The following is a 72,089-nucleotide window of genomic DNA, read 5'->3' as shown; positions in this document are numbered from 1 at the left end:
TGGGAATATGCATAATTGCTGACAAAGTTGGAAGAATTGGGGGATATCGAAAATGCAAAAATATAATTACATTACAGTGAGTAAATAATAAATAATATAAACGTTGAATTTTGGAAAAATATGTATTTTACTTATTCCCCACACAAGTGCTAAAATGTTACCTATTTATCACTTCAGTTCAAATAATTCAGTAGTTGAAATACCTACTTTTAGAGTAATTTTATTCTTTTTTTGAGCTAAGTGCTTATTTCCTTGGGATTATTGTATTAGGCCTACTTGCTGGTATACAAATCCCAAATTCTTTTCTAGATTTAACTCTTAACACCCTACACTGACTGTGCCTTTCAGGAAAAGTAGATGAGACAGTGCTCCCACGAATAGCTTATTATCTCCACTTAAAAAACTGATTCCCCCATTTATTTAGGTTTAAAACATAGCTTAAATAGAACTTTTCTGAATCTTCACTTTCATAGAATTTTGCTTTTATCAACTCAGAGAATTGTGAGAACTCAATGAAATAATGCTTGTAACACACTCAATAAATGGTTACTATTATTACATGAGCATGATATAACCTCTTTTCATCCCTGTCAGTACTAAGGGAAATCTTCATATAATAACATTTCATTGAATTAATAATGAATTGAATTAAGCTTGATTAATATTATTATATAATTTGATTAGCTTAAAATATAGGAAATAGCATAGAGAGAGGAATTTTAGGAAGGAACAAAAATAGACCAAATAAACTTGGACAAATCCAAGGCAAATTTAGGAAATTCAACAGAATTCATTAAGATTATATGGAGGAAGTACCCAGAAAGAGGACCAACTTTCCTATTGCACAGATCAATTGTATTTTCCAAAGGAAATTTTAGTAACTAAAAAAATGTTGTAGGCCATTTCATTTTTGCTTTTGCAGAGAAGTTGAAGTTTTAGAGAAAAATACCATACAGAAAATATGGAGTTCTTATAATAATACCTTACATTAGTGTGTTGCATATTTTAAAATTAATGAAAGAACATTCTTTATAATTATACAAATAAGTATAGTCCAGGATAGTCCATAGTTTTATTTGTGTTCACAGTTTGTGTAGTGCAAATACATGGATTTTTAAAAAATTCTTATTATTTAAAATATTTCCTTTGTCAATCACACCCATTTATATATTTCAGTGCTGCTGTGTTCACAATGTTTCACTTCCATCACCCCATCCATTACCAAAACATTGCCATTCTTCCAAATAGGAATCCTGTTGAATTTAAACCTTAATTTCTCATTCCCTGTCCCCACTCTACCCCCTAGCAACTTGTATTCTAGATTCTGACTTCATAAATTTCCTTATTCCAATTAATTCAAATGGTAAAATCATAAAATATTTGTCTTTCGGCATGGCTGTTTTCACTCAACATGATGCCTTCAAGGTTCATCCAAATTGTCACTTGTATATGGACTTTCTTTTAATGGCTGAATAACTTTCCATTGTATGTGTATACCACATGTTATCCATTCATTCATCAGTTGATGGACACTTGAGTTGCTTTCACCTTTTGATAATTGCGAATTCTGAATAATGCTGCTATGAACATTAGCAAGGCAAAAAAATGTTTTTAATTTTGATGAGGTCCCATTTACCTTTTCTTTTCCTTTTGTTGCTTATGCTTTGGGTGTAACATTGCCTAGTACAAGAAACTAAAGATGCTTCTCTACATTTTCTTCTAGAAATTAGAGAGCTCTGGCTTTTATATTTAGGTCTTTGATCACTTTTGTGGTGATTTTTGCATAAGGTGTGAAGTAGGGATCCTTTTTCTTTTTTTTTTACAAATGGATATCCAGTTCTACCACCATTTGTTGGAGAGACTATCTTTCTCAACTGAGTAGTCTTTGCCTCTTTGTAAATGTGACATTGGCCTTAATTGTGGAGGTTGGTTTCTGAGCTCTCAATATGATTCCACTGTTCAGTGTGTCTGTTTTTGTGCCAGAATGATGCTGGGTTTTTTAAACATTTTTTATGGTAAAATAAAATATATATATAAAAAAGCAATGAATTTCAAAGTACATTGTAACAAGCAGTTATAGGATGATTTCAGAATTTGGCATGGATTACAGTTTCACAGTTTCAGATTTTTCCTTTTTGCTGCTCCAAGATGCTGAAGACCAGAAAATACATCAATGTAATGATTCAGCAGTCATACACATTTGTTAAACCCTATCTTCACTGTTTGTGCTAGTTTGAAAGGATGTATGTCCCCTAGTAAAGCCATGTTTTAATCTAAATCCCATTTCATAAAGGCAGAATAATCCCTATTCAATACTGTATGTTTGAAACTGTAATCAGATCATCTCCCTGGAGATGTGATTTAATCAAGAGTGGTTGTTAAACTGGATTAGGTGATGACAAGTCTCCACACATTTGGGTGGGTCTTGATAAAAGAGGAAACACTTTGGAGAAAGAAAGAGATTCAGAGAGAGCAGAGAAGGACAACATAGTCACAAGAAGCAGAGACCCCACCAGCCAGCAACCATTGGAGATGAAGAAGGAAAATGCCTCCCAGGGAGCTTCATGAAATAGGAAGCCAGGAGAGAAAGCTAGCAGATGATGCCTTGCTTGCCATGTGTCCTTCCAGCCAAGAGAGAAACTGTGACTGTGTTCACCATGTGCCTTCTCACTTGAGAGAGAAACTTTGAACTTCGTCGGCCTTCTTGAACCAATATATCTTTCCCTGGATGCCTTAGATTGAACATTTCTATACACTTGTTTCAATTGGGACATTTTCTCAGCCTTAGAACTGTAAACTAGCAACTTATTAAATTCCCCTTTTTAAAAAGCCATTCTGTTTCTGGTATATTGCATTCTGGCAGCTAGCAAACTAGAACACTGTTATAACTCCTCCTTCTCTTTGATCCTTCTCTCAATATTTAGGGATATTTGGTCTATGCCAATTATAACTTTTTCATGTTGGAAAGGGGTGTTAACAATATGGGATAAAAGATGAAACTAGTCGATGTTCTTGAAAAGGCTGGACCCTCAGGGTTTCAGGACTTATCTAGTCTAGGAACTATCTGGAGGTTGTCGGTTTCTAGAAAGCAATCTTAGTGCATGTACATTTGTAGGATCTCAGATAAGGCCCGAATTTATTCTTTAGGGTTAACAGGAATGATGTCAGTTGGGGTTTGGCAAACTGTGACAATTAGCAATATCTAGCTGAAGTTTGCCTAAGATTAGACTCCAGAATAGCCTTATGGCTCTATTTGAACTCTCTTAGCCACTGAAATCTTATTTTGTTACATTTCTTTCCTCCTTGTGGATCCCAAGGTGCCAGGGCCAGGTTCATTCCTGGGAGTCATGTCCCACATCACCAGGGGGAATTTCACCCTTGGATGTCATGTTCCATGTAGGGGAGAGAGTAATGATTTTCTTTGCAGAGTTAGGCTTAGAGAGAGAGGGACCACATCTGAAAAACAAAAAAGGTTTTCTGGAAGCAACTCTTAGGCATACTTCTAAGTAGGCTTAGCTTCTCCACCTTAGAAATAAGTTTCATTAAGAGCAAGCCCCAAGATCGATGTCTTGGAATATTGACTTGAGAGTCCCTAATGTTTTGAGAGAGTATCTGGTGTTTCCCTACTGGAAAGTTTAATAGTTCCATATTTTTTTTCCAGTCCCTCAAGGGACTTTGCCAATACTTTTTATGAAGGTATTGGCAAAGTATGCTCAACATGCTCTGGGTTGTAAATGGGTATTAATTAAGTATACAGTATTGCAAGTCCTAGTTCCCATTCTGGCCTCTATGGGTTTTGGTTGTTTAAATGAGCTCTCCTGACAAGTTGAGTTAGATTATGAACTACAGAAAATTTAGGTTTGCCATTAAATAAACCTCATTTCCTTTGGTGAATTTCTAAGATATAGACGATATCATTCTTTACCCTGATTTCTGACTTACCTTAGTCCTGAAAAGAATGGCCTCATTCTTATCTCTAATTGAAGCCTGATTTCTCTTTTTTGTTTTCTTTAACAGTTATGTGTAGCAATGCTGACTTAAGACCTGCAGCGCTAAGTCTTAGGTGTCACGCTGGTACCCAAAGTTCCAGGGAAATACCAGTTTATACGTTTATAGCATAGCATCTCAAACTCTAGAAATAAAATTTACAGCTCTGGACTAAATGTGACTGCCATAAAAGCTTATAATCTAGTCCCCAATTTCTTATAAGTATTTTCTAAATGAGACCATACAACATTTGTTTTCTTTTTTCTGGCTTATTTTTGTACCACATAATGTCCCCAAGGCTCATTCACCTTGCCTCATGCCTCATAAATTTGTTCCTTTCCGTACCCACACACTATGTTCACCTTTCTGCTTCTCAGTCAACGTATCCTTCAACCACCTCCATCCATTGGAGAACAATCTGTTTTGATTACTGTGGCTTTGTAATAAGTTTTAAGATTGGGAAATGTGAGTTCTCCAACTTCATTCTTCTTTTTCAAGAAGGCTTTAGCTATTGAGGGCCTCTACTTTTCCATATAAAGTTGATGATTGGCTTTTCCATTTCTGCAAAGAAGGTTGGTGGAATTTTATGATTGCATTGACTCTATAAATTGCATTGGGTAGGATTGCCATCTAAAAGATATTTAAGCTTCTAATCTATGAACATGGAATGGCCTTCCATTTATTTAGGCCTTTGATTTATTTTAGCAATATTTAATAGTTTTCTGTATACAAGTTCTTTACTCCTTGGTTAGATTAATTTCTAGATATTTTAATTGCTATTGAAAATGGAATTTTTTCTTAATTTTTCTTCTGATTGTTCATTGCTTATACATATAACACTATTGATCTTTAGTATCAATCTTGTATCCCACCACTTTTCTGAGTTCATTCATTAGTTCTAGGATTTTTGCTGTGGATTTTTCAGGGTTTTATGTATATAATGGAAGATTTATATCTTCCTTTCCACATTGGATGACTTTTATTTCTTTTTTCTTTTTTTTTTTTTTTTACCTAATTGTTCTGGCAAGAAATTCCAGTACAATGCTAAATAACAGTGGTAAAAGTAGGAATCTTTTTCTTGTTCCTGATCTTAGAGGGAAAGTTTTCAGTCTTTCTCCATTAAGTACAATATTAGCTGTTGGCGCTTCATACATGCCTTTTAACATGTTAAGGAAATTTCCTCTACTCCTAGTTTTCTAAATATTTCTATCAACAAGGAGAATTGGATTTTATCTAATTTTTTCTGCCTCAATTATGATGATCATGTTTTATTTTTTTCTTCCATATGTTAATCTGGTGTATTACATTAATTGATTTCCTTATGTTGAACCGACTTTGCATATCAGGGATAAATCCAACTTGATCTTGGTATACATTTCTTTTAATATGCTTTTGATTAGGTTTGATAGTATTTTGTTGAGGATTTTCACATCTATATTCTTTTTTTTTTTTTTAATAGCTTTCAAAGCACTCTTCAATAAGTAGTTACAGGACAGATCCTAGAGGATACCATACACTCTTCTCAGATTTTTCCTTCTAGCTGCTTCAGAAAATTGGAGACTAGAAGGAAAAAATATATATTTTTTTATCATCACTCTTTTTCTTTTTTGTGAAAAATAGCATATATATATATAAGCAACAAACTACAACATACATTGCAACAATTAGCTGCAGAACAGATTTCAGAGTTTGGTTATAATTCCACAATTTTAGGTCTTTACTTCCAGCTATTGTAAGATACTGGATATTTCTATAGCCTTACGAGGCATTCTAGTTTGCTAGCTGTTGGAATGCAATATACCAGAAATGGAATGTTTTTTTTTTTTATTAATTAAAAAAAAAATTAACTAACACAACATTTAGAAATCATTCCGGAATGGCTTTTTAAAAAGAAGAATTTAATAGGTTACAAGTTTACAGTTCTAAGGCCATGAAAATGTCCCAACTAAAGCAAGTCTGTAGAAATGTCCAATCTAAGGTATCCAAGGAAAGATATGTTGATTCAAGAAGGCCAATGAAAGTCCAGCGTTCCTCTCTCAAGTGAAAAGGCACATGGTGAACATGATCAGGGTTTCTCTTTCATCTGGAAAGGCACATGGTGAACACGGTGTCCTCTGCTAGCTTCCTCTCCAGGCCTCCTGCTTCATAAAGCTCCTCCAGGGGCATTCTGCTTCATCGCCAAATGTCTCTGGCTCTTGGACTCTGCTTCATGACTCTTGTCATTCTTTCATTCTTCTCTACTCTCTCAGAATCTCCAGCTTTCTCCAAAATGTTTCCTCTTTTACAGGATTCCAGTAAACTAATCAAGTCGTGTCTCCATCTAATCAAGTTTAAAAACCATGGTTGATTGAGTCACATCTCTCTGGGAATAATTCAGTCAATATGAATTAAGAAAAATGTTTGCTCCCACAAGATTGATTAGGATTAAAACTTGGCTTTTCTAGGGTACATAAATCCTTCCAAACTGGCATGAGAGATATCGGTCTGTAGTTTAATTTTCTTGTAATATAGCTGGCTTTAGCATGTGGGTGATGTTGGCGTTATAGAATGGATTAAAGAAGAAACCCTTCTATTAAAATTTTTTGGAAGAGTTTGAGTAAAAATTGGAGTTAGGTCTTTTTAGAATGTGTTCCCCCTGTGAAGCCACATGGTCCTTGGTTTTTCTTTGTTGGGAGGTTTTTTAAGTACTGGTTCAATTTCTGTACGTAATTTATTTGTTAAGATCTTCCATTTCTTTTTGAGTCAATGAAGTAGATTGTCTATTCCTCAGAATTTGTCCATTTCATCTAGGTTATCTAATTTATTGGCATATAGCTGTTTATAGAATTCTCATTGTTTTTATTTCAATGGGGTCAATAACTATGTCTCCTTTATCATTTCTGACATTTGTTATTCATTTCCTCTTCTTTTTGTCAGTCTAACTAAAGGTTTCTCAATTTTATTGATATTTTCAAAGAACCAACTTTTGGTTTTATTGATTCTCTCTATTGTTTTGTTCTGTGTTTGTTTCTTTGTTGCTTTCTATTTCATTTATAGAACCACACTAATCTTTGTTATTTCCTTCCTTTCTTCTCACTTTTGCTTTAGTTTGCTCTTCTCCTACTTTTTACAATTTTGACATGAGCTCTGTATTTGAAGTTCTTCTTATTTTTATTGTCAGAATTTAGAGCTATAAATTTCCCTCTCAGGGGATGTAAGTGTAGTTCAGTGATAGAATTCTTGCCTGCCATGTGGGAGACCCAGAAAAAAAAAAAGAAGCAAAAACCAACCAAACAAACAAAAAATTCAGCAAATGATGCTGCAATAATGGGATACTCAAATGGGAAAAGAATGAAATGTGAACCCCCTCCCCATCATACAACATACAAAAAAAAATTTTTCCCTCTCATTGCTTCCCTTGCAACAACCCATAACTTTTAGTATCTTGTATTTTCATTTTTATTAACCTCAAAATATTTCCTAATTTTGCTTTTGAATTCTTTTTTAATCATTAGTTGTTTAAGAATGTGCTGATTTGAATCTATTGTGTACCCCAGAAAAACCATGTCCTTTAATCCTCATTTAATATTGCTGGGTGGTATATTTTTATTTATTTATTTTTTAACCATTTTTAGTTGTAAAATATATATATATGAAGAAAAGAAAGTAAAAAAAAGCAGTATTTTCCAAGTACACTTTAACAAGCAGCTACAGAACAGTTTCCAGAGTTTGCCATAGACAACCATGCCCTCAACTCAGATTTTTCCTTCTAGCTGCTCCAAAACACTGGTGGCCTTATCAGAGTCATAATAATGGAATCATACAGTATATGACCTTTTGTGCCTGACTTATTTCACTCAGCATTATGTCCTCAAGGTCCATCCACATTGTTATTTGTTTCAGGACATCATTTTGTCTAAATACTGCATAATATTCCATCGTATGTATAAACTATATTTTGTTTATCCACTCGTCTGTTGATGGGCACTTGGATTGTTTCTATCTCTTGGCAACTGTGAATAGTGCCACTATGAACATTGGTGTGCAAATGTCTGCTTGTGTCACTGTCCTCAACTCTTCTGGGTATATACCGAGTATTGGTATTGTCAGGTCACAGGCCAACTCAATATTTAGTTTTCTGAGGAATCAGCAAACTATTTCCACAATGGCTGAACCATTTTACATTTCCGACAACAGTGAATAGGTGTTCCAATTTCTGTGCATCCTCTCCAACATTTATAGTTTCCTGTTTGTTTAATAACAGCCATTTTTATACGTGTGAAGTGATAATCTCACTGTTGTCTTAATTTGTATTTCTCTTATAGCCAATAAAGGTGACCAGCTCTTCATATACTTATCAGCTATCTGTATTTGCTCTTCAGAAAAGTGCCTATTCATTTCCTCTGCCCATTTTATAATTGGGTTGTTTGTTCTTGTGTTGGTGAGCTGTATAATTTCTTTATGTACACAGGATATCAAGCCTTTATCCAATACATGGTTTCCAAATATTTTCTCCCATTGACTTTGCTGCCTCTTCACCTTTTTAACAAAGTGCTTTGAGGCACAGAAGCTCTTGACCTTAAGGAGGTCCCATTTGTCTATTTTTTCTTTCACAGCTTGTACTTTAGGTGCATAGTTTAAGAAGCTACTTCCTATTAGTGGATCTTGAAGATGTTTCCCTACATTTTTTTCAAGAAGTTTTATGGTACTGGCTCTTACATTTAGGTCTTTGATCCACTTTGAATTAATTTTTGTATAGGGTGTAAGGTTGGGGTCCTCTTTCATTCTTTTGGCTATTGAAACCCAGTTCTCCCACATCTATTTATTGAAAAGACGATTTTGCCCCAATTCAGTGGATTTGGGGGCCTTATCAAAAGATCAAATGTCCATAAATTTGGTGGTCAATCTCTGCACTCTTGATTCTATTCCACTGGTCAGTCCTTTTATGTCAGTACCACGCTATTTTGACCACTGTGACTTTACAGTAAGCTTTAAAGTCAGGAAGTGATAGACCTCTCAGTTTGCTCTTCTTTTTTAGGATATTGTTCACTATTAGAAGTCTCTTTCCCTTCCATATAAATTTGATAACCAGTTTTTCCAAGTCTTCAAAGTAGGTTGTTGGGATTTTTATTGGTATTGCATTGAATCTGTAGATCAGTTTGGGTAGAATTGATATCTTGACAATATTCAACCTTCCTACCCATGAGCATGGAATATCTTTCCATCTATTTAGGTTACCTTTTTTTCTATTAGCAATTTTTTGTAATTTTCTGGTTATCAGTTCTTAACATCACTGGTTAGGCTTATTCCTAGATACCTAATTCTTCTAGTTGCTATTCTGAATGGATTTTTTCCCTTATTTGTCACCTCAGATAGATCATTGCTTGTGTATAGAAACATTACTGATTTTTGTATATCCTCCCACTTTGTTGTATTTGATTATTAGCTCCAGTAGTTTTACTGTAGATTTCTCAGGGGTTTTAAAGTGTAGGATTATGCTATCTGCAAATAATACAAGTTTTACTTCTTTCCTTCCTATTTGAATGCCTTTTATTTCTTTCTTCTTTCTAATTGCCCCAGCTAGTACTTCTAATACAATATTGAATAATAGTTGTGGCAATGGGCATCCTTGTCTCATCCCTGATCTCAAGGGGAATGCTTTCAATTTTTCACCATTAAGAATGGTGCTGGCTATGGGTTTTTCATATATGCCCTTTATGATATTGAGAAACTTTCCTTTGATGCCTAACTTTTTTTTTTTTTTTTTTTTCATGGGCAGGCACTGGGAAATGAACTTGGGTCTCTGGTATGGCAGGCTCTGCCACTCAGCCACCATTGCACTGAACTGATGCCTAACTTTTGAAGTGTTTTTGTTAGGAAAGGATGCTGGATTTTTGTCAAATGCTTTTTCAGCATCAATCAACATGATCATATGATTTTTTCCTTTCAATTTGTTAATTAATGTGCTGTGTTACATTGACTGATGATCTTATGTTGAATGGATGGTATCATTTTATTTTTTTCATGGATATGTGATTGACAGAATTGTGTGTGGTAACTTTTGATTAGATGGTATCCATGGAGATGTGTCCCCAGCCATTCAAGGTAGGGTTGCTTACTGGAGTCCTTAAAGAGGGAACCATTTTGGAAAAAGCTTTAGAGCCCACACAGCCAGAGACCTTTGGAGATAAAGAAGGAAATGTGCCTGGGGAAGCTTCATAAAACAAGAAGCCTGAAGAGGAAGCTGGCAGACACCACCATGTTTGCCTGTGCCTTTACAGTTGAGAGAGAAAACTTAAACATCACCAGCCTTCTTGAACAAAGGTTTCTTTTCCCGTATGCCTTAGATTGAACATTTTCATAGCCTTGTCTTAATTTGGACATTTTCACAGCCTTGGAACTGAAAACTTGCAACCTAATAAATTCCTCTTTTTGAAAGCCATTCCATTTCAGGTATATCACATCCCAGCAGCTTTCAAACTAACAAGAAGAGTATGTTGTTAATTTCCACATATTTGTGAATTTTCCATTTCTCTTTCTGATATTGATTTTTAGCTTCATTCTGTTGTGGCCAGAGAATATACATTATATGGTTTCAATATTCTTTTTTAATTTATTGAGACTTGTTTTTTGACCTAACATATGGACAGTGTACCTTCTAAGAGAATGTATATTTTGTTGTTTTTGGGTGAAATGTTATATATATGTCTTTTAGGTCTAAGGTAGTTAGTTTAGAATATCATTCAAATCCTGTATTTCCTTTACTGATCTTCTTATTAGATATTCCTATTATAAATATAGAATCATCTATTTCTCCCTTAAAATCTTTTAGTATTTGCCTCATATATTTTGGGGGCTCTGCTGGTAGGTTCATAAATATTTATAACTGTATCATCTACTTAATGGAATTTTCCCCTTTATCAGTAAGTAAGGATCATGTTTGTCCTCATAATCATTTTTAACTTAAACTATATTTTATCTGGTATTAGTATAGCAATCACAGATATCTTTAGGGAAATACTGTATGTTCCCTATGTTTCCATCCTTTCCCTCTCAATTTATTGTATGTTTTAATTTAAGGTGATTCTCTTGCACACAACATATGATTGTGTCACACCTTTCTAACCATTCTGCTAATCTCTGCCTTTTGACTGAGTATTCAATTCATTAACATTTCAAGTCACTACTGATAATGCAGGACCTTCTTCCACCATTTTGCTATTTAGCCTTTGCATGCCTTATAACTCTCTTGATCCTTAATTCTTCTTTTAATGCCTACTTCTATATTTATTTGATTTTGCTGTTGTTGTTGCACTATATTGAGTGCCTTCTCTTTTCTATTTGGATATATTTTCCTACTATTTTCTGTGTGGTTACCATGGGGTTTAAATTTAACATCCAAAATATATAGCAATTGTATTTGGTTTGATAAATTAATTTCAATAGCATACGCATATACATATCCTATGCCACTCTGTCAATGATAACTTATTATTTGTATCTGTGCATTTTATGCCCAAAACTTTAGATTTATCATTACTTTTATGCATTTGCATTTTGATACCTGTAGGAAGTAAGGAGTAGTGTTACATACTAAATAATAAGCTGCTATACTACTGGCGTTGATAATTACCCAAATGGTTACCTTTACTACAGGTCTTTTTTTTTTTAATGTCACATTAAACCATTGTCTAGTGTCCTTTACTTTCAGCCTGAACAACTGCCTTTAATATTTCATATAGGATAAATTTGGTAGTGGTGAACTTCTCAGCTTTTGTTTACCTGGGAATGTCTTAGTCTCTCCCTCATTTTTAAAGAAAGTTTCACCGGATATATAATTCTTAGGTGGCAATTTTTTCTTTCAGCACTTTAAGTATTTCAACTCCCTGCCTTCTTGCCTCCATGATTTCTGAATTGGCACTCAATCTAATCAGGACCTTGTGTATAACAATTTGTTTTACTCATGCAGCTTTCAGAACTCTTCCCTTTTCATTTGCATTACTGACGTGATCAATATATGATGGGATATATTGTACTATATTTTTAATCTGTTTCTTATTCTCTGGGCTTCTTGGATGTGCATATTCACATCTTTTGCTAAATTTGGAGAGTACTCTATCAGAAAGAATATTTGAATATTCTTTCTGCCTCTCTCTCGCCTTTTTGTCCTTCTGGGACTCCCACGATGCCTCTATTGGTGTACTCGCTAGTGTCCCAGAGATGACTTAGGTTATTTCCACTTTCATAATTCTTTTTCCTTTCTGCACTCATTTCAAGTGTTTCGTCTTTGAGTTCATTGATTCTTTCTTCTGCAAACTTCAATATACTCTTGAAACACTCCTGGACATTTTTCATTTCAGTTAGTAGTTCTGTTTGGCAGTTTTGTTTGGTTCCATTTTAAAATTTCTATCACAACTGAGAGTCTCATATTGCCCTTTCGTTATTTTCCTGATATCCTTTAGCTTTTTCCCTGTTTATTCCTTCAACCCCTTGTGTATTTTTAAGATCACCTTTTTTAAAGGCTTTGTTAAGAATATCCACATTCTGGCCTTCACTGCTGTTTTCTGTTTGTTAGGGTTTTTTTTATCCTCTTTCTTTGGATGGACAATCACTTCCTTTTCCTTTGTTTGTCTCGTACACTTTTTTTTTCACACTGTACATTTTAATATTTTAAAGTGTTAATTCTTGGATTTATTCCATGAGATATCTATTTCTTGATTTGGCAACCAGTTAGTGATAAGACAGAGGAAACCCTACATACTAAATTTGCCTTAGGCAGAGACCCTCCGGATGGGAGGCTTGATGTTCAAGAAAATCTCTGTCTTTCTGGGCCTGTGTTTTTTCCTAGGATTTTGCTTCTTAGTTGTTTTGGAGTTCCCCTGTTTTACAGGAGTCTTGTCCCCTCTGTTTCCCAGGAGACAGACCTCCCTCTCCCTGGCATGGTATTTGAGGTGGGCAAGTTTTGCTCCAAACTGTCCACCTCTCCAGTTTCTTTCACTGCTTTTGTTGTCTTAAGCAGCTTTTGCCTGGAGGGCAGATTCTAGGAGGTAGGGCACACTGGAGAGAACTTTCCTATGCCATTCTTTCCCACACTGAAACATAGCCAAAGACCAATGAAGTGGGTCCTCACTGATTCCAAAGTGCCCTGGGGAAGGGATCTGGAGGGTGCTAAGAACTTCATCTACAGCTCCCCAAAGCTGAACTTTCTAGTTCTGTCCAGAAAATGTAGCCCTTCAACAAAATGTCCCTCCACAGCCCTGAGGAATCATAGCATCTTTAAATCTCCTCCACTGTGAGATTTGTCTGGGGCAGCTTGAAACAATGGTTCATGCAGCCTTTGTCCAAGGTGGGTTGAAGCAATGGCTGCCTTCCGAGATCACCCCCAGTGATCTTAAATTGCTAATCAAAAGTCATTATTGGTGATGGTCATGCATTCCCCTGGTCATAGGGAATAAGATCTGTATGCCCAGTTCTGTTATCAGTGAAATAGCTAGGGGCCAGACCCCTCAGTGACTTATCACCAGAGTGGAGGGTGGGTGCTGGTAACTGCCATGTATAGAAAGCACTCCACTTTTTTTTTTTTCCCCCAGAATTTATCTGCTTCTTCCTCCCACTGTTCCCTGGAAGCTGCGCTGTGTTCTCCTGGTCTCTGTAGTTTCAAAATAGTAATTTCAGACAGTTATTGCCTATTTATTAGTTGTTCTGATGGAAGGATAGAGTCCTTGTGCTCCCTACTCTGCCATCTTCCCATAATCCTCAATCTGGCTTTTATTCCCCTTCTATATAAATTTGATGATTAGCTTTTCCATTTTTTGCAAAGAAAGCTGTTGGAATATTGATCGGGATGCATTGACTCTATTATTGCTTTCAGGAGGACTTGACATCTTGACAATATTCAGACTTCTAATCCATGAACATGGATTTCACTTCATTTAAATAGATCTTCTTTGATTTCTTTTAGCAATGTTTGGTAGCTTTCTGCTTACAAGTCCTTTACATACTTGTTTAGATTTATTCCAAGTTATTTGATTCCTTAAATTGCCATTGCAAATGGATTTTTCCTTGATTTCATCTTCAAGTTGATCATAATTAATGAAGAGAAATACTACTGATCCTGCTGTTGATCTTGTAACCTACCACTTTACTGAATTCATTTATTAATTCCAATAACACTGTTGTGCATTTTCTCCATGATTTTCTGTAATGGAAGATCATATCAGCTACAAATAGGAAAAGGTTTATATCTTTCCCACAATGGATGCCTTTTCTTTTTCTTGCCTAATCACTCTAGCTAGAATTTCTAGTACAATGTTGAATTATAGTGGTAGCAGGAAAAATCCATTTTATTCCTTATTTCAGAGGAAATGCTTTCAGTCTTTTACCATTGAGTATGAAGTTAACTGTGAGTTTTTCATATGTGCATTTTATCATGTTGAAGAAGTTTCCTTCTATTCCTAGTTTTCTAAGGGTTTTTTTCAAGAAAGGGTGTAGATTTTATCAAACCCCTTTTCTACAGCAATTGAAATCAACACGGTTTTTTTTCTTTGTTATATCAATGTGGTGCATTAATTGATTATCATATGAAAATCAATTGATTTTCATATGATGAGACACCTTGCATACCTGGGGTAAACTGCAGTTGATCATGGTGTGTAATTTTTTTATGTGCTGGTTGATTAAGTTTGCTAGTATTTGGTTGAGGATTTTTACATCTCTATTAACAAGAAATAATGGTCCGTAATTTTCTTTTCTTGTAGTTTCTTAATTTGGTTTTGATATGAGGGTAATGTTGACCTCACAGAATGAGTTAGGGAGTGTACCCTCCTGTTCAATTTTTTGGAAGACTTGGAGCAGGATTGGTGTCAAGTTTTGAATGTTTAGTAAAATTCACCTGTGAAGTCATCTGGTTCTGGGCTTTTCTTTGTTAGAGGTCTTAGATTACTGAGTCAATCTTTTCTTATTGTATGTTTGCTGAAATCTTCTATTACTTCTTGAGTCAGTATAGGTAGTTTTGTGTTGCTAGAAATTTGTCAATTTTATCGATGTTATTTAACTTGTTGGTGTAGAGTTGTTTAGAGTATCAACTTATTATTGTTTTATTTTTCAGGAGATTGGCATTAATCCTCCCCTTTATATCTGTTATTTTAGTTATTCGTGCCCTCTTTTTTTTTTCTTTGTCAGTCTAGCTAAAGATTGTTGATTTTATTGACATTTTCACAAAACCAACTTTTGGCTTCATTGATTTTCTCTATTAGATTTTTTTTTTTATTCTGTCTTTCATTTATCACTGCTCTAATCATTTTATTCCCTCCCTTCTGCTTGCTTTTGTTCCAGTTTGATCTTATTTTCCAGGTTCCTTTCATTTTGGGGTGAGATCTTCAATTTGAAATCCTTCTTATTGTTTAAGCATTGAGAGCTATAAATGTCTTTCTTAGCACTGCCTTTGCTGCATTTCATAATTTTTTGGCATGTTGTATTTTAATTTTCACTGCCTAAAGTTATTTCCTAGTTTCCCTTGTGCTTTCTTCTTTGACTTATTGGTTGTCTAAGGCAAAGTGATTTATTTTCCACATATTTTTTCTTAATTTTCCAGTCCTCTTCTGTTATTGATATCTAGTTCCATGCCTTCGTATTTTTGAGAAAATGATTTAAATATATTTAATTTATTGAAATTTGTTTTGTGACCTAATGTATAGTCAGTCCTGGAAAATGGTCCATGTGCAATTCTGAAAAATGTATATTCTTTTGTTGTTGAATATACATTCTTCAGAATTGCACATGGACCATTGGGATCTCACCCCAAAATGGAAGGAACCTGGAAAATAAGAACAAACTGAAACAAAAGCAAGCAGAAGGGAGGGAATAAAATGATTAGAGCAGTGATAAATGAAAGACAGAATAAAAAAAATCTAATAGAGAAAATCAGTGAAGCCAAAAGTTGGTTTTGTGAAAATGTCAAAATGTTGACGTTTTCTGTATATATCTGTTAGATCTAGCTGGTTTAGAGTTTTGTTCAAGTCCCCTTTTTCTTTAATGATACTCTGTCTAGATGGTCTACCCATTTTTGAATGTAGTATATTGAAATTTCTAACTATTAATGCAGATTTCCCTTCAAATTTGTCAATATTTACTTTATACATTTTGGTTTTTTTCTGTCAGGTGCATATATTTTATAACTGTATGTCTTTTTGTTGAATTAACACTGTTTTCAGTATATAATGACCTTCTTTATCACACATAACAGTTTTTGTCTTAAAGTCTATTTATCTGATATTAGTATAGCTACCCCAGCTCTCTTTTGGCTACTACCTGCATGGCATACTTTTTCCCAATCCTTTCACTTTCACCCTATGTGTACTTTTGAATTTAAGGTGAGTCTTTTGAAACCACATAGGGTTTAGTCATGTATTTTTATCCATTATTGCCATCTCTATCTTTTGACTAGAGACTTCAAAACATTTACATGTAAAGAAACTACTGATAATGCAGAACTTTCTTCTGCCATTTTGTCTTTGTAAGTTTTGTACCTTTTTTGGACCTCAGTTCTTCCATTTATGTCCTTGTCTAATACATATTTGTATTTGTGGTTTCTTGGACCTATGCTCCTCAGAAAAACATGTTCTTAAACTTAATCCACTCCTATGAGCATAGACTCATTTTAAAGAAGATCTTTTTGAGATATTTGTTCAGTTGATGTGTGGTCCAAATGAATCAGTTTATGCTTTAATATAGATTACTGGGTTCCTTTATAAGCAGAGTGAAAATAAGGCAGAGAAAAAGCAGAGAGAGCAGCTTCGTGCTTAATATCAAAGGAAACTTGGAGAGAAGGGAGAAGCTAAGTGACCCTCCCATAGGCATAGCTACGTGACAGAAAAGAAATGGACCAAGGATTGCCAACTGCCAGCCCAGAATGCCACAGTCTTCTGGTAAAAGCACCTCCTTGATGAGAGCTTCTGTTTGCATTTCTTCTAGCTTCAAGACCATGAGTCAATAAGCTCCCATTGTTTTAGTCAACCACTTCATGGTATATGGTTTATCAGTCAGGAAACTAAAGCAGTATTTTACCATTTTGAATCCCTTTTCATTTCTTTCTGAATATATTATGCATATTTTTTGTGGTTACCATATTCTTAAAATTTGTCATTCTAAATCTATATCAAGCATCTTTGATTTGAAGCCAATTTATCTTCAATAGCATACCCATACTCTGTTTCTGTATCTTTCTGCCCCCTGACTTTTTTTGTACTTCTTACAAATTATCTTTATACACTGTATTTACAAAACCATATATTCATCACTTCTTCTTATTCATTTGCATTTTAGCACCTCTACAAATTAAGAAATAGAGTTAAATACTAGAAAATTCAGTACTGGCATTTATAATTGCCCAGATGTTTACCTTTACTAGTCTTTATTTTTTATATTACTTTGATCCCACTGTATACTCTCTTTCCCTTTCAGTCTGAACAACTCCCATTAGCAATGCATATGGAGCATGTCTAGTAGTAATGAATTCTCTCAGCTTGAGTTTTTCAGATAATGTCTTAATCTCTCCCTCATTTTCAAAGAAGAGATTTGTCAGATACTCTTGGTTGGCAATTGTTTCCTTTCAGCACTTCAAATATTCTATACCACTGCCTCCTGCTTCCATGATTTCTGATGAGAAATCAGGACTTAATCTTATTAGGATTTCCTTGTTCACAGCATGTTGCTTTTCTCTTGCAGCTTTCAGAACTCTCTTCTTTTCCTTGGCATCTGACATTTTAATTATTATGTGTCTGGGCCTGTGTCTCCTTGATTTTATCCAGTTTGGGATTCATTGGACTTCTTGAACATACATATTCGTGTCTTTCATATTAAATTTGGGAAGTTTTCTGCCATTTATTTCATTGAATATTCCTTTGGCCCCTTTCTCTCTTTCTTCTCTGAAACTCCTATAATATTGATATTGATGTGTTTAATGGTGTCCCATAGGTTTCTTAGGCTCTATTGATTCTGTTTTATTCTTTTTCTTTCTGCTTCTCTGCTTGAATCATTTAAATTGTCTTACCATCAAGATCACGATATTTTTTCAGTCACTTCCAATTTACTATTCAAACTGTCTAGGGCCTTTTCACTTCAGTTTTTGTTACTTCAATTCCAGTCCTTTCTGTTGAGAATCTTAAAGAGAGGCCCATATTGTTCATTGTTTCCTTATATGCTTTGGGTCTTTGTGTTTTCCTTTGCATCCTTGAGCATACTGAGGATCATTTCTTTAAAGTCTCTATCCAGTGAGTCCAAAGTCTTGTCCTCTTTATTGATGGTTTCTGGGTTTTTATCCTGTACCTTGCTGTGGGCCATCTTTCCTGTTTCTTTGCTTGTCCTCATTCTTTTGTTCAAACTGTACATTTTAGTATTTTAAAGTGTGAACTCTGGGATTTAGTCTCTGAGATGTCTGTTCTTCAAGTTTCTATCCAGGTAGTGGTGTGATGTAACTTTCCTTAAATGGCAGCAGTTAATCAAAATGAGCAAACAAAAGTGAAAAGGACCTTTCACTGTCTTTGCAAATTGTCTTTGCTTAGACTGCTGGTCTCCTTCAAAGCTAACCTCCTATCGAGAATAGCAGCCTGAGTCAAATACAAAATACAGGGTCCTCTCTGTCTTATTTGATCCTACATGGAGCCACAGAATCTGCTTCTTTTCCTGGGCTAATGCTTGCTATAATCTTTAGGAATTGTTCATTTCCTATTTACAGAATTTGGAGTGAATGCCCCTCTACTCCCTTTGAAATAGACTTTTACCCCCTTCTGGGTGCTCACTTGAGTCATGTAGGTAGTCCTTTGCCCCACACTGCTTCAATTTAATTGTATCTCAAGCTGTCCCAGCTATCTGCATACTGATTCCCTGCCCTCAGGATAAACTCTGGGGGTGCAAGCCTGAAACAACTTCCCTAGCTCAGTCACTCAGAATTTCACCTGATAGTTTGGTACTGATATTCATGCACCTGGTATGTACACAAGGGTCTCTCTGCTCCCCTGCAGCTAGGCCCAGGACCTACAATGAGAATACAAGCTGTCTCAGTCCCACATTGTGGAGGGGAGAGGGAGAGGTCAGCAAGGATACCAGGAAATTCTTCTGTGGCTTTTGAAACTGAAATTCTTAACTATCTAATGCAGCCCTTTAGCTGTTTTCCATAGTTTTGAGGAAGTCTACTGTCTTTAAGATTTCTCTGCCACCTTCATATGAAGAGAATTGTAACAATTGGTACCCTCGAACCATCCTCCAGTGATATGGTGCAGCAGACCCAAAAGCAGTGATCTGCAATCAGACTGCCCCCACCCCCACCTGGAGTTTGGGAGGCCTAGGTCTTTATGCCCATCCTGGCACCGTCAAGCTGTGCTGGGAGCTGGGTCTCCAGACCCCATGTGCTGCCTGCCTTGTGACTGGGGAAGGGGAATAGTAGCCACCACAGGGAAGGTAAAACTCACTTGTAGTTATGGCAATTTACCAGCCTCTTCCTCTTGCTCCTCCCTGGGTGCTAAAAAATGTTACACTAGACTCCAGGGTTTTGAAATAGTTGATTCAGACAGTTCCTGCCAGTTCAATAGTTGTTTTGGAGGAAGAACTGATTCTTAGACTTTCTCATTGTGCCATCCTCCTATGACCCTCTAGGCTGCTTCATTTTTGCAATAGTTTTGTGCCTTCACATTTTTACAGAACTCAATCAATTTCTCAGCTTTTCTCTTAAAATCCTTTCCTTTTCCCATTAGTCAGTTAATAATCATTGCTTTCTTGGCATCTCCATTTTGTCAGGTTATTATGCATTCCTCAGCATTGTGAAAAATGAAAAGTGGAAAAATCACATATTTTTCAGCTGACTTAACACTGCATAAAGTGCTGAAATTATTAATTGAACATCTTGATTATAAATTAGGTGGAAATAATGTTGAAGAAGCAGCCCCCAGTCATATAGGATTATTATTAAGGCTACACACTAATGATTTGAATTTCATTCTGGTAGTAGTAAATATAGTTAATACTGGTGAATATGAGCTCATAGATTTTGGCTGAATGTCAACCAAATCAAGGAAGCAATTGTCTCTGCAATTTTGAGGTTTACATCCTAAAACCTTCTGACTGCTGTGTCTTTGACCCTTTAACTGCTTGAGAGTTACATCATGAGTTTAAAGCCAAGCTAATAACTATCCCCCTTCTGGAAGCATTTAATCCAAAAATCACATTTTTAAAACATCAGTAAAATTCACTCTACTAATTTCAAAAGGTGATAATCCAAAATGAAGCTTGGAGGATATTCACACTTAAAAAGTAACATAAAAAATTTGTTCATCATGGGCAAATCAAAGCATTGTCCACATTTCAGCAAGTGTTTAAATTGCTAAAGATAATAAACCAACTTCAACCTCAGAGTTAAATTTACCAGGATATCTAAATGTAATGCTTAATTATGAGCTACTTTCAGATCTTCTTTGAAGTGAGTCTGGAAGAATGTTTAGCAATTTTTGGTATATTATTTGGGGTAGGTTCTGCTGAGGAAACAATTAAATTGCAAAAGTTTAATGGCTTAAAACAATAAACTTTTGGTTCTTGCTTGCATTATGTTTCTGTGTGGATACCCAGATTGTCAAGATATTCCACTTGAAAAAAATCATGTAGAGACTTCAACTCCTTCCATCTGGTAGTCTCTGCCATTGTCATCTCCTTTGTTTAGCTGATAAAGAAGAAAGAACACAGGAAGAATATGCAAAGAATATGTCTAAAGGGTTTTATTGGTCTGGAAGTGGCGCAAAACATTATGTGCTACACTCCTTGCAAGAGACTTAGTCACCTGGCTATGCCTAACTGCTGGAGAATCTGAGAGATGGCATTTAGATGTGCACCAAACTAGAGACAGCAGGTTTTAGTGTACAGTTAGCGCACTAATTTTTTTAATACAGTAATATCATTTATAACATAATATTTGGGAAATTGCATTTATATCAAGTTATTTTATTTTTGATTTTCTATTTAATCATTCAATGCTGTATTTGAGGTGAGCTTATATTTGGATGGAGGGAAACAGAGGGAAGGTTCTTCTTGTCTGCAGGAATAAAGAATGTATGAAGAAAGAGAGAAAGGAAAAAGGGAGGGTAAATAAGGGACCTGTAAGATGGAAAAAGAGGATGCACCTCTAGAAATTGTGGTCTAATCCTCTTTCCCACCACTCCGTGTTTATGAATCACCACCCTTGCGAAAAACCATTACAGAAGGGAGTTGTATGTTACTCAAGCATGTTGGAACTAAAAATAAAAAGTTAAGATGCACAGATATAGATCTCAGGGTAAGTGAAGAGATGAAGAGAAATGAGGCTTAAGGTGTAAAATCACTTCCAGTGCCTGGTCAAGATGTGGAATTTCACTCTTCAGACAATCAGGACTTAATATAAAGTGTTTACACAGGATTGATGTGAGCAATGTCATACATTAGAAAGACTTAGCACTATTTAAAATGGATGGAATGAGGGAGAAACATAAATTAGACAGAGCACTTAGGAAGATTATGAGAACGGAACAGAGCAGAACTGAATGCCAGCATGGTAGCTACGCAGTGGTAATTGAAAGAAAGGAAAGATGAGCAATATCATGGGAGGGGCAGCAACTTAGCACCTCATTGCATATAGGGATAAAGGGAAGGAAATATGCAAAAAGTATTGCTTACGTTTCAAATCTGGTGATGGGAAGCCAGTATGCTTTAACTGAAACTAAGTATACCCTATCTGTTCTCCAGGATACACCAAACTTCCCTGCACAGATGAACAAGTTCCTAGGCCCCTCATCTGGCTCACACAGTGTTATAGGAGCCCAGAGAAGGAGTGATTGTTGCAAGAGTGTCCAGTTCCTTTTGCCATGTTTAGTCCTCCTGGATTACTATCCCCCACTTCATCACTTCAGAAAGACATTTAATGTTCATTAAGGAGATATAAATAGGTTGCTCCCTTATCAACCCAGCAACTGGGTCAATTTCACACTGAGTCATTAAATGTCTTAAGAACTGGTAATCCATCATGTTTTAATGACAACTTTAAAATGGTATTTCAAAACCAAAAGATTTATATCCCATTAAGAGATGATTGTAATATACTAATATAAGACTTGACTCATCCATTGAGAGCATTTTACAGGGAGAAAGGGGGTAACTACCTAGCAATATTGAAAACAGCTGACCATTTTGGACATTCACTCTAGAGCCAGCATTTATTTAATTTGTGTCTTGGCAGACACATAGGTAGTCCATATACGATAACTTGGTCAATATTTGAATGGTGCATTTTAACCCAGAGATATGAACCCAAGGAGTTGAATGAAAAAGCAAAGTGTAAAATAAACAAACAAAACACTGAAGAAATATAATAGCTACTACATAGGTAAATTAAGCCCCTATATAAATGATGGAAAATAGTAACATATGTAAATGATTAGGAAATAGGTATAGGTTACAATGTAATCCCTCCTCCTCACTAAAGCACTATAATGGTTGCACACAGGCATTCTCATTGATGTTCCTAATCCCTTGTCCATGCTCAATCTTGCTGGTTGACATGGGGGTCATCTTCAGAGATGACAGTCTCTAAATATATTCTGATGGAAAGAGTTCATCAGAATCCCACAATATTTACATAAACTTCTTTAATAATCAATAAAACTCCCTCTGCTTTAGCTGTTCTTGCCACTATTTGGTATTATTCTTTGACTGTTATTTTTTCTTCTCTATAACTCCTTACAATTGCATAGTAATGTTATATGACAAATTGCCAGCCAGAGTCATTTTGAATTTTTAGGGAAAATATGATTCTTCTATCTTTTCACTTGAATTATCGATTCACTGAGCTCATAAGGGCTTGACTTAATTTTCTCATACTGTCCAAACCACTTTGTTATTCTCACTTGTGCTAATCTTTGTATCAGTCTCTGGTGTCATTTCCTTTTGGGTGCCTTACCTCTACTGGCAGGACAAAGCTCTTTTGTTTTTATTTATATTTTGCTTTCAAGAAACTTGATTAATGACTACATAGCATGATTTAGTTTCCCAAATGCCCAGTTGTTGGACGATATGGTCAGTCAGTCTGTGATATCATGGAAGATGGCACCCCATTTACCATGGTGACTGTAATGCTGATGCACAGCCTTCACTATCACTCCATTGTGTTCTGGCACAGGGCTTTCTGTCTCCAACCCTCTAACCAATGTCTCTGCTGCACAAAGAAGAGAACTGTCAAGGATTTAGGGGCTCTTTAGGGTCTCCCTTAGTGGTATGATTCAGCAACAAATCATTATCTCTCAAAGCCTTACTTTCCTCAGCTACAAAATGAAGGGAGTAGATGGGAGACTCTCAGATCCTATGCATTTCAAACTGCCTATATTACATGTATAAATTACCTCTGGGCACACCAATGAATTAAAAAAAAAAAAAAAAAACAGCCTTCTTTTCCCATAGCCTTACCTTATTTTCCCTCTCAAGAACTGTATATACCCCAGAAAAACACGTTTTAAATTTAACCCATTCGTGGGGTGTGTGCCAATTGTAAGTAGGACCTTTTGATTAGGCTACTGCAGTTAAGATGTAGCCCACCTCAATTAAGATAGGTCTTAATTCTATTACTCTAGTACTTTATAAGAGAATAAAATTCAGACAAAGCAAGTGAAAGCCACAGAAAGCAAGAAACTGAAACAGAACCCAGAAGAGATGGAAGAAATCAGGACATGCTGCCATTTGTCTTGCCATCTTACAGGGGAACCAAGGATCACTGGCAGCCAGCAGCAGAGTGTCATTGCCTGGATGATCCCTTGCTTTGGACATTTTCTTGATCTCAAAAAATATGAGCAAATAATTTCCCATTGTTTAACCTGACCTATTTTATGATATTTGCTTGAGTAGCTAGGGAGCTAAAACATCCCACTTCCGTTGCATTAGGGTTCTCTAGAGAAACAGAATCAACAGGGGAGATCTATAAAGATGAGATTTACAAAGGTGTCTCACACAACTATGGGAATGGAAGAGTTCAAAATCCATGGGGCAGGCTATGAAGCTGAAGGCTCCAATGAAGGGTCTGGATGAACTAGAGAGAAGCTCACTGACTGAAGAAATACTGAGTCTCTCTTCTCCCTTAAAAGCCTTCAACTGATTGGATTATCTCATTGTGGGAGTCATGCCTTAGTTAATCTCAGATGTGATCAGCCACAGATGCAATCAACTGACTAATGATTTAATACACCAGTCTTCCAGTTTATCAACCAGCCATGAAATATCCTCACAGCAACAGTCAGACCAGTGCTTGCCTGACTAGACAACTGGGCTTCATCACTTGGCCAAGTTGACAACAGAAATTAACCATCACAGCCCACCTCTTGTGTACTTGTAAGCTGTACACATCATCTTGAAACAGCCTTAATTTCCAAACAGAACACAATAACACATATGTTTCACCTAACAATGCTCAATTATCCTTCATACAACTGGAAACACACAACATGTCTTCAGAGTAGGATGCAAGTCCTTAAGTAACACTCTTAAACTTCATATTCTATGACTTAAATGCCATAACATGAACAATACAACTATTAACATATGATAAGAGGAAAACAAGGTATTTGCTTATGTACAAATGCAAACATACTCATAACAAAACAGGGAAGAAATATTCAAACAATCATAGTCCTCGTTTCTGTAACTGGTCACGTGGTCATAGCTCATGTTTATCACTACCTTCTTCTACTACCCATTCCATGTCCCCTATTCCCTCAGTAAGCACTGCAGCGGGCTACTGTTCTTTGCTGGATAAGGTCATTCAGAACTTCATGCCTGAAGTTTCTGGTCATTGGTAATCCTGCCTGGATTGGGTTGTTGCAGTTTTCTATTGACTGTAATCACAGGACATGGTAGTAAAAGAGATGCCCTAGGGGATTTCCTGAATTGCATTGTGTAATTGCTGTCCTATTTTCCCTTGATAGTCAGGATCAATCACCCTAGACAGAATAGTAATCCCCCTTTGTGCCTGTTGATTCAGTGGCATTAGTAGCCCAAAGAGGCCAGGTGGCAGTCTTAATTTCCAGTTCAGTTCAGTTTGCCTACTAGAAGGAGCATGCCTCCTTTTTGAACTAAGACCTGTGGACCAGCAGAGCTTAAGATTTCAGGGACAGGAAGCAAAAATAATCCTAGTGGATCACTAGGGGTGATAATGAGTGGTGCCACTCCCATTCCCAGCCCTTGCTTTCTGGACCTGGACCTGTGAATCCTGGCCATAGGAGGAACAGCACCATAGAGCGGACACTGATACAGAGCATACATAATCTCTGCCCTAAACTGCAAGGCATTGCTACCTAGTTGGCATCATAATTGAGTCTTTCTTTATTTGTTTATTTATTAATTACTTTTTTCATAATTGAGTCTTTAAAAGGCCATTCCAGCAGTCTACAAACCCAGCTGTATCTGGTTGATGGGAAACAGGATAAGACCAGAAAATTCCATGGGCATGTGCCCATTCCCACACTTCATTTATTGCAAAGTGGGTTCCTTGATCAGAATCAATGCTGTATGGAATAGCATGATGGTGGATAAAGCGTTCTGTAAGTCCACGTATGGTAGTTTTGCAGAAGTACTGCATGCAGGGAATGAGAACCTATATCTGGAGTATGTGTCTATTCAAGTTAGAATAAATCTCTGCCCCTTCCATGATGGAAGTGGTCCAATGTAATCAACCTGCCACCAGGTGGTAGGCCGATCACCTCAGGGAAAGGTACCATATCAGGGACTGATTGTGGGTCTGTGTTGCTGGCAGATTGGGTACTCAGCAGCCAGGTCAGCTTTGGTGAGTGGAAATCCATGTAGCTGAGACCATGCATAACATCCACCCCTACAACAATGACCACTCTGTTCTTGAACCCGTTGGAGCCCTCCCTCCAAAGGCAGGAGTGATTAAAGAAAGGATGGTTTATCTTATTCACTTGATTATTAAAACCTTCCTATGCTGACATCACCCACTGATGAACATTCACTTGGGAAACAAGAATCTTCAAGTTTTTTGCCCACTCAGAAAGATCTATCCACATACCTCTTCCCCAGACCTCTTTGTCACCAAGTTTCCAATCATGCTTCTTCCAAGTCTCTGATCAACCTGTCAAACCATTAGCAATAGCCCATGATTCAATGTACAAATGTGCCTCTGGCCAGTTATCATTTCAACCAAAATGAACAACCAGGTGCACTGCTGAAAGTTAAGCCCACTGGGAGTATTTCTCCTCACTACTGTTCTTTAATGACAACCTAAAATGAGGTTGTAGTGCTGCAGCTCTCCACTTCTGGGTGACTCCAGCATCATATGGTACCATCTGTAAACCAGGCCCAACTTTTCTCTTCCTTAGTCAATTCAGTGTAAGGAGCTACCCAAGAGGTGATAGCTTTGGTCTGGAAAAGAGGAGATAATGTAGTAGGAGTGAGGGCCATGGGCATTTGGGCCATTTCATCATATAACTTACTTGTGCCTTCAGGACCAACTTGAGCCCTATCTCTAATATACCATTTCCATTTTATGTTAGAGTGTTGCTGTGCACACCCAACTTTATGGCCTTTTAGGTTAGCCAATACCCAGCTCGTGATAGGCAACTTAGGTCTCATGGTAAATTGGTGGCCATGGTTAAGCATTCAGTCTCTACTAAGACCTAATAGCAGGCTAAAAGCTGTTTCTCAAAAGGAGAGTAGTTATCTGCAGTGGATGGTAAGGATTTGCTCTAAAATCCTAAGGTTCTGCATTGTGATTCTCCTATAGTGGCCTGCCAAAGGCTCCAGACAGCATCCCTATTTACCACTGACACTTCTGGCACCATTGGATCTGCTGGATCATTGGATCAAGTGGCAGATCAGCTTGCATAGCAGCCTGGACTTGTCACAGAGCCTCCCCCTGTTCCAGTCCCCACTCTAAACTAGCAGCTTTTATGGTCACTCAGTATATAGGCTGGAGTAGAACACCCAAATGAGGAATAAGTGGTCTCCAAAATCCAAAGAGGACAACTAAGCATTGTGCCTCTTTTTTGGTCATAGGAGGGGCCAGATGCAACAGCTTATCCTTCACCATAGAAGGGATATCTTGACATTCTCCACACCGCTGGACACCTAGAAGTTTCACTGAAGAAGAAGTACCCAGTATTTTTGTTGGATTTATCCCCCATCCCCTGACCAGAAAATGCCTTACCAGTAAGTCTAGAGTGATTTCTACTTCTTGCTCCCTATAGTCAATCAGCATGGTATTGTTGATATAATAGATCAGTATAACATCATGTGGGAGGGAGAAATGATCAAAGTGTCTGCAGACAAGATTGTGACATAGGGCTAGAGAATTGATAAACCTTTGAGGCAGGACAGGGAAGGTATACTACTGGCCTTGCTAGCTGAAGCCAAACTGTTTCTGGTGGTCCTTACTGATAGCTATTGAGAAAAAAGCACTTGCCAGATCAATAGCTGCATACCAGGTACCAGGTGATGTATTATTTATTCAAGCAATGATAGCACATCTGGAACAGCAGCTGAAATTGGAGTAATAACTTTATTAAGTTTATGATAATCCACTGCTATCCTCCAAGTCCCATCTATTTTCTGCACAAGCCAAATGGGAGAGTTGAATGGAGATGTGGTGAGAATCACCACCCCTATATCCTTAAAGTCCTTAAGAGTGGCACTAATCTCTGCAGTCCCTCCAGGAATATGGTATTGATTCTGATTCCCTATTATGCTAGGTAGGGACAGTTCTAGTGGCTTTCACTTGGCCTTTCTTACCATAATAGCCCTCGATGCACGAATCAGAGAACCAGTGTGGGGATTCTGCCAGTTGCTGAGTATGTCTATTCCAATTATGCATCTGGAACTTGGGAAATGACCACAGAATGGGTCCAGGGACCCACTGGATCCAATTTTATATGGATCTGAGCTAAAACACCATTGATAACCTGACTTCCATAAGCCCTTACTCTGACTGATGGACCAAAGAGATGTTTTGGGTCTTCTGGAATTAGTGTCACTTCTGAGCTATTGTCTAATGATTCCCAAAATATCTGATCATTTCCTTTTCCCCAGTGCACAGTCACCCTGGTAAAAGGTCATAGGTCTACTTAGGGAAGGCTGGGAGGAAGGTTAACAGTGCAAATTTTGCACAGTGTAAAAGGGTCCTTTCCCAAGGATTCCCAGCCCTCCCCTCATTCGAGGGGTTCTAGTTCTATAAACTATCTCAAGTCTGGGAATTGATTAAGGAGCAGTGACTCTGTTTTTGTAATTCAAGTTAGACTTCTATTCACTTCACCTAGAATTCCTCTGCTCACACAGTCAAACAGGAATTTGTTTTACTTCTTGGTGCCCCATGATCTACTAGATAACACCAAAAGTCTCTGCAAGTCACACTATTTTGACTGCTGCTTTGAGTCTGTTGTCCATTATGGGGGCCACAACAAACTTGTCTCTGATGATTAGCTGTCACCACATGGCTTCTGCCAACTAGGGATCCAATCATCCCCATTGTGCTAAGGACTCCAGCTCAGTGACAGCAGTTCCTGCAGTAATATCTAACCTGCAAAAAAGGATAATCACAGAGTTCTTCAGAGATGATAGAATTAGTCTCAGGAATTTATTTTTCAATGTGCTGGTGAAGATGTGTCCCCTGGACATTCCTGGGGTGTGTGAGCAGGTCTTCCATGATAAATCCACTCTAACATTCCCATCTCTCTAAACTCTGGATCCCCTCATCTATGTTATACCAGGGAAGTTCTTGCATTTCAACCTCAGGTCATGTCAGCCACCTTTTGATCCATGTTTCAGCTAACCATCCAAACAATCTGTCAATGCCCTTTCTAGCCCCCGCAAGCTACAATATTAAATGCATACTCTCTGCTTAGTGAGCCCATATCAATAAATTCAGGTTTATCCAACTTAGTATTCCTTCCACCATTATCCAACACCCTTATCCATTCCCACACATTTTCCACATATTTCTGTCTATATAGATTAGAAAACTTATGCAGTTCTTTTGGAACACAGCATACCTTTTCATTGCTCACACTTTGTACCTCACCTTTTAGGGCCTGTTGGGACTTCAATCTAGTTATAGGTTTTGAAGAAAGAGGGATGGTAGGGGTGGGTCATGAGAAGAAATAGAAGTGTCTTTCAAGCCAATTATGTCAGAGCGTTCCATTGCAGCTTCATCTGGTGAAATAGAATTAGTCACTCCAGACAGAGGGCTGAGAGCCATTTCCCCAGGAAAGGTGGTTACAGAGGGTTAGCAGACAGTAAAGAATTAGTATCTTTAGGTGGAGGTTGGATGGCAGGCTCCTTTGAGGAGACTGGAGACTAGGAAGCTGTTTTCTCAAGGCAGACTGGAGATCAGGAAGCTCTTTCCTCAGGGCAGTCCATTTACAGGTCTACCTAGCAAAGGCTCAGCAGATTCCAGGATCCTGTCTCACCATCACCATCATTATCAAGCCATATATCACCATTCTACATTTCAGGATCCCATTCTTTTCCAATCAAAGCCCTTACTTTAACACGAGACACCCCTGCAAGGTTAAGACATTAGTTTACATTGTAAATCTGCTACTAGCACAATGAGGCTTTGTATCTGGTTTTCAGAGATCTCAAGTCTGCGACCACAAGAAATAAGATTTTCTTTCAGGGCACACATGGAAACTTTTACATCAATTATATGGCACTTAAGGTGTAGTAAGTTTGAAGCCTTCAGCTCAACCCTTTCCTTCATCACTGTATCCAGTGTATCTAACAACAACCAGTCAACATCACTATACCTCTTATCCCACGAAACTCCAAAAAAGGTGTCAAAGACATTATCATCCAGAGCCTTGCCTTATTTAAGTATACAATTAGCAGAATCTAATGGTGATATTTTGAGTATCTCTTTTGCCCAATTTACCCCATGGACTGTCAGTGCCATCTTGATTATTGGAAACAGAATCAGCAGTGCCTCTGAGTCTAGTCAAAGTAGAAAACCAATTGTAAAACCCTATTTTTAAAATTTTGTTTCTGAAGAACCATTCCTGGTACCAAGCTGTGTTAGCCAGGGTTCTCCAGAGAAACAGAACAAACTGGAGAAATCTGTAAATATGAGATTTATATAAGTATCTCATGCAACCATGGGAATGGAAGAGCACAAAATCCATAGGACAAGCTGTGAAGCTGGCAGCTCTGATGAAGGGTCTTGACAAACTCCATAGGAGAGGCTCACTGCCTGAATAAGCAGTGAAGAGTCTCTCTTCCTCATTAAAAGTATCTGACTGATTGGATTACCTTGTTGTGGGAGGCATGCCTGAGTTGACTGCAGATGTAATCAGTCACAGGTGAAAACAACTGACTGATGATTTAATACACCAGACTTCTGGTTTATAAACCAACCAGGAAATATCCTTGCAGCAATGGTCAGGCCAGCGCATGCCTGACCTGACAACTGGACATAATCGTTTGGGCAAGTTGACACTAGAACCTAATTATCACACCTTGTTTTGGAGTTATTTATAAAATGACTGCATTTCATCTGCAAAATTTTGGGCTTATATTTAAATAGTCCCTGCTCTATAGCAGGCAACTTCAGCCACTTAAAAATCTTTAACCTTTATTTTCCTCTGGTTTGTACATGCAAATTACAGTAGAAGATAATAAAGTTTCATGAGATGTTCTAGGTTGTACGGATGTACTTGCAATTCAACATTTGTGAGTTATAAGTGAAAGAGAACAAGATTACCGATGTGGATAATAATTAGCAATGAAACCTTGATGATTAATTTATTTAAACTTTAATTTCTTTGTCTTGAAAACATTCTCTGCTAAAGTACATTTCAGATGCAGCATTCAGTAAGCCTATGAATTGTTTGCTAGATTAATGATGCCACTTTCATTAAAAATATCTTTCTATATGTTATCTTACCTCATTCTCAAACTACACAAGAAAAGAATTATCATACTTTTTTCACACAGAGGCATTGGGCCAGAAAAGTGAAATAAATGGTTAAGTACACAACTATTTTGTGATGGCAACAGATATAATTCCCTATCTTTGTCTCCCTCTGCCTTTTCTCTGGTTTATTTTTATTTACCAGAAAATAAATTTTGATAAATTTACTTAATTGAACTCCAATGATTTGTATGTAATTCATAGTTCTGATTTAGTAATCAACTAATTTTATGCATCAAAGTTAAATAGAATCTGGTATGCAGACTCTAAGTGAACATATGCAAATGATCAAAAGAAAAAAAAAAGTGATATTCAGGGGAAAAATCCTAGCCTCTGATCACCATTTTTCTACTTGTGAGTATAAGACTGGAAAGAAGGCAGAATCATTAAACTGCTAGATAGAAAACTGTAAATGATAAATTCCAATTCTATGCACAGAATTAAGCAAAATCCCTTTACCAATGAAGAACAATGCTTCAGATAAGTCTTGTAATAATAGGTAATGTTCCCAGTAAAAACTGGCACTGTAAAAACTGATAAAAGTTAAAAAATTATGTCCTTTTTCTTATAATACTTCATGTTTCTTTACCTTCATATTTTAAAATGCCAAATATATAAGAAATCCTTTAAAAATAAATAAGAAAGGACAGACAATCCAATGGATAAACGGGCAAAAATCCTGACCAGTCAATTCACTATGGAGATATTAAAAAATGGTCAATAAATGTGAGAACCTAATTTTACTATGATATCAAGGAAATTTTAAAAGTACCAAATGTGATGTCACTAGAAACCTGCCAGAATATCTAGAATGTAAAACACAGGCCTACCAAATATAGGCTAGGATAGGAATCAACTGGCACTCTTATACTTTGCTGATGGAAGTGTAAATTGGTACAAGTACTTGGAAAACTTTTTGGCAGTACCTAGTAAATATAAACTTATACAAATCTTATAAGCCATCAATTCCACTCTTGGGTCCATATATAAATGAAATCTATACATTTACTAGCCAAATGTGCATTTGAAAGAGTGCTTACAACACCCCTGTTTGTAATAGCCCATACGTTTTTCTATGTATATTATACTTCAATAAAAGAATGCATTAATTTGTACACACACATGCAGTTGTGTGTGTATGTGTGTGTGTGTGTGTGTGTATGTGTATTACAGATATTCAAACATACACATTATTGGGCATTTGTGCCTACAACATCAACATGGAGCCACTTTTCTTTGGGGTGTGAGCTGAACCATGATTAGGTACAAAAGCATGGTCCCCAAAGACACTTCCAATGCCAAGTCCAGAACAACTGATACCCTTTCCAGTTGCATGTTTCTTTTTTCAAGAGCAAGAATTTGAACGGGTCAAGCAACTCCTTCAAGGCACTTAATCTACTACCTCCCTTATCAGTTCTGCTCCTCTACTTTCCATTACTTATATCTTTTTGGGTGTTGCAGCAGAACACAGTGTTAACAATCTGAGTCACTATGTAAGAGGAGCAGTTATGGTTTGTGCCAGTTTGAAGCTGTTATATAGCCCAGAAAAGCCATGTCCTTTAATTCTCATTCAATATTGCTGGGTATAATCTTTTCAATTATTTCCATGAAGATATGACCCACCCAATTGTGAGTGACAACTTTTGATTAGGTGGTTTCCATGAAGATGTGTCGCTACCCATTCAGTGGGGTTGCTTACTGGTGCCCTCTATGAGGGAACAATTTTGGGAAAAAGCTTTAGAGCCACCAAACCAACAGAGCCAGCAGACCCAACAGAGCCAACAGAATGGACAGAGTTCCAGGAAAGCTGGTGAAGGAAAAGGTAGTAGATCTTACCATGTGCCTTTCCAGCTTAGAGAGAATCTGAACATCATCAGCCTTCTTGGACCAAGGTATCTTTCCCTGGATGCCTTAGATTGGACATTTTTATAGCCTCATTTTAATTGGAACATATTCACAGCCTTAGAATTGTAAAACTGAAACTTAATAAATTCCCCTGTTTAAAAGCCCTCCTGTTTCTGGTATATTGCATTCAGGCAGCTTGCAAACTAGAACATGGTTTATCATAAGAACATTTAATGTTAGTTAATACAATTTAAAATAATTCAGGTCAAGGGCAAAAGCAATTTGGGGGGAGAAAACACAATATTAAAAAGAGAGTATTTGGTCCAACCCAGCCCTTGGAAGTCTTGGGTTGGTATAGCGTTAGACCAAAGAACACATCAGGCATGGAGTTAGGCATGAATTTTATTAGGATTTATGAGCAAAAAAAGATTCTTCACAATGGTGATTGCTCGATAAATGGAAGTTAATGGTCTGCAGAGGGGGCAGGGGGGCAAAAGGGCAATAAGGGTTTGCAAAGAGGGTATGAGAAGAGTTTCAGCAGGGTCTCATGACACAGGGGTCTGGAGGCTTGTTATCAACAGTGATCAATGGAGGGGAATTTTAATGTTTTGTTTATGATAAATTCTGTACATTTTCCCTACCTGCCCCCTAGGAGGTCTGATGACCTTCAGTGACAACTTTAGGTGGTTTCCATGAAGATATGTTGCTACCCATTCAGTGGGGTTGCTTACTGGCACCCTCTATGAGGGAACAATTTTGGGAAAAAGCTTTAGAGCCAGTTTCTGTCTAGGTCATGTAGGAGGCTATGTGCAGTAACTTACTCTTAATATGGAGGGTGGGGGCAGGCCCTGGGGTTTCAACAATTCACTCCCATGCAACAGACTATGATAACCCCAAGACAGACATTGCATCCATATTCCACAACAGCATAAGGGATAACAGAACAGTTGGAATCCCCCAAACTGAGATAACCCCACAAAGAGATGCCACCATGGTTAAGAATGGGAATTAAACCATTTAGACAAGGGATCTAAGATTCTTTTCCAGATTTTCTGATGTGTTGAATTCTCCCAGGCCAGGTATTTCATTTGGTATTTTATACAGTCTAATTCACAGTGTTTATAGTCCAAGGAAGGCTGCTAGTGCCTGAATATGGCAAGTCTGTGTAAACCCAACTCTTATAGTTTGCAAGCTGCTAGAATGCAACATATCAGAAATGGAACAACTTTTAAAAAGGAGAATTTAATAAGTTGCAAGTTTACACTTCTAAGCCTGAGAAAATTTCCAAATTAAAGTAAGGCTATAGAAATGTCCAATCTACGGGATCCAGGGAAAATACCTTGGTTCAAGAAAGCTGATGACGTTCAGGGTTCCTCTCTCAACTGTAAAGGCACATGGTGAACATGGTGGCATCTGCTAGCTTTCTCTAAAGGTTTCTTGTTTCATGAAGCTCCCCTAGAGATATTTTCCTTACTCATCCCCAAAGGTCTCTGGCTGTGTGGACTCTCATGGTTCTTGTGGCTCTGAAAGTTTTTCCAAAATGTTTCCTCTTTTACAGGATTCCAGTAAGCTAATCAAGACTGACCTGGAATGGGTGGAGTCATAGCTCCTTCTAATCAAAGGTTAATACCCATAATAGGGTATGTCACATCTCTGTGGAGAGACTCTCATCAAGTTTCCAACCTACAGTAGTGAATAGGAATTAAAAGAAAGCCTGCCTCCACAAGATGGATCAGGATTAAAACATGGCTTTTCTAGGGCACATAATCCTTTCAAACCAGCACACCAACATTGGGTTCAATTGTGGGCATGAGTTACAGCTGAAGCTCACTGTACAAAAGTATTTGCTAGGGTGCTATGGGTGAAAATAAAGATGCTTGGGGGGATCTAACTCCTGCTGATCTAACAATGTACATGCCAGAATTCCATTGATTGACAACAACATACCAGGAACATTATGGTGAGGTTTAAATACCAGACAGTCTTCCCCTACAAATCTTGAGAGTCCTCAACTGTTATATCAGTTGTTAATCTGAGCATAAGAAGGTTCCACACAGGTATGTATAAAGTTCCCGTGGGAATAGGAGACCCTAGATTGGTAATAAAGTACAATATTTTGACTCCTAATACCTGTGGGTTTAAGATTTCCAAACAGCATGGCTATATAGGCCAGGACTAAGGCCAGAGGACCTTATTTTCCTCCTTTTTTATAGTTTGAAGCATGGGCAACAACAAATTATCATTCCCCCTTTCAGGTTGTAAAGTAGCTGGACCTTTAATTTGTATTTTCAAAGCCTGCATTGGTCCCCCACTAGCTTTTCAATAGGAATTGGGGCTGTAGCCCTGGCATTGATTAAAGCAAGTTAAGGCCCGATAGAGCCTTTTAGTCCACTGCTGCAAGGAACTCTTATCATCTTTTAGTTGTTCCTTTAACAAACTATTCATTCTTTCGATAAGTCCTGCACTTGTAGGATTGTAGAGCAGATGCAACATCCACAGATGTTCTGATCCATGGCCCAGGAATGGGTTATCTGCCCAGTAGAAGGGGTCCATTGATCATATCTATTAGCGTAGGCACTTCATACAGAGTTCACTTTCTCCAAACATTGGACAGTGACCTATCGGTTAGGCTTCTTCCCTGGGAAAGGTAACAACAGTCCTGTAGCCATGTTCACAGCAGTAAAAGCATATCTCACCCCCGCTCAGAGAGGAAAGGGATCGATGTAATCTACTTGCCAGTGGGTCATTAAACACATGGCTAATGTGTTTAATCTTGTGTAGTAATTTACATGGTCAGTGCAAGGAGCAAAAAAGGCCTTCTCCAGTGATACCCACTAGGCACTGGCAGGTCATTGAAAGCTGGAACTGCTGGGCCAGATGCCACAGGGTTTGGTGCCACTTTTCTAATGAAGCCATTTTGCTGCTTCCCTGGTTTCCGCTGCACTGCTCCAAATCTGTACAAGGGCATGTGCTTCTCTGTCCCAGGGTAATATGTTGGGAATGTGGGCAAGGACATAATAGACAGTTACCTTTCATCATTAGCAGGAATCCCAGATGTCTTTCCACAATTCTTGTCCCCAGAGGGGGCAACCTTTGACTCTACATTGTTCTTGCTTCCAAGTTACCATCCAGGTCATCAGGCCTTTGTAAACAGAACAGCTGTTGTTACAGTTAGTACATCTCCTATTTACACACTATTATCCATACTGCTCTTAACTAAGCCCATTGACTGCTTTGCATAGCACCAGTCTCCCACCATATACTATAAGTACTGGCTTGTTCTGCCAGAGCTGTCCATATGGGAGGCTGCCTGCTAGTGGATTCATCAGTGTACCAAGCAGACTTGGGAATGGCAACCATGCCTTCCATAGTGGGCATTTCAACAGGTAATTCAGGTACAGCAACTTTAGCTTTAGCTGTTGAATCTTCTATATAGGACACCTGTCCAATAATCTGGTGCATTTTTACATTCAGAAGACTGATATTGAAAATGCTGTGCTGTAGCAGGTAGGTTTTCAGTTGGACAATGTGCTCAGTGTGCTCAGTTGGACAATGCCAAAGCATAGCTTAGAAGCCATGTCGGTTAACCATCCCTGAATAGGGATGGCCATTTTCAAGTTGACTGGGCATCTTTGCATCAGTCCCTTTGCTTGCTGTAAGGCACTACATGCAGCACACATTTGCTTTTCCATGGGGCTGTATCTCAGTTCAGCCTCTTTCCATAATTGTAACCAAAAGCCAAGGGGCATTCATTTAGAATGCTGCTGCTGCCACAGACCCCACCCAAAGACAATATTAGTGCTGGCTATATCTGATTTACAGGACAGGTCTGGATCTATGCCTTCCAGTGCTCATGCTTGTTCTATTGCTCTTTTAGCTTTTTCAAAAGCAGCCTCCTAGAGGCCCTCCTATTTACAAATACAATCTTTTCTAACTAACATATACAAAGGTTTTAACATTTGGGGTAAGTGAGGAATAAAAGGTTTCCAATACTCCAACAGCCCCCAAAAACCATTAGTTGTTTTGGCATATGTGGCATAGGAAAACACTGTACCTTATCAATTATTGCAGAAGTAATAAATTTTGGTTTTATCCAACCATGCAACACCTAAGATTTTGACAGGGCAGTCAAGGCATTTGTTTTAGTTTGTTAATGCTGCCGGAATGTAATATACCAGAAATGGGTTGGCTTTTATAAAGGGAACTTATTAAGTTGCAAGTTTACAGTTCTAAGGCCATAAAACTGTCCAAATCTTGAGTCAAGAAAGATACCTTGATTCAAGAAAGGTATGATGATGCTCAGGGTTTCTCGGTCAGCTGAGAAGTCACAAGATGACATCTGCTAGCTTTCTCTTGTAGCTTCTCATTTCAAAAGGCTCCCCAGAGGGCATTTTCCTTCTATATCTCCAAAGGTCTCTTGTCTATCACAGCTCTGAAGCTTTTTCCAAATTGGTTTCCTCTTAAAGGACTCCAGTAAGCAACCTTACCTTGAATGGGTAAAGACATATCTTCATGGAAACTACCTAATCCAAAGGTCCATCCACAATTAGGTGGGTAACATCCCCATGGAAGCAACTTAATAAAAAAGATCCCACCCAACAATATTGAATCAGGATTAAATAACATGGCTTTTCTGGGATACACAAGTTTCAAACTGGCATAGCATTGCAGTTTGTCACAATTAATTGGCCATTCCCTGACTTTCAAGGTGAGATAGCAATGAGGATTTCTTTAGTTCTGAAAAAGTTATTAGTTAACATGACATCATCAGTATATTGAAATAGAGTTACATTTGTGGGACTTTCCCACTTAGCCAAATCCTTTGCTATGACACAGCCTTATGGGAGCATAGTGAAAGTCCTTTCTTCTCATTCCTAGGTGAAGGTGAAAACAGGTTGATTGGGCTTATTTAAGAGAATATGAAAAAAAGCATTAGTTAGATCTAAAGCAAAGTGATGACATAATTGAATGCTAATTTCTAGTATTAAAGAGGAAACCCTTAGAACTGCTGCATGCGAAGATGGTATTACCTCATCCTCCTTTAATGGCACACAGTAGTTTTTCCATGCTTATTCTGCCTTGGTAGCCATCCACAAGGCTTCTAACAAGGGACATTCATGGCTGCCACCATTTGGTCATCTTTATCCTTACTCAAATTGTCTTGCTACCTGCTGCAAAACAGCAACACCACTGGAGTTTTCAGGGTGTCCCCACACTCTCACGGCAGTCCCCATTCATCTAGAAGGGCAGCCACACCTCCCCACAACTTTGGGATTTCCCCCACAGAGTCTGCCTTCCTAAGACTTATGGCTGCTATGGCTGGTGGTTCTTTGGTCTTTCTGCCTGGCTCACCAATCATTCCAATCCAGCTCTTAGAGTGCTGGGCAGGGCAGCCCTAAGACCAAGAACACACCAAGCTCAGAATTAGGCATGAATTTTATTAGGACTTATGAACAGGAGAAAATTCTTCCCATTGGTGGCTGGTCAGGAAATGGAAGTTAATGGTCTGCAATGGGAATGAAGGATTGCAAAGCCTTATAAGGATTTGGGAAAGGGTCTCAGAACAGAGTTTCAACAGGGTTTCATGTCACAGAGAGTTGGAGGTTTGCGATCAACAATGATCAAGGAAGGGGTGTTTATGATACCATCTGTATGTCTACCACCACCACCACCACCCCTCAGGAGGTCTAATGATCTTCAGCTTCTATCTGGGTTACATAGGCAGCTATGTGCAGTAACTTAGTCTTAATATGGTGGGGATGGGGGTGGGCCCTGGGCTTCCACAGTATTAAAAGTACTTAATGCTTCCCAATAGAAGTATATATCACTATCTACAAGGTGTCAATGCCAAAAGATCAAACCTGAATCTGATTAAGTTTCTTGATAAAAAAAATTGGCCATTTTGTAGAAAATGAAAGAGGCAGAGAAAATGTGAAACCATTGTAAAGGGAATGCAATCAGCAAAATTCAGACTGTGATAAACTCTACAAGACAAGAGATTAGTTTCTTCAGCAAATAATTTTCAGGGGGAAAATTAATGAAGAGGTAATCTGTAGATTAAAACAGAATTAGCAGACATGTCAACTATCATAGTGTATGGAGCTTTTTTGAATCCTGATTTAAATAATAAAATTTAAACATCTATTAATTTAATTAGGGAAATTGTACACTAACTGCATATTTGGTAAGGATTTATCATTATTTTTAGGTAGTCTAGAGATTTTGCATTTTTAAAAGTTTCCTTATCTTTTAGCTATAGGTACTAAAATATTTACAGACAAAAATATATAATGCCTGGGCTGAAATGGGATTAGCTAGGGGTTGATGAAGTCAGAATGTAGGTGAGGGGTTCATGGGGAGTCTTTATACTATTTTTGGCAATTCTGAATATTTTGTAACTTCACATGATAAATTTAAGAAAAACTAATCAAAGCAGATAAATACATTTGAACTTTTCCTATAGAGTTTCCTAGAAAGAAAATTATATTGGCAAATATAAAACAGATGCATAGTTGTGAATCTTCAATCCAGAAACATCACATTTTAAAAGTGATTATTCATAAGAATCCAAGGGATTGGACAAGTGCAGGAGAATATCCAATTGGTTGCAAGAACCAAGAACAAAATCCACTCTTCACTTTTATGGTTTTGTGAAATAGTTACCAGAATCGAATTGTTGGAGAGGCCCTTTAATTTGATATCTTTTGTGACTTGGGGATATGTTTCACTGCGTTAAAATTGTTGCACTTAGAAAAATCAGTGTCATCGATGAAGTTATGCTGACCCTCTGGCAAAGGTGATGTAACAGAGTCAGTCTGAGAAAAGAAGACAAGAGAGGAAACGTTAAAGGAAGAGAAGAATATGTCAGGGAAGAGAAGAATATGTCAGAGAAAACTTTTTTTTTAATGAGCTGGATTTTCCGCCTAGTACCTAGAATGGCACTTTATGCTTTGTCTCAGGAGAGAAGTAGATAAGCACCTCTTGCTGCCTTCCACTATTCTGTTTCTGATCATCAGTGAAAACAGGGTAATCCCACTATGTCTTTAGTAGCAGCTGAGAAATTAAGAGCAGTTCCAATCTGTCCAATCACAGCTATCGAAAATAGGCCCCCAAGTAAGCAAAAGATCAACACTTTCTCCCTTCATAGTCTACAAAGTTTCACTCTCTCTTACATACCCTGCAAGGATGCCTTGCATGACTGTCTTATTGAAAGTGTTTAATTGTTTTATTTTGGGTTTCTGGTTCCAGATCTGCCACTATTACTTCCAGAATTTGAGTCTCTTGGTTACAAAACAAGGAACTTGAAATGGATGATACTGGAGTTTTCATTAAACTCTATCAGTCTTTAAACTTACATTCTCTGATAACCTCTGATAAGAATGGACAATCTACTGGGAGACCATTTAAGGAAACAGTTTCATTGTGGCCTAGGGCACATCACTCTATATCCTACAGCCAGCAATCCCTTTGCCTCAGAAAGCACAACTTGACTGCTTTCCCACAGCATTCTCTAGGAGAGTAGGGTAAGCTGCTTTCTACATGAAGAGCAAGTTCTGTAATAGTGAGTCCTGCAGACCACCACTAGACAGATTGGGCCAGATATGCCTCCTCCTATTATGGACACAGGGTTACTCTGTTCCCTCTGGAACCATGACCATGATCTGCACTGGGAATAGGGGTGGCTCTCTGTAGAGCTGGTGAGTGGTAGGGGATGGGTCAGAGAGCCTCAAGATACTTTAATAGCCTTTTTTCTTGAATTAGGGCTTTCTCTGTAATTGCAACTCTTTAATGTTTTCTGGAGCACTGAGAAAGATATTTCTGCCAATACTTGCTCATTGATCAAAGCTTCTGTAGATGGACAGAGCCCTGGAGTTTCCTACTCCACCATCTTGATCAGGGTGGGGCATTGAGTCCTCTCTAGGAATCTAGACAAAAAAAAAAAGTCAAAAGTCTGAATTAGGGTAGTAACTGAAGAGTAATGAAAGGACCAAATAGATATTCAGAAGGTAGAGGAGAAAGAGTTGGTAATTGATTACAAATGAGGGAAAAGGAGGTGTCAGGGCTGACACTGAGATACTTTGGACAACTAAGAGAATGATGGTACCATTATGGTAGCAAGGGAGAAAATATAGGAGAAGAGAGGGGAGAAACTGAATTCAGTTTCATACATTAATTCTGGGTACAAACAGTTAGCTCTGTTTGTATGAAGTTCAGGAAAGAGACCTAATGTGGAGATGTGGATTAGGAAATTTTTAACAAATGGATAAGGCATGGCAAAAATGTTTTATCATGTTTCTCTAGTCTTAAATATTGTAGCATTTTCCTAGAGTGCTGATTTGTAAAGGCCTTTGAGGTAATATTCTTTCACAGTGGAAAAAAATGTGGTAATTGATTAGTGAGGTCTGGCGTGCATATAGAGCAAAGTGGAATCAAAAGCATATTTGTAGCACTAGTATTTCCTGATCAGGATGGTAACCGATGTCACTGGATACATGGGATTATACAGAGCATGTATATAGAATGGAAGTCAAAAGAACATAAGGAAGAATCCTGAAGTACCCTGACATTTTAGAAATATGCAGAGTGTTGATTTCTGACAGTTTATAGAACAGACAAAGATACATCTTTTGCTCTCAGTTTATTGTTGCTGCAAGGAGAGTGGGATTAGAGCAGACAGAAACCAAAAGGGTAAGAAACTGTACTGATATTCATAGATGTAACACTGTCCTTTTTTTCCACCAGTGATATCTCAAAACCTTCTTTACCTGAGACCATGAGATATTTTACATGTTTTTACCATGCCTTTGAAATATATTGTGCATTCTGTACTTAAAATGCATCTCAACTCAGGCTAGCCATGTTTCACGTGCTCAATAACCCCATGCGGTAGTGGTTATGGTATTGGGTAGTGTAGATTTAAACCTTGCAGGAATTAAAGGATCCCTAACTTTAACATCAGCTCTGTATGACCTTCTGCACACAACTGCATAAATGTGCTGCTACCCTGGTCCACAGACTCTGTGCCCATGGATATGTCAGCCCTGATTCCTGGTACCTTGACTTGTTTTTGCCCAGGTGCTGCCTCGGTAGTTTCATGGCCTTCCAAATCTCAGCAGAAGGCCCTTGCTCCTATCAAATCTTACCAGAGTGTGAGCCACATTATCAGCTCCCACATTTCCCTGATATGGAGTGCTACCTTACACCTTCTTGGACCATTCAGTTAATAAGTTTTAGCATGTATTGAAAGCCTCCTGCATGCCAGGTGCTGGTATTTGGTTCTTTCTCTGGGTACCCCAATCCTGCATAATTAATGAGGGAGAAAGACAAATAACTCAACAATCATACTGCTGTAAATGATGACACAGAAGTGATAGGCGAGAACAGAGAAAGGGAAATCTTAGCAGTTTTCTGGGATTAATGACTGTCTCCCAAAGCAGAACAAGGTTTTTGTGTTTGAGGAATAAGTAGGGGTTATTTTTCACTTATTTACTTGCCCCACTGATGAATAACCTAGCATTAAATTTGGCTATATCTAACAGAAAACTCAAATTAGCAGAAGCTCTAACAAATACATATTTATGTTTCTTGCAAATAAAAGAACTTTAGAAGGGTCATCTAGGGCTGGCGGCTCCATGGTTACCAGGACCTGGGCACCTTCACTGCCATTTCTCAACACGTGGCTTCCATCTTAAAGGTCCATACTAAAGCCATTCCTCAGTACAGCTGCTGTGGTTCAGGCAAGAGAAGAGAAAAAGGGTAAAAGGGAAACTGAGTGCACCTCATGGCTGAGCCAGACAAGAGAAGGGCGCTCATGGGTTAGGGAAGGGAGAGTGTAGACAGTACAAAACAGGAGAGTAAAAAGAAGATACTCAGTGAGAGAAGGTGTGAGGTAGTGGCCACAACAGTAATGCTGTGTTTTCCTAAAGAGTAAAATATATAACACAATATATTCCCTTGGGGTAAAACAACAACAAAAACAAAAAACCAGTAGGCAGACAAAAATATAGTATATAAAACTGAGATATGAGTTTTTCATTTATTAAAAGGACAAAAGTTATATCCAGGGTGCTATTTTCAAAAGCTGTGTTATTCCAAATTTATTTCTCCAGATTGGAAGTGGTCCAGGAAACCCTTTGTTTCTGTGCTGAAGAAACTGTTTGAAAGCTCAGACTGTGTATTTATGGGTTGCTTTGCTAACCTATAGTGGCAATATCTTTTGAGACACTAGACATGGTTGACTTTTTCAAGTGTAACAAAGAATATTTCAAATATTGGGGGCTTGGAAAAATCCTCAGTGTGGTTCACCAGGTGCTGTTCCATCAATTTTTAACACCCATTTTTTTAAGGGACATTTAATCCATACTTATTCCTTACTGCTTTACTTCTTAGCTCATCACAATGTTATATTTCAAGAGCTCTTTGATGTGTATGATACCTTTGGGCTTTCCCCACCCCCCTTCTTCAAAACAGGAAGTTATGTTGGCTTACGGTGTATAAAAGACGGAGGGAAAAATCCTTGAATTTTGTTGGTGGTATTGGTCCTGTTTGCAAAAGGTTTGAATCAGTGTTGAAACATGTTTGAAATTACCATCAAGGAAAATAGGAAACTGATTTGTATGTGAATTTTTTAAATAAATAATCATAGATTTAGTGTCAAAGAGACCTTGTGGATCATCTAATGAGATCCTCTACTAAAGGACTGAATCCTACCTTTTAACAGTTCCCATACTGCTCGAATACATCTGATATAGAAATTCAATGCCTGCTTAATTCAGTATTTCTTTTTCAGGAAAATCATGGGGTCCCATCCTTGAACTCTCTTCCACTATAACTTCTAACCTTTGGGTTTAGTGTGCCTTGCTGGGCTAGACAGAATCCATGCTTTTTCCTCTGCTACATGAAAGCCTTTCAAATGTTTGAAGTCAGCTAAATGGTGTCCCAGAGCCTCATATTCTCTAAGAATATAATACCAAATTCCTTAAACTAAGCATATGGCAAGGTTTTACATGCATGCAACAATGAAGGAAGTCCTTTTCATGCACTAATGTTCGTCAGTATTGTTCTTGAATTTTGCCATCTAGAATTAAACAAAATAGTATAGATGTTGTGTCACCAATTAAAGAGTTGAATGAACATAAACATTTTTATCCTTCATATTCCTATTTGTATGTCTCTATTATCATCCCATTAATTTGTTTATATATATCATGAAAGGGACAAGAACAATTTGCATATTATATGCCATTATGGACTGCATCCAAGTTTTTATTTAGGCCAAGAGTAGTCAATAATTAGAAGCTGATGATGAATAAAAAAATATGTCTGTGTGTATGGTTGTATTTGTGTATTTTATTATATTTCCCCCATAGGCTGAGATTCACAACAGCTAAGATATTCAGTTTATTGTAAAATTATATAGGCTTCACAACTTAGTATAGCAGTATTTGAAACAAATTAGTCTAAGTGTTTTAGAAAAGGGCAGTGAATTTGCAGAGATCTGTGGTACTCATCAGGCTGGGTTTATTTAACTTGATTTAAATGTATGTTAATGGAATTCTAATCTTATAATGATTAAAAAAGGAGGGGGATGATAATGTCCTTGGTTCTGATCCACTGGTATCTACTGCTGATATCACTTTTAGAATCTTAAATGTCACACAGGAAGACTTCCTCAATTTCGTCCAGTGAAATTCTCTTTTTCCTACATATCCTTATAATTGTGTGTTTGTTTTATAGTCATTTTATAAATCAAATATGGTCAGCAGAAGGAACCTTATCATACAGTAGAAAAGACATTAAATTCAAATACAATATTAATAGCTATGTAACCTTGTACAAATTACTTAAATAGCTTGGTTTTTCAGTTTCTTGTAAAAGGAAGTATCTTCCTATCAGTAGTAGGTATGTACACATGTATGTGCATATGTGTGCATGTGTGTGTGAGAGAGAAAGGAAGTGAATAAGGAAATCACATCAGCACTTCCTTTCGAGAAGACAGCTATGTTGTCTACTACAATACCTGACCAATAGGCAGCTTTCAATGAATACTATTTTTTATCCTTCCATGCCCAATGAGTAGTTTGTTTATGTTTAGCTATCCTCCCTGTTTATCTAGCAACTGTAAACTTAGTAGTTGATCCATTGATCCCCTTTTGGCTATTTGCTGAAGTTTCTGAAGAGAAATTTCTCTGAAAAGAAAGATGCCTTTATGCATATACTCCCAGAGTGACTCCCAAGGCTTTGGGAAAGTTAAAACAGATCCCTGAGTAATTCTATCATATGATTCAGAAACACTACATAAACATAATAGCCAATATTATATCTAATTGTGACTTTCCAGTGCAATTACATTAAATTTAAGATTAAGACATTGTCTAATGACATTTGAAAAAACTTTTTTTTGAAATTCTAACTAATATGACAAGAATATGACAAATAAAATATTGGTGTACAATAATCAGAGAAGTAATAAATTGAGATGTAAATGATACAATCATCTCTCAAAAAACTAAAATTATGGTATTTATATGAATTAGGAATAACCAGTTGGACAATGTAATACAATTATATTTGTAATGCATACACATAACTATGAAAAATCTTAAATCAAATAGAAATGATGTGAAAAAAACTTTATGAAGGGATATAAATATGTCCAGAATAAATGTCCTAGATTGAAAAGACAAAATATTGTACTGATATCAATTCTCCTTAATAAATTTATAAATATAATGCATTTCCCATCAAAATCCAAGCAGAGGGAGGTGCGATGGTGGCTCAGTGGCAGAATTCTCTCCTGCCATGCCAGAGACCCAGGTTCGATTCTTGATGCCTGCCCATGCAAAAAAAAAAAAAAAAAAAAAAAAAAATCCAAGTAGGCTTATTTTTAAAGTTGACAAGTTAATTATAAAATTCATATGGAAAAATCAATGGCTGAGGATAGCTTGGAAGGAAGAAAGTAATAAGAAGAAAATTTGATTCCTACTTACCAAATAATATTATAAAATTACAGAGCTTCACACATTTATGCATGAAGAGGAAAACATACCCAAGAGACCCGGCATATAGGTTTTTGGGGGTAAGATACACATTAGGACATTCACTCCTGGAAAATGGGTGGGTTCATGGTGGGAATGCTAGCCTAAGACCAGCACAGAAAGTAGAGCAAAGAAACAACATTTATGACTGGAAAGGAAGATAAATCTGAAAGACGGATCTTTTAAACTAAAGTGACCAGGTTTTTAACTTGTCAGTGATTGAGATAATATTATTTGACTTTTGCTGAAAAAATATTTTTTGGGGGTAGAATGAATACCCTGGAATAGAGTTGTATGTTTCCTACTAAAGGACAATATTAGATAAAATTACAGAAAAATACAGAAAAAAAATTGTCCACTCTCATTTATGATTCCAACATATACATCTATACATGTACTCAAAATTCTCTATAATAAGCAAATATACCTTTCATAAAAATGTAATAAAGATTAAATGAAACATAATTTGGGGGGGTTATACACATACACCCACAAATTTCATTAGGAGTTTTAGACTTACACAAATAGAGAGGTGGGGAAATACCTGTTTTGGACATAAAATATTACCAAAGGGAGATAAATCAGCACCTGGCAAGCTTTTGCAAAACTGTTCACATAGTTGTCACATTTGGGTAAATGAATTAGAGCAGTGGATAAAAGGAAAAATGCTTCCCACACAGCTTCTCTGATACATGCATTTATTTATTAGGCTATCAGAGAGTGCTAATCTCAATGGATTCACTTCGTAGTAGAAATTATTGTGGAGCAGAAAACTTACATAATCCATTATGAGTCAGAAATTTTATCAAACCACCTAATTAAAAGTTCTTTCTTTTTTAAACTGCTTAATGAGGAACTGCCTCATGACTCCTGGAGTGAATCAGTGTTTTCACGGATTTAAGATGAAGCAAGTAAATGCATAAGCATGATATCTTATTAACCATCACATAGTCCCAGGGGAATCAACATCGCACAAACACTATCTATTATAATAATGTGTGGAGCTACTGGCTGCTTTCATCACCTGCCTCTTAGACGAAGCTGTTCCTTTTATTGACATCCTCCTCCCTTAGATATATATTTTAAATTTACTTTTCCCTGTTGCTACTATTCCAACTCTTACTCCTTTCCCCAAGGACAATCATCATTCCAGTATCTAAAGTGCACCTTTCTTCTCTTGGTAAGTTTTCTCACAAAGTGTGTATTGTTGATATGTGAGTGGAAGTTTAAAACTGTATATACTATACTCTGCTATACATCTCAGTCTGTTACTTGTGTCACCATACATCCATGTTACTCTGTGACTATCCAGTCCACGGTATCTAAATGGGCAGTTGTCCATGGAGTGTCTCTACCATGTTTCACCGAGTGACCCATTAGGTCATGTTGCCCTCCAGCCGCCCACTGCCCCATACACCAGCATCGTGGTGCATCCACATAGGTGCCCCCTTTGGAATGTGTGAAAACACCTTCGGATTATGCGCCCAGGCATGGAACTGATCACTCACAAAGACGCAGTTCATTAATTGATGATTTACTGCCAGAATACTGTCAGGAACCACTGCAGCTGTCTGCACCCCACTCTGACATTGCCTCCTGCAGCCTTTACCCAGCATTATTCAACCTAATATCTATGCAGAGGTGAAAGTGATAATCTTTGGCAATTTTAATTTCACTTCTCCAATCACAGAGTTCGAGCATCTCTTCATATGCTTGCTAGCTTTGGGGAGGTTCCGTCTTCTCGGATAGCCTGTTTGAGGCCTCTTCCCATTTTTCTGTAGTGGTTATTGTCTTTTCCTTTTTCTCTTTCAGGGAATCCTTCACATTCTAGATATTAGTCTCTTGCCATTTTCACACAGGAAATATCTTCTTCAAACTTGTAATCCATTTGCAAATCTTGTCCATCTGAATAAAAATCCAGATTTTTTACTTTACAGTTTAGGATTTGGGAAGTTTTTAAAGAAATCCTTCTCCATGACAAGATTACACATGTTCTCTATTTGCTTCTGTTAATTTAATAGTTTTACCTTTCATACTTAGGTCTTTAATCTACCTGTAGTCGATTTTAAATGTGGTCTTTATTAGGTATTTATTTATTTATTTACATGGGCAGGCACTGGAATCAAACCCAGGTCTCCAGCATGGCAGGCGAGAACTCTGCCTGCTGAGCCACCATGGCCCACCCTAGGTATCTATTTTTTTCCGCATAGTAAGGCATAGAAACATTCTTTATTTTCTCCATTGTGTTAGGTACCCAGCTTATTATATATTAAACTCCCTGGTTCCTAAATACAAACGGATTTGCCTTTATACATTCTACTCTTTTCTCTTGGTCTCTGGCTTTTCTTGTTGTATTGATACCACAATGCTGACTTTATTTTTCCATATAAATTTCTGGATGAGTTTATCACTCCTTAAGAGAACTCTAACTGAAATTTTAATTGAAATTTCTTTGAATATATAGTTAATTTGTGAGAACTGGAATCTTTAAAATATTGTTCCCTCATCTAAGAGCATGGAATTTTCAATTTCCTCTACGTTTTTATTATGGTGTTTTGTTTTTCTATATAGTAATTATACATTTTTATTAGGATAAATTACAGGTATTTGCTAGCTTACATTTTAGTATGAAGAAAACTTTTTTTTGTACACTGACTGGATTTATCAGTCATAGCAGAGGCTAGCACTTTCAATATATATTATATTAGTATCAGCCTTATAGCATTCCTAATCTGTCTAAGAGAGTGCACCTAACTTCCTTTCTTTCACTATTTCACTATATATTTGAGGTAATCAGCCCTTTTTAAACCAAAGCAAAGCATTCAATTCTCAAAGAAAAGCAATTGTGGCAAGTTGGCAGCAATGCATAATCTCCCTTATTCCTCCTAGAAATGAGAAGATTGAAGTACAGAGAAGACAGAGCTTTGCCCAGATTGCATCATTAGCAAGAAACTTATCTGAGGTTCGAGTCCAAGATTGGAAGGCTTCAAAGCCCCCAAGTTGCCCTCTACTCAGATTGCTAACGCCAAAGCTCCAACATTCTCCACCCCTGTGAGCCATTCAAATACAGCACCCTGGGCAAGCCTACTGGCAGGTGACATCAAGCCCCTGAGTCAGGCCCTCTTCCCTGCAGATGTCACCTTCTGGGTGCAAAGTATTGTAGATTGTGAAGCCATGGATAGGAGAAATGTGGGGGAAACAGAAAATGGAGATGTTTCCCTTGCCTGAAGAAGCTGCGGGCCTTTAAATCTCCCCACCGCCAAAGAAAAGAGGAGCTCTTGGATATAAAAGAATGCCACCACTCCAAATCGAGGCCATCATGCCTCTCCCAAAAATATGACAGCGATAGCATCTGGGGCCCTGAAAAGTGCCATGCCTCTCTCTAGCTAGCTTCAGAACGGAGCTCACCAGAGGAAAGTCTAAAGAAAGAGTTGGGTACAGTCTGGCCTTCTCTAGTGAGTGGGATAGTATATTCACAAAAGTGTATGAAAGAAGATGACTTAGATGTTATTCTCAGCCCACAGAGAAGAAGTTTTGGAGGGGATTGCCATGTGATGGCCACAAATAGCTCCCCACACTCAGGAAGCCCACTGGAGAAAGACAATGATGGGCTTCGTTTGCTTGGCAGACGCAGGTTTGGCAGTGGGAGAATACTCTCTGCCTGGATCATTGATAAGGATCATTGTCTTAGTGAAAAGGACCTGCAGGTCTTGAGAGACAGAGACGGTGAGAGGGACTACAGGGACAAGTATTTCAGGAGAGAATCTGTAGATAGTAAACATGCCTTTGGTGAGCATAGAAGAAGCAATTCCTACACAGAAAAAGAACCAGAACGGCTCTCAGCTGGACCAACAAGTCAGTTGGAAACAATCGAGCTGACTGGTTTTGATGATAAGATACTAGAAAAGATCACAAGGGAAGAAAATAAATAAGGCAGGCAATAAACAGACTATGTGAAAGAAGGCACAGTTGTGTGCATTGGAGGAGTGGCTGAAGAGAATGAGGTGGGGGTCATCCTGGCACAGGAGTCTGCTGCTGATCAAGAAGTGCCAAGGGTCACAGTCTTTCCTGAGCAGTCCCCAGGAAAATGTGACTTTAATGAGTTCTTTAACCTTGAAAAGGTGCCATGCTTGGCTTCAATGACAGAAGATGCTTTGGGAGAAGGGTCAGTCTCTACCAGTTGGTTCAGTAGGTGGTTCCTTAACCTGAGCTGATCAGGAAGCCAGTTCAGCAGTCCTGGGTCAACACCACAAGAAGAACTGGAGAGACATGCAGGTCTTCAGCAAGCCGTCCTCTCTCCTGGACGGAAATCAGGAAATTACTCGTCTACCATTGGAAGACCATGCTGAAAATAAAGTAGATATTTTAGAAATGCTACAGAAAGCCAAAATGGACTTAAAATCTCTTCTCTCCAGGCTTTTTGCAAATAAAGAAAAACTTAAAGGAAGCTCAAACTCAGGAGTTGTGCTTTCAGTCGAAGAGGTAGAAGCAGGGTTCAAGGGCTTGAAGGTGGACTAGCAAGTAAAGAATTCAACTCCCTTCATGGAAGAACACTTAGAGGAGACCCCAAGTATTGTAATCAGCAATCCGTAATCAAAAAGAATGGAGCTATAACCGCATTCAACAAGCTAGTGAGAACCATGTAAACAGGTGGGACTTTGCCTTCAAGTTCCAAAGTCAGTTGAAACCTTGAAAGCTATTTGATGTCCCCTGCTGAGATCCCAGGCCAGCCTATCCCTAAAACATCCTGCAGGAACTTCTGGGCCCACCAGTCCAAAGACCTGCTTCTTCCAATATTCGAGTGGGCTTATTCGATATGGGAAGCTTGGAGCCAACAAAGCCTTTTCTAGGCCAAAGAGCCCCGTCTCCTCCCTTGTCACGGGTGTTTCAAACGTGAGCAGCCTCAGCAGACTACCTTCACCCCAGAATACCATCACCAATTGGTTTCTTCCCAGCACCACAGCAGCTGCTTGGAGATCCCTTCCAAGTCATGCGTAAGCCTTTGAAACCTGTTGCAGCCCAGCAGATGAGCCAGTTAGAATTGCCACAGGCAGCTTTTGAAGGGCTGGCCTTGCTGCATGACCTTACAATGCAGGCAGCAAACTTCTACCAGTCTGGTTCTGGCAAACCACAGGTGGATAGAACCAGAGATGGATTCAGAAACAGGCAACAGCAAATGACCAAATCACCAGCATCTGTGCACCAAGGGAATTCCTCTTCCCCTGCCTTCACTGCCTCCATCACAAGCATGCTTTCGCCTTCCTTCACCCCTACCTCAGCGACTCATAAGATATACCAGAGCAAAGAGATAAGCAAAGAAGATCCAGCATCTAGAAAAGGGATTCTTGGTGACAGCAAAGAAGACCTTCAGAAGGCCAGTGAAGATAACCTCCTGTAATCCAACACTGTGCCCAGTGCTGATAAAGACTCTTCTCCCATTACGAATCGTCAAGTGTCAACATTGCAGCAGTCTTCGTGTTCCATCCCACTGTCCCTGACCAACCGTTACACCAAACAGCAAGATTATTGACCTAAAGCAACTGGGAGAAAACCCCCCACCTTGGTTTCCCAGTTCCTGGAGCACCTTTTCTCTGCCCTGTCCACCAAGTTCCCCTTGTCCCCCAGGTATAGACATTCAGCCTGCTCACCAGCTTCACCCAGGCTTGGTCCAAAGGGTGCTGGCCCAGGGATTACATCCACAGCATCTTCCAAGTTTGCTCCAAGCTGGTGTGCTTCCTCCAGGGATGGACTCGACTCATTTGGGGCACATGTAGTTAGGGTGACCAAAGGTCCTGGTGTACAAAAGACAATCCTGTTTTTAGGCAATGACCTAGCATCATTCACTGTCCAAAAGTCCCATTTCGAAAAGTAAAACATATAGTAACCATATGTTAAAAAGTTAGACTTTTTCTGATCTTGTTCTTTGTTCTCCCTGATCAGCCCTTGATAATTTCTATTAGATCATTTTTCAACTTTAGGAGCTATTCCTCTTCTAGATCTTCGTTTATGTCCTCCTTTCTTATTCTTATTTTTATATATTTCTGAAAATCTTAGATATTGAATGTTGGTCCTCCTAGCTTAATTTCTATACCTCATAACACGTGTCACCATTTTCTGCTTCCTTCCATACTTATTTTCTTTTTTGATTCAGGAAATTTCCTTAATCTGAATGTTAGTCGTTCTACACATTTTCATGTTGTGTGTGTATTTCTTTTCTAAGATTATCTTTTCAGGTCTATAATGATTTCTTCCCAATGAAGCACTTTTTTTTTTTCATATGGGCACACTATATTTTTTTAAACCTCTAAGTACTCTAGTTAGAGAAGTTTTAAGAATCACTTTTGTTATCTAAATTATCTATTTTCTCTGAATTAAGATTACTATGTTAATTTATCTTGGTTACATTTTTATCTTATATTTTATGAATTGATAGAAATGATCTTTTTTGCTTAGACTATTAATATGGTAGAAATTCTTTTTTTCCCTTTTCTTGGACTGTTAATATGGTAAATTGCATTGAATTGTTTTTGAATAAGCCAGCCCTGAAACCTTGTTATAAACCCTGTTTGCTCATGGTGTAGTATCCTTTTAATTTATTGTTGGATTAGATTTGTTATATCTTCTTAGAATAATACATCTGTTTTCATGAGGGCTATTGGTCTGTTGCTTCCATTTCTCGTAATGTGTTTGGCCGATGTTCATATCAGAGTAATGTTGCCTCACAGAATGAAGTTGGAAGTATCTGTCTTATGCAATTTTATGGGAGATTTTGTGGAAAATGTGTAATATTTCTTCCTTTTTAATTTGATAGAATTACCCAGGAAAATTATTTTGGCCTATAATTTTCTTTGTGGGACATCTTTAAATTAAAATCGTTATTTATTTAATAAATGAAGGCCTAGTTCTCCTTGGGGAAGCTTTGGTAGTTTGTGTCCTTCAAGATATTTGTACATTTCATGACAGTTGTTGAATTTATTGGCATAAAGTTGTTCACAAAATTCTCTTATTACCAATTTAATATTCACAGAAACTGTAGTAACCTTTTCTCTTCCACATCTGATTGGACTTTCATTTTCAGGATCAATGTCTAACTAGAAATTTATCTCTGTTTTTTTTTTTCACTCTTCTCAAAGAACAATCTTCTGTTTTACTAATTTTTCTCAATTGTTTTTATGCTTCTGCCTTATTGATTTCTATTGTGGTCATCATTATTTTCTTTTTTTCTGCTTGCTTGGAACTATAGCTGCTCTTCTTTCTATAGATTCTTAAGATAGAAGGCAAGATATTGACTTGAAATGATTATTCTATTCTATTATAGTAATTTATTGCTATAAATTTTCCTCTATATTCTTCTTTCACTGCACCCCACACATATTGATCTGCCCTGATTTCACTTCTCATCAGTTCAAAATGTATTCTAATTTTTGTTTTGATTTCTCTTTTTTCCTCCTGGATTGTTTAGAAGAGTATTATTTAGTTTTCAAATGTTTGGAATTCTCCTGTTGTCTTTCTGTTACTGACATTTAATTCCATTTTGGTCCAAGAATAATACCTTTGTATGAACTGCATATTTCAAATTTTAAATTGCTTGAGAGTTGCTTATGGCAAAGAATATCGTCTAGCAAATTTTCCATTGTACTTGAAAAGAATGTGATTCTACTCTTTTGGCATGATGTGTTCTATAAATGTCAATTAAGTCAAGTTGACTGATAATGTTGTTCAAGAATTATCTGTCCCTACTGATTTCCTATTTATTTGAAGTTCTACCACAACTTACTGTTGCTGTTTTTTTTTTTCAGTTCTTTCTCTTTTTTCATTTCATATTTTATTCTAATGCTGTATCTTCAAGTTCATTATTTTTTTCTTCTGCATTGCCCTGCTCTGCTTGTTAATCTCATCCATTTTATTTTTAATCTTAGGCATTTTCATTTTCACCCCTAAAGGATGAAATATTTTCCCTGTTTCTACTTAATATGTTCAATCTTTCCTCTAGTTTCTTGAACGTATGGAGAACCTCTATAATAGCTATTTTAATATAATTGTGTACCAATTCTATCATCCTTTTCTGGGTCCGAGACTGACTTTTTTTTCCTACAGATTGCATTTCTTTGCCTCTTTGCATGCCTGGTGATTTTTTGTTCAGTGTCAAACACTGTGAATTTTATCTTGTTGGGTACTGGATATTTTTGTATTTATAGAAACAGTGAGTTTTGTTAAGGATATGTTTAGTTTATTTGAATACAGTTTGATCCTTTTTGATTATGCTTTTAAGCTTTGTTGGACAGAACCAAAGCAGCACTTAGTCTAGATTAATTTTTCCCACATTTATGGCAAGACCCTCTTAGTATTATACCTGTTGCACCATGAATTGTGAGGTTTTCCATTCTGGCTGCAGTGAACACACACTATTTCTGATCCTGGGTGAGCCTTGGTGTTTGTTTACTCTTGGCAGTGGTTCTTTCATCTGGCCTCATGTGATTTCTTCATGCACATGCTTTGCCCAGCACTCTGTTGAAGGTTCAAGAGAAACTTTTTTCAGATTTCCAGTGTTCTCTCTTTGTGCAGCCTTGATCTCCCAGGTAATCTGCCCCTTGAACTTTTCCCAATTTGGTCATTCTGAATTCCCTGAGATTTTTCCTCAATCCAGGGAAACAACTTGGCACACCTGGGTCCCTTCATCCTCTACTGCAGACTGGAACAATTTTGCAGTCCGTAAACTGGAGGATTTATAGGGCTCAATTTTTTATTGTTTCTATAACTTGAGGATCTCTGTTCTTCATTGCCCGGATGTGTAATATTTCAGGAATAGTGTTTTCATATATTTTGTCCAATTTAAGTCATTTCAGATGGGAAGGTAAATTCAGTCCTTGTTCTTGCATCTTGGTGAGAAGTGTAAAGTCCTGAGTTAGAGTTTGATGAAAAAGCATTTTGATTACTGATGTGCCAACGCCAATTAGCAGTTTATTTGGGGGTCACGAAAGCTGTTATCTATATCATGTGTCCTACAACTATAACTATAATGCAAATCAAGATATCACAACACTCTTACCTGATTGAGACAAGAATGAGGGTTATATAATTAACTGGACCTAAATTATCTTCTATCATCCATATAGTCAAAAATAACCTTGTACTGATCACAGAATATCCTTCCTTCGATTTCTTTGGTTGTTAGAGAAAGCTGATTCATCCTATAATTGCCAGTTATAGATCTTCCCATTATAGTATAGACAATTAATTCAATTGACTAAACACTTGGCTTTTTATTGTTGTTATCAACATGTAACATTGAAGGAATGAGTTTTCCTTGTTTCTTCTTCCTCTTTTCCTTCTTTCACCTAACTGTGTATTTCCTTCACAGTGTGTAATGTAGTTTCAACCAACCATAAAATGATGCTCTAATTACATTTTATTCTCTTCTTTCCAGACAAATAAAACCCTGGAGACATGCTAATGGTCTTGACTATAGATAGGAGCTCACCCCTTAGGGCAGGGCCAAGCACAAAGACTGGCCATGCCCTGTGCTGGCCTATGCCAGGCAGTAATTGCTGACAGCATGCTGGAACAATCTCTTCAGGAAGAGGGCAATGGGGGCTTGTGGGAAAGAAGTGAGGTCATCCGTATTTGGTTTTTATTGCCTATGTTTCCTAGTAATGATGACATGATACTCATCTAAGATTTGCGGCATCTCCCATTTCAGCACTTAACATGCTGCCCCTCTGCACAGGGGCAGAGTGAGTCCTCCTACGAGGAAAGAAGTTTAGAAGGAGCCTGGGTGACCTGAATACAAATGCTCCGCAAGGTACTCAAAAAGAGAACAATAGATTTTTACAGAGCTTTCTCTTTTCTTTCTGCCTTTCTATTTATTATTATTTTGGGGCTGCAGGTGGTAATAAAGTTTAAATTCTGACACAAGATATTTAAAAGAGTATAAAAGTGGACATCACAGTCTTGTGGTCTATATACTCCCAAATAAGAGAAGGGAAAAGGAGAAAAGGCAGGAAAACCTTCATTGATATAAATCTTCCCTTTCGTGTCACCTATTCCTCCCCCCAAAGGTTTAAGTTACCCAGCTTCAATTTGGCCTTCTTTGGCTGAGCTGGTTCCTTCTTTTAATCCCTGAAGCATTTGGTATTTTGCTCCACATCAGACTAAAAATGGAGTTATTTTCATAATTACATAAATTACTGGGTTATTTTTTTTTAATATAGCACTTAAGATACACTCATTGCTTAATTTATTATAAACACAACAATGAACTGTCTTTCCTACTTCTTCAAAGGGTAGATCTTCATTATAAATCAATGACAAAATTTGCCTAACTTTTTGGATAAAACACACGGTTACTTTATTAAACTTTAACAGTTTGGGTCCTTCTATAATATAGTCATGTCACTGCAAGTCCCTCCTTCATATAGAAATTGATGATTATATGGAAGTATTTTTTTTTCAAAATTTCCTACTAAGATGGGACTCCTTAATCAACAAACATCCCCTAAATATCTTTAAGTATACACTGCTAAAATAGAGTACTTCAAAATAACGATGGGAAAAAGGCCTCATGTTTTTCCTTTAAGGCTGCCCTAAGAATACCCACTGGGGTACTATGTTTAGTCTTTGAAAGACCCTTGAGAGCTGCTTACCCATATCAGTCCATCTTTTGGTCTCTGGGATTTGTTATGAACGAAAATGGTGACACTTAACATTATTGACTGATTAACACATTCTTTCCAACATAATTTCTATTTTGTTTCCTAGAGTTGTATATGAGTTTAATGAATATAACCTTTTTCTCCCCAGCAAAACCACAGTTTCTCAGCAGTGAGTAGCTATTGGGTGTGGTGTTCTTTCTTCTCATATTAATGAAAGAGGATTCTGCAAAGAAATCCATGTCAGGAGATGGGAACATTTCATATTTTTATATGAAGTGAAAAATCAAGAGGAGGAATAATCATTTCTTATGATGGTGCAATGGGGGTTTTCAGCGGGAAATTAATCCTATTTCTTTGAGATGTTCTCACATTGAACAGTGACCTAACATGGGGAGCCTCATTGACATATGTCCTGTTTAATCAGGAGTCAAAGCTCAGCCCACCCATTTCCTTGACAACAAGGAACACGGAGTTTCTAAGACCCATGGGAGCCTGGAAAATTAACTCATCCTGAAGAAAGGGAAGCATTCCCTGATGGCAAGAAAGGAGAAGATAGCAGTTTTAGGAGGTTGAAGTGATTACAGAGAGAAATTGTAAGAGGCTTAGAGTCTACAGGTCTGTCATGTGGGCTTCAAAGTAGGGGGTATGCACCCCAGAGAATGCACAAGACATATAAGCAGCTATGGGAAGAGCTTCTATTTACCTTTTATATAAGATGAAAGAATAAATTTTTAAAACATTGATTGGCATTAGTGCTCTTTCTCTAAAGAGGCCATTGTCACATACTGTAGGTGAGATAAGTGGAGCTATTGATATTCTAAAGCAGTGGTAATCGAAATATATTCTCCACACAAGCTTTGGGGATGGGCCCCTTTTTAAATAAAAAGCTGAATTATGATAAGCCTTCCAACCTATTCTGGTACAGTTATTACAATATTATTATTCTGATCTTAGTAAACATATATGCTCAGTATTCAAAAGGAGAACAGAAGGGAATATGGGCTCACTAGATTCTTCTGAAAAGGGTACCAGTTAATATGTAAGAATGTAATAAAATTTGTGTAATTTTCCAACATTTATATTTCCTTTTTTATAAAACCTTTCAAACAAAAAGAAACCAGACATTTAAAGGTATATAGGCAGAGACTGTGCAGAAATTGGTAAGGGAGAAAGACCATAGGATGTATTTATAGGAGAATAGAATCCTAGACTGTGGAGTAGGCAGGGAGGATAATATGGGGAGTGGGAGATGGATATTGGTATGGAGGAACTAGAAACTAACAGAACTTCTTACTCAGCATGATTCCTTACCATCTTTATGAATAACTTCATTTTCCATTTGTAATGCCATATATTTTACATGCACATATATATATACATACATATATATATATACATACCATACATAGATTATACATATGAATGCAATATAATTTACATGTACACATGCATATACATATAAATATACGAATACATTTACATACACACACATACACATATAGATTTTCTACTACCTATATTCAGATTGGGTCTATATGAATAAAGAATTCGAATATTTTAATTGAATTTGCCCTCACTTTTTTTTTCAGTTTGGCTTCTCTAGAAGCAGAATCTGATGCAGAAGTCAGAGTGCAGGGTGTTTACTGAGGCTGTCCCCGGGATCAGTATCAGGATGAAGAATGACGGATTAGTGGGTGGAGTTCACCTGTGAAGCTGACCCAGTGTCAACCTTGGGCAATTCAATGGGGAGATGTGGAACTAGGGTGGGCTTCCAGATTGCCATGAGTTAGAATGATGGAGCAGATCAGTTGTTAGTTATGGTGCCTTCTAAAAGGTGGCTTTTTGAAGTTGAGTCAATCCCTAAAGTGCTCCACAGCTGGGGCAATGAGTCCTTTATTGAAGCGCTATCTGGGCAGTACATCCCAGTATCAACCAAAATAATTGACCTCCTTTTTATATTATGTACAATCTCAGTTCTTTAGAATCACATTATCACTTTGTACGCTGGTTCTACCTTTTCTCATAGCTTGAGCTTGGATGACTTAATTTCTCTGGGTCTCAGCTTTCTTGTCAGCACATCACGAATAATTATTTCTATTTTGTAGGGTTGGTGTGAAGATTAAATAAGATTATCATTTCAGTATCTAAAACAATACCTAACTCTTTATGGTGCACACTTAAGAAAAAATTGTTCCCTTACGAACCCTTCTAGAACCTGAAGAAGAATGAGATTCGCTGTACTAATGTTGAGCCAGAGGTGACATATAAAACAAAAAGTATAAAATTCACATATGGTCTCTACCGTTTAGAGTTGGAATAGCTTCAACACAATGGAGTACTAAAGACAACTGTCTGTCATCTGCCTGCTAAGTGGCTGCCATAGCTAAACCACTAATTAAGCTCTTAGTGTCATGTCGTAAGGAAAAGATGATGCTTTTTGGCCTTGGGGATACTTCATTTGATGTGATAGTTGGACATTAATGTGATTGTTTATATATATACATATATATAGAGATATACATACACACACATACACACACACACACATATATATAAGAACAAGGACATTACAGAAAAACTTGAAATTCCTTTCATTACCTTCTTCCCAGGAGTAATCACTATCACACATTTTCGGTGTACCTTTCCAGTCTATTTTTATGGGTTAAATATATGAATATACACATAAATACTTTCTTAAATTGCTCCGTGCTTTTAGAATTACATCATTTCTATCATATCAAAAGTATCACTTAGCAAACTAAATTTTCACTTAATATTTTTGAGACCCATCCATGTTGGTAGGTATATATTTAGTGTTTATTTAAAAACATGCTGTATAGAACTTTGAGTTTCTGGCCAAGCTTGTAGAGAAATGCAAGAAGTGTAGCTCTTACCCTTACAAAGGAAATGAGACAGGCTAACTTCAAATGCAGGCATTTTTTTTTTTTTTTAACACTTTGGAGAGCTAAGCTGGAGAGCAAGTAACAGCCTCAAAATCTAAACAGAGATGTTGCCTGGGTGGACAGAGGTGATGCAAGCCTATGTTCATCCAAGGTGGAGGTAATAGGACACTGGATAAAGAGTTCAGCCAGAAGAATTGACAAGTGGGTGAAGGCCAACCGTGAGTTGACAGGACAGTGTAAAATCCCTGAGGGCTGACCTCCCTTTTGCAGGCTCTTTCTTCACAAACCTCACTAGATACAGAAAATTTGTGATAAGTAAGTACTAAAAAAAAACACCCACTGTGGTACAGACCTGGGAGAGGGAAATAGTCTTCCTGCAGGACTGGCAAGAAACTCTGCCTGGATCCCTCTTTCCTATGCTCCACCATGGAACAAAAGCTTTCAACTGGGAGGGATACTACAAACACTGCTGCCCTTAGGGCATTACTAAAACTCTCAGAAGCCGGGGGGCGGAGGGAGGGAAGAGTGGAAACCAGAAGGGGAGGATTGTGCTAGGCCCAAGCAACAGCAGAGGGAAGGGCGGGAGAAGGCCACACCCCCAAGATCTAGGACACAGTGCAGGACATCTGAGGCCATTCAGAACAACAGAAGATACTCCCTCCCACCAAGCTGACAAGCTTCAAATAACAACAGCAGGATGCAGCTGGAAGGAAGGTCGGAGGGGAAAAAAGCAAGGACAAAGAGATCCTCTTTTTGTTAAGCACAAAAAGAAGACCTAAAACTCAGCATTGAATAGACATGGCTCTGATAAACCAGCAGCTACCCTAACTGACATATACCCAAAGGGGAAGCCACAGCCATAACAGTTCTCACACTACATCAAACTTGATAGGGAATGAGGTGTTCGGGAGGAGTGACCTTGAGGCCCATAATGGGAAGTTTCTCTTGGTGTTGGCACATCTAGTCTTCATTCAGGTCGGTGCCTGAAAAGAATCAATGAAAGGTGCAGCTGGTCCACCCCTCATTAGCATAACCACAAGAGGAGGGGTCCCTCCAAGTTCTTATAATACAGGAATCCCAGCCCTGGTGAGTGCTTGCCCGCCCTTGGAGAACAAACCTCGTTCACCCCCTTCGAGCGTGTACTTTCTCTATGTATTAAACTTTTTTGGCTATACACACTGACTAGTCCTTGAATTCTCTCCTGTGACTAAGTCAAGAATTTTCATAGTGCAAGGCCCTGGTCAAGGTCTGGACCTCTCCAAGAACTCCTGGGGGCCTCCAGCATCAAAAGGACTAGCAGAAGTTGTGTCCATTTCCAGGAATTAAAACTCCTTCACCTCACTCACGACTCTTTTATATAAAATGCCCAGTTTTCACCAAGGAAAATTACAAGGTAGAAAAAAATAAACTCAAAAAAGACAAAGCAATTGTCAAAACTAAACTCAGATATGACAAAGACATTAGAACTACCTGACAGAAACTTTCAAGTAACTGACAAGGTGTTGAGGCCTCTAATGTAAAGGCTGGGCAACCTGCAAATTCAGCAAAGAGATGGAAACTATGGAAATGCTAGAAATGAAAACTACATTATCAGAGAAAAAGGATGTCTATTATGGCGTTATCAGTAGACAGAAACAACACAACTGAGCAAAGTATGAAAGAATTTGAAAATAGAGCAACAGAGGTTCTCCAAACTGAAATGCAGTGAGAATAAAAGAGTACAAATAACCATTACAGGCATAATTAATGTCATCAAATTTTATATTTAGATGTGGTTAAAAGGGGAAATTTATGTGTATGTTATTAGAATAAAAATTTTAAAAACCAGCAACATTGAACTACCCAACACAGACAAGGAACCTAAAACTCCGACAGACTACAGTTAGTAGTGCAATTATAATAAATTTCATAAATTGTAACAAATGTATCACACTAATACAAGGTGTTGATAAAAATACACTCTAGACTGATAATGAAAGTGGTTTTTGTAGATTCATGACAATGAAAACAGTCATTCCATTTGTTATTTTAAATGAAAAATGTCTGGGTGTGTTTAGCAAGTAGAGGAACCACCTGTTCCAAGGACTCCCCAGCATTCCCACATCTGGCCACCTGAAGTGTTCTAAGGCAGAACAACATTCACAAACCCTTGAGAATAAAACAGATAAATGCCTGCCAAACACTGGGAGCTATTTTAATATTATTATAACATGTAATATAATTATAACAATTCAATCTCCTAGAAAATGCAATAACCAGTTTCCCTGCTTGGTACAAGGAAAGTGAATGTGAACTGGCCAGGTTGTAACTTTATCTCTGGTATTTTGCCAAACCAAGCACTGTTCCTAAGTAAAATGAAGGGAGAAGATTTTGATGGAATTATATACTCATAATTCCTGCTTTGTTCTCCATGCTCTCCCTGCCCCCTCATGCACACACACACCATAATAAAATAAACCCAGGGAGTTATTTACCTTTATTAAGTATAGATCAAATGGTCAAAGCTGGAAAGAAATCATTTACAATCCAAAACAGCAAACTGTAGTTAAAAGCCACATATTTCCTTATCAAGAGCCTCTTTACCAACATTTCCAACATTCCAACATCCCCTGAGCCAGGGCCAGCAGTAAATTTTTGTAAATAACCAGCACAAAATGAAAATGTGGGGTCCCTTGTTCAAAAATTAAGAATTCCTAGACAGCAACAGCAGTATATTAAACCCAGTTGGGCACCCTTCTGAGTACAGGGCCCTGTGCGAGCCCACAAAGAAGTCCTGGTCTTGTTTGAATATATGAGAGATCCCAGTGGAGCCAATGTGACCAGTTCCTTGAATGATGACTTTGATCATTCTTTGCAAATGGTCCACAGCTCAGAGAAATTCTCTTTTCAATTTCCAAAGTTCACCCTGTAACAGTCAGACGGTAGCTCTGAGAGCCCAACCTGCTCTAACACAGTTGGCCTCTAACCTGGGCATTCCTCCTGTGCCCTGGTCTTAACTTTATAAAGAGGTCTCACTTGCTATGAAAGCAAAAATTTTAAAGACTCTTATGAATTGAGCCATGTAAAAATAGGATCAACTCTTTCATGAGGCTCAGGTGTGGTACACATTTGTCATGCAACCTCTCGCAAATCATTTGGGGAAAATTATTTGACCATCACTGCTGGCTCAGCAATTTTAATAGGCATGACCAGTCGATCCAGCTAAAACATTGGTCGATTAAGAGCATTGGATGTTACAAGTCAGATAAGCCAGTGTTGTATTGAATTTGCAGATCAATGTAATCAAAATGCCTAATTTATCAACCCTTTGTTATGCCAGAGTTGGCGAGGTCATTGGTGGCTGCAGCAGTTCAGCACAAAGGAGGGGCCCGGTGAAGGTGGCCTTGGTGGTGGTGCCATGTCCTCCCACTGCCCCTTATGCTCAGCTTGAGTTCCTCTACCTCCTTTTCCTCAGGCTGTTCGCAATTCTACAGAAGACCTAGAGACTCTGTTCTTCCTATATCCTGGGTATAGAGTACATTTGTCCTCCTCTCCCTTCCCATTTTTTTCCTTGCCTCTCCACCCAACCATTACATTCCCATTCCACTCCAAACATCCCGTTTAGATAGAGTAGTTAAAGATTCACATACTTGCATAAATCCATACACATCCCACTCCTGCACGATATTCTTCAATCTACCCATAAATAAGTGGTTGAAGAGCAAAGTCTCAGGATGAAATTCAAATGTAATTAAAACTAAAAAGGGAGAGCGATCACATAGAGCAGCACATGTGTATAGATTTTAGTTCAGGATGAGCGAGATCAGAACAAATCAGGCTGTAGAATTATCTTCTGCTTCCTTACTGTTGAATCCCCAAAATGCTGCTTTGACCACTATTATTTTCCTATAACAAGCTTCATTTAACCAATGTAAAATTGCCTTTGAAGCCAGACTCAGGCAATGTGAATTGAAGTGGAGATTTGTCAATTCCTCAGTGACTCTGACCACCATTGATAAGACATTTTTTTTTTTAATATGCTGTATGGTGGAGCCACATTTCATTATTTTTCCATGTGAGTATCCCATTACTGCAGCACCATTTGTGGAATTTTGTTTTGCTTGTTTTTTGGGGGGAGGGGGCGGGGGGGGGGGGGAGAAGTGCATGGACCAGTAATCAAGCTGGGGTTTCCTGAATGGCAGGCAAAAATTTTACCACTAAACCACCCTTGCACCCACAACACATCTGCCTTTTTAAGTAAAGTTATTCATTAGCTTCTACTATTCAGACTTAACTTTCTATATTTCTGTCTCTTTCTTTCTCTCTCTTTTTTCTAATTTAAGCTTTGTTATGTTCACCCTACCTTTGAACCACCTGTCCTCCAATTCTAAAAGTCTATCTCTATTGTCCATAACTGCAATTTCTTTTCTTCCAAACTACTCAACATTCCAATACAATCATTTACAATCTATGTTATTCCTTTCTTACTCACAAATAGGCCACAATATAAGAATGACTTTAAGAGAAGTCATTTATTAGAAATTCATAAGTTAGTATGTAGACCTATTCCTTACAAGGAAATCATTTATTTAATTTTAACATCATAATTGCTTAGACTTGCTTGACTCAGCTGTGACTTTCTTTCACATTTACCTAAAATATCTTTCACATATTTTCATGAGCATCTATCCAACCCTTTGAAAATGCTAAACCACAAATTCAGTTATAACACTATCTCTGTAGACCTGCATACATACACATATATCCTGAAAACAAAATGGAGAGTTAATCCAATACCGTTTGTTCCAGTTAAATATGGATGTGAAATGGAACATGTCTTTTACATCTCAACTTCTGTTAAATTGCCCAATTTTGGTAGTAAAGAAACAAGTTCAATTTATTGATTTCTAGAACGAAAATACAGAGCTGGGGAGGTTGGCGTTATGTGTGGAAATGATTACGGCCTCTGCTTTTCAAAACAACTAGGCAGTTAAAAATATTTGAGGAATCAATCAAATAATGAAGGTGTGAAAACAGCTACATCATTTTCTTTAGGATCAAAATCTTGTTCTTAATTTAAAATCTTTGGGTTCTGTAAGAAGTATGATAACAGATGAAGAGTCTGACAAGCAATAAATGCTATTTTGTCTAGTCAGCTGAATAAGGTACTTACGAATATTTTCTGTTGTTTATCAAACATTCGTGGGCATTGTCTTTGGCTTTTATCTTAGTAGCTGGATCTGTAGATTTTGCTTATGATGTTCTTAGTAAAGATTTTCTTTGCTTAATGACATCAACTCATTATCACCACATCACTCTATAATTTGAGTCAATTGATTGAAATCATTCATACTTGTATTATTACATCAAACTTCTTCTATGAAAAAACTCAGTCGTGTTTGAGACCTATGTTCATTTTATGGATAAATATTTGGAACTGAGCTAAGTAAAGAGCTAAGTTTTACCTACAATGTTTTCCTTGGATTTAGTAACTATTTTTGTCTTCTGCCAGGCTGTTAATTAGGCTACTTACCAGCCATCAAGTTCTTAGATTACTTGGAGACAGAAGAGTCAGTGTGATATAGTGGATAGAGCCCCAAAATCAAAAAGTGTGGTCTAATTTGGGGCTATAACACAGACTAGTTTTCTGACCCAGAGCATACTGTAAACTTTTTGATGATCAGGCTTTATCTCTCACAAGCAGGGATAATGGTATTCACATCACTGGTAGCTTGTAAGGAGGATTTGGGTAAGGAAATTCCATGAAGGTGCTCTTAACAACTCTAAACCAAATATAAACAGTCTCCAAGAGGCCACTGTTAAATACAACAGGGTAGAAGTAATTATTTGGGAGAAGGGGCTGGTCAAAACTGAGATCCTCTAATACAATGGACTGCCTGTTCTCTTAGTATCAGAGACTGGATGGTCCTGAGCTCAACCAATTTATTTAAACATAAAAACCAATCAAGGGCCATGCAACAGTGGCTCGGTTGCTGAATTCTCACCTGCCATGCCAGAAACCCAGGTTCTCTTCCCAAGTAAAATGTAAAAAAAAAGAGAAACCAGTCAAGGACCACAAAGAAGCCTGGGCTTGAATTCTGGCTCTGCCATTAGTTGAGTGCCTATGAGCAAGTTACTTCAACTCTCTTCACCTGTTTCCCTATCATAAAATGGGACTAATAATAGCACCTAACTCAGTTACTGAGAAGATTTAATGAACTAATATGCTGGAAAAATGCTCCAAAGAGGTCTTGATCCACAGTAAGTGCTCTGTGCCAATCATTGGAAATATCAATTAAAATATTATCAATGGCATGTTTGGAGCTTATGCCATCTGACTGAGACCATGATTGTTGAGAATCAGGCCATACTCAATGGAACAGTCAAATACTGAGTTACTGCTGTCCATGATAAGCAACAGGGAAGAGCAATTTTTCATGTTTTTACTGTTACTGGTTGACTAATACAGTGAGGATTTTACTTAATAGATGTGGCCAAATCTAAGTGATAATTAACATCATGCACCAGAGTGAATTGTTTTAAGCCTGGGAGTAAAGATAATAATTCAACAGTTGCAAACAGAATGGTCTGACTTTGAACTTCTCAAATCTTTGTATCTCCAGAGAGGACTGACAAGATATAGGGCAAAATGCATCTGACGTAGAGAACCAGCCTTCCTTAATGCTGCACTGTGAACAGGTACCTCAGATTGATAGGGACTTAAAGAGATCACAGATCTAGACATTCATGAGAGCAATTACAGCAAATATTAAATGAGATAATGAATATAAAGTGTTGTTTTGGCATTATTGTTCTGGAATGATCATTATTTTTAACTTATATTCCCTAAGGACAGGGAATGTCTCTCTTTTGCTCCAATGTCAATAGCCCTAAGTGATGTCTCTGTATTATTAAAACACAAAATATGATTTCAAAAAAATCCTGAAATTTAATGCAAATCTTTGTTGAAGTCTCTTGCGAGACATACCAAAGGGGGAGTTAAATTCTTTGTCACCTGATCAATGTCCCAAAAGCTCTTTTTACTTTTCTCAAACTTCCTCATGGTCTACTCCTTCTAAATCCCTATTTTTCTTCTTCAACTCTAGACCAAGTTGACTTTCCTGCTACCTATTCTTTGCAATCAAAGCCAATATAGATTTTTTCAGCATCTCCCTTTTTCTCTTTTGGACTTCTTGGGATTTACAAAAGGAAAAGGCTGGGAATATAGAGGCCTTTTTGGAACAAATTGTGGACCAAATGAAGGTTGAAAATATAAGTTTCATTCAATCAAGAAAAAGTTTTGGTGGTCCAGACTGAACATTTGGAAGTAAAGTAATTCAACAATGGTGGTCCTAGAGAAGGGCAGACTTCAAGATCAGATTAGAAAATATCTCATATCACCAAAAACCTGAAATGAAGAACCAAAGACTTATTAACAGGACTTATTATTTTAGCTCAGGTTCAGGATAAAGTGATTCTTTCATAGCTGACATCAATGATCTAGACTCTTTATTCCAAGGCCCTCATCTCTTTTCCTCAGGCATGTTACCAAGCCTCAGCTCTCCTTTCTTAAGCTTTAACTCCCACATTTCTCTTCAGTTTCTCAACCCTGGTTGAGCATACTTCTTTCATTTCAGGGGGTTCTCCCTTCCATCTGACATTATTCATTTCAAAGATATTAGCTGCAGATTATATATTATTTCAATTTTTAGATACACCTGAAAATCTTACCCCACACACAAAAAAGCATATTTTAAGTTAAAGATCTACAATGTTACAGAATTTAGAAAAAAAATTAAGCTGGGTATTAACTTGCTTCACTAAAAACATCAATTATTCCCTACAATAAGAGGGCTCTTCATCAACGTAACTCCAAATTCCAGCATTAAGAGGAAAGAAGAGAAGAGTGTGAAGAGAGAGATTTAAGGCATTAGGAAAGGACCAAGAACACTTTTAGAAACATTTCAGATCTCTTGATATCTTAACTCATGCATATAACTATTAGGCCAGCACTCAACAGAAAGACTGTGTTAGCTCCCTAATTATCAGCTGTTGGACACTTCCTAACAGGGGGGAGAAACCCAGACTCCCCTGGGCTTCTCACATTTGGTGCTTTGATCGAGTTTAGTTATAGAAACCTGGATGCTTACTGCATCCTGGATGTTTGTTTCACTTCATTTTCAGCCAAGACACTGGACATTGATTTCCTCTTGCATTTTATTTATTTAAAGAAAATTCATGATCATGGATGGGAAAACCAGAGCCAAAATCTTTGCCCTGAGCATAAACCAAAGTAAAATCAAAGCATTTCTGAGAGTGTGAGTTGTTCAGTTAAATTTGCTTTAAAAAAAAAAATCATCAAGCAATTGCACTGCTGAAATGGATCAGCCATGGGGGCAGAAATCAGACAAGGAACTCTCAGTGCGCCAACTTGTGCAGTATAATTTTCACATCAAAGAACTTCAAAACAGGATTTTTGCAAGTATTTTAACTTTCAGCTAGCTGACTCAAATCCTTGCTGGGAGTAAGCAAGTTATATGTTATAACAACATATATAAATAAATCTCATGGAAGTTTCCAGATATCACCTAGTACAAGGTTTGTCCAATCCATCCCTTCCCTATCCTGGGGATTAGGGTCTGCAGTTAGAGCCTTACATTGCAGCTGCTTTATTTTATGTAACTGGGTCTGCTTGATAGCATTGGATATTTGTGGACAGCCATTTGAAGAAAGAATGTTCTGGAGGATAGACCAGCTTATACAACATCTTAAAGGTTTTCAAAAGAGGCATTGGTAGCTCAGGGATGCTAAGAGTTCAATTTGAGGTGTTGGTAGATATGTTGAAGGGAGAGGAGAGCAGTAAATTCGGGTGCAATTGGGAAAAACCTTCAGGTCATTTGAAAGGCTTTGTCCTGTGCATAATGCCATAGAAGATGCTGGGTAATTAACATTTGGTTTATAATTCATTTTTGCTGCTAACTGTGTAACTTTGCAGCGAGTTCCTTAATTTTTCTAATGTCAGTTTGCCCATCTACAAATGACGAATTAAATTTAAATCTTTAAGAATGTTTTTAATGTTACATGTATATGCATACATATGTATTTTATTTAATATATATATAGTCAATATTATTTGCTGATTCTGTACCTATGAAATTGCCTACTTACTAAAATCTTTTTGTAGCCCCCAAATCATTACTCATGCAGCTTTTGCCGTTATTTGTGGACATGTGCAGAGCTGTGAAAAACCTGCGTCACCTAAAGCTATGTCCCCAGCTGAGGTTGTACAAGGGAGCACTCTACCTTCATGTTGCTGTGCTCATAAATGTAAGCAAGTATCCTTTTCACATATTGTCAGTGCCTGATTTCACATTTTTGTGCTTTCGGTTAGTGATTTCACTGTTTAAAATGCCCCCCAAGCATAGTACTGAAGTGCTGTCTAGTGTTCCTGGTGCAAAAAAGTCTGTGATGTGATCTGTCTCATGGAGGAAATGTGTTAGATAAGTTTTGTTCAAGGCATGAGTTATACTGCTATAGGTTACGAGTTCAACATTAACGAATCAACAATATTTATTAAATAAGTTGCCTGTAAACAGAAATACTCAGAAACTAAGGTTATGTATTGATCAGTTGATGAAAATGTTGACAACAAAGGCTCACAGGAACCTAACCCTGTATTTCCCCTACTTCTGTATTTGCTAACTCAGCAAATACACTGTCATAGAACATAGCTACCATGAATATATACATATACAAACATGTATTTATATGTGTATATACACATATTTACATATATATGAATATATAAATATATCTATATATTTGGAAGAAAGATGCGGTGATAATTAAATTATAATGCAACTATTTTCCATTTCTATAATTCCTAATCTTTCCAATGGGATATTTCAACATATTAAGAGTTCTGTTTACTCTATTTGTGGAATATTGCTATGTTTTCTTGATCTCTTATCTTTCCCCATATTGTGTTCTCTCTCTCCAACCAACTCTGACTCATATATAATATTCATTAAAGTCATGACTATTCCCTAGATTCCAGTTCAAACTACCTCCTCCAAGAAATCTCCCATGCATCCTCACAAATTAATTTAGGATTGTTTTTCTTTGAATTCCTAGAGTATATTCATGTGGTTGTACCTACTCTATCTTTACTACCAAGACTTTATGAGATTAGTATTTCACCTGTCAGCTACCACAAGAAGGGGTAATTCCATGCTCATATTTATGACCGTCTGAAACGGTTCCCCATTAACTCCAAAATATTTTGTACACAAAAATTGTCCAATAACATTTTGTGAAATTGTATTGAGTTTACAATTTGTATGACACTGTGGCATGCTTAAATATATGAAGGGCTTCAATGAGATTAATGTTTATGCTGTAAATAATAAAAGATAAATTAGCAGTGGCTATGGGGCAAGGAAGATATTCTTAGCAGATTGAAATAGGAAGAGTGGCTGTGCATTATTCTTTGGAGATTTCTCAAAAGTCTCCTCCCATTTTATGATTTAATGATCAGTGCCTCTTTTTAATAGTCTGTCATCCTCATGAAGTATGAATTAATGCAGGGTAATGCATTATACAGAGTACTAGATGAGAAATGAAAAGGCATTCCTTCTTCTGCATTACAGTTTGACTTGGGCAGGTATTGTGCTTGATTTTGTGTGTCACCTTGGCTATCTATGGCATCAAATTATTTATTCAAAACTAGCCTGGGTGTTGCTATAAAGGTATTTTGTCAATGTGATTAGCATTTCCATCACTTGGCTTTAGTAAAGGAGATTATCCTTGATAAAGTGGGGGGACCTCATCTAATCAATTTCAGGCCTAAAGAAAAAGAACAGAGGGACCCAGACAGAATAAGAAGTTCCATCTTGAAACAACAACATCCTCTCTGAATTTCCAACCTTCTGAACTATCCTCTGGATTTCAGACTCAATACTGCAACATCAGTTCTTACTGGAATTTCCAGCCTACAAGCCTGCCTACAGATGTCGTAGTTGCCAGCCCCCCAATCACATTAGCCAATTTCTTAAAATAAATCTCTTGTCCCAACATATATTCTGCTCATTCTGTTTCTTTGGCAAACAGTGACTGATACAGCACATAACCTACCTTCTCGAAACATTCCACCTTTTTCCATAAAGTGGGAAACAGGATGCTTGGGCTTTTCATTTGGCAAGTCTCTTTGAAAATCAAAGTAGATGAAATATTTAAAAGCAAATATTATTCCATCTATAACAAACTTATTTTAGTTTCCTGTATATATAATGGAAGTTGAACCTCCATAACTATTTACATGTTAAGTTCTTTACTTGAAAAGCCATTTTCCTTTCCTATATGATAGCCTCTAATTTTCACTTAAAATAAAGCATAGTAATCCAATCCTCAGAAAGACTTTACAGATGCCCACCCAATTTTCAAAGTCCTTGCTATGTGCTCTACATAGCCCTTCTCATAATGGATCATAATTCTTAATTTTCAGTCTCTATCAATTTGATACAAAATCCTCGATTTCAGGGACTAAAACCTAGGTGATCACTGTATCTTCAACTCATTGGTGTTCAGCAAACAGTTATTGACTGAATGAAGCTTGAACATCTCAGATTTGACTCAGTCCCTTAAGAAGCTGGCTACAGTAGTCTTCTAGTTTGACATTTGATAAAAAATGTGATCTAGTTTTGTAAAATTGCCAGTGGTAGATCTTGAATTTGAGATCTAGAAGAGTACTCGTGATTATTTATGCCCTCATCTTACCTCTTGAATGTATCTCTCTCAATTTTTTCTACACAACTTCAAATAATATTTGTCAGGGGTGGTAATCATAAACAGAAGCTTGGGTATAGGGCTTGCCTTATATAAAGGCATGCTTAATTTGGTAACATGTTTTTTTCTCAAATTTCTCCCTGATCCTGTTTCAATATGCTAATCTTTCTCATCCCTTCAACAAGCCTGCTTTAGAAATATCTTATATGCAATAGTGAGACTGGATAGTTGACTAAACTTTAATAGTTTCCCATATTTCCCTTGTATCAATTTATTAAATCGCACAGAAATATGGGGATAAAGTAGGTCTCAAATATAAAATACATTATTAAATGCATTATTGTCATTGTTATTATTCTCCCATCGAACAAGATGAAGAGTTGAACTGCACACCATATGGTAATTGCTTGGAAGATAACCACAACTTACGGTCATACCTTCAGCATCTAGTGACATTGTTTGCTGCATTTCAGGTGCCAATGTGGCAGAGGGCCAGCCTAGGAAAGATGAACTGGCAGAGAGAGAATGACAGACATTAGGCATAAGTACTTCTCATGTCAAGTCTTTGGCATGTTCATTGTTGAAAAAATCTGTTCCCAGAAATGCCTTCCAAAATATGCAAGTTATGCTATCAAGGCATATGATAACTTCTGCCATCCAGGGATATGTTAATATGGACCATCCTGGGAGATGCCAAATCATCTCCAGGATAATAGTTGATTCCAGATGTCTGTCCAGTCCCATCTCTATAGCCCAAGGGAAGTCAGAAATTTAAAAAAAAAAGATAGTGTAGATGGAATTTTTCAAAGCTTTCTCTACCAGTTGTCAACTTCGAAAGAGAGAAAAGAGCTACTTGCATTTTTGTATTTTAGTCTGTATAAACCTCCATTTTCAGGATCTGTATTTAAATCACAGATTTTCAATTCTCTGCCTCACCAACATTAAGATG

General features: G+C 37.5%; 1 pseudogene; it reads left to right on the top strand.

Annotated features, from left to right (window-relative positions):
- The first annotated feature begins 48,975 nt into the window (after window positions 1–48,975).
- LOC143662419 (eukaryotic translation initiation factor 4E transporter pseudogene) lies at window positions 48,976–51,596 on the top strand (annotated as a pseudogene).
- Window positions 51,597–72,089: the final 20,493 nt, after the last annotated feature.

The sequence above is a fragment of the Tamandua tetradactyla genome, chromosome 18 (genome assembly GCF_023851605.1).
Source record: "Tamandua tetradactyla isolate mTamTet1 chromosome 18, mTamTet1.pri, whole genome shotgun sequence".
NCBI lineage: Eukaryota > Metazoa > Chordata > Mammalia > Pilosa > Myrmecophagidae > Tamandua > Tamandua tetradactyla.
Note: the sequence above shows the minus strand (reverse complement) of the source record. Positions and strands in the feature narration are given on the sequence as shown.